The sequence below is a fragment of the Carassius auratus genome, unplaced genomic scaffold, assembly GCF_003368295.1.
Source record: "Carassius auratus strain Wakin unplaced genomic scaffold, ASM336829v1 scaf_tig00036640, whole genome shotgun sequence".
Taxonomy (NCBI): Eukaryota; Metazoa; Chordata; class Actinopteri; order Cypriniformes; family Cyprinidae; genus Carassius; species Carassius auratus.
Window position 1 is genome coordinate 1 of NW_020526323.1, and position 65,133 is coordinate 65,133.

The 65,133-nt window shown below is 37.1% G+C and overlaps 3 protein-coding genes and 1 pseudogene across 4 annotated transcripts; 3 read left to right on the top strand and 1 right to left on the bottom strand.

The window, feature by feature from the left end:
* The first annotated feature begins 451 nt into the window (after positions 1 to 451).
* LOC113082654 (protein-glutamine gamma-glutamyltransferase K-like) lies at positions 452 to 7,521 on the top strand (annotated as a pseudogene).
* An 843-nt stretch (positions 7,522 to 8,364) lies between these two features.
* Positions 8,365 to 13,957, bottom strand: LOC113082661 (protein ABHD4-like). 2 transcript variants are annotated; one of them, XM_026254205.1, is made up of 9 exons: positions 13,813 to 13,947; positions 12,702 to 12,744; positions 12,521 to 12,609; positions 11,453 to 11,557; positions 11,071 to 11,359; positions 10,206 to 10,390; positions 9,229 to 9,340; positions 8,968 to 9,154; positions 8,365 to 8,894 (listed from the first exon to the last, which is right to left on the bottom strand). In XM_026254205.1, exons 3-9 carry the CDS (start codon positions 12,558 to 12,560, stop codon positions 8,805 to 8,807), a joined length of 1,008 nt encoding a protein of 335 aa, XP_026109990.1. In that variant the 5' UTR covers positions 12,561 to 12,609; positions 12,702 to 12,744; positions 13,813 to 13,947; the 3' UTR covers positions 8,365 to 8,804. The 2 variants fall into 2 exon arrangements, with proteins under 2 accessions (XP_026109990.1, XP_026109988.1); XM_026254203.1 differs by lacking the exon at positions 12,702 to 12,744 and having other exon boundaries at positions 13,813 to 13,957.
* A 372-nt stretch (positions 13,958 to 14,329) lies between these two features.
* On the top strand, positions 14,330 to 16,365 carry LOC113082665 (dolichyl-diphosphooligosaccharide--protein glycosyltransferase subunit dad1-like). Its single transcript, XM_026254208.1, has 3 exons — positions 14,330 to 14,650; positions 15,116 to 15,279; positions 16,171 to 16,365. The coding sequence occupies exons 1-2, from the start codon at positions 14,440 to 14,442 to the stop codon at positions 15,244 to 15,246; spliced, it is 342 nt and encodes a 113-aa protein (XP_026109993.1). The 5' UTR covers positions 14,330 to 14,439; the 3' UTR covers positions 15,247 to 15,279; positions 16,171 to 16,365.
* Positions 16,366 to 23,661: 7,296 nt separating this feature from the next.
* On the top strand, positions 23,662 to 40,942 carry LOC113082659 (polymeric immunoglobulin receptor-like). The gene is made up of 4 exons (XM_026254202.1): positions 23,662 to 23,794; positions 23,971 to 24,285; positions 40,506 to 40,799; positions 40,878 to 40,942. Exons 1-4 carry the CDS (start codon positions 23,734 to 23,736, stop codon positions 40,928 to 40,930), a joined length of 723 nt encoding a protein of 240 aa, XP_026109987.1. The 5' UTR covers positions 23,662 to 23,733; the 3' UTR covers positions 40,931 to 40,942.
* The last annotated feature ends 24,191 nt before the right edge of the window (positions 40,943 to 65,133 follow it).

Genomic DNA, 65,133 nt, shown 5'->3' on the forward strand with positions numbered 1-65,133 from the left:
ATTTTAAAGAGTTTAATATTAAAGCATTAACTGTGAATAAAAAATCACAGATAAGTGCTAGATGTATCTAGCGTTTGAAAATGCTGCTTTCTGAAGATGCATCAGTCAACACAATATCATCAAGCCCAAAAATACAAAAGAGAGCGACTGTGATTGGACAGCAGAAGTGTAGGCCACCCCATTACCCCCATTTTTACTTTTATGCTGTTTATAGAGTCCACAGTAAATAAGACCTACTGTAATCAAACAAAAGTTCAGTGAATAATTCAGTGGGAAGAAATAATAAAGTTTAGGTGAAATGAAATGTATTAATCTTAAAGTCAAAATGTGCAGTATCATTGTAGAATAAAAGAATTAATTTCTTCCAAAAGTTTGAACAGTAATGTATATTATTCTATAGTGAATATTTACAAGATGTCTAAACTCATGCTCTCTTTCTCCTCTGTCCCAGTATTGAGATGTTTAGGTATTCCTACCCGTTCTGTAACTAATTTCCAGTCTGCACATGACACGGATGTGTCCTTGACAACAGATGTGTATTTAGATGAGAATATGGAACCAATCAATCATCTCAACTCGGACTCTGTGTGGTGAGGATTTGTTCATTTTCATGAAAAGTTTCATGCTGTTGTAGTGGTGTATCATTCCTGTGATTTCCTCTCTTTTGCAGGAACTTCCATGTGTGGAACGACTGCTGGATGGCCCGTCCGGATCTGCCTCCTGGTTTGGGCGGCTGGCAGGCCGTGGACTCCACACCTCAGGAGACCAGTTATGGGACGTTCCGCTGTGGCCCAGCGTCACTGGCCGCTATTCGCTCCGGACAGGTCTACCTTAAATTTGACACCCCTTTCGTCTTTGCTGAGGTGAGGCCAGACACGTCAAATTATCTTCATATAAACAGCCATAGAAGATGCATTCACAGCCTTTCTGTCTAGAAACGTGCATTACAGATAAATCAAATTTTGAAGTGCACATTCATTGAAAATTATATTTTTCTGGAATATAATCCGTTTTTTTTAATAATATGAAACGTACTGAAACTTATATTCCAAAGTGACTGATATTCAAATCTATTATTAATATAAGAAATACATTTAGACTTGGTATTTATAATAAATGTGTATTTATTTCGATATAATTCCTGTTCTGTTCTGAATATAGTTTCATTTCAGGGACTTTTTATGTAGTAAGAATTAAAATACATGTTTATAATATTTGTAAAGATTTAGTTTTATTTACAGCTGTTTTACATTATTTCTGAAATATGACATGCAATTTTGACACGCTGTGACTTATTTTCATGTGCAACTTCTTGTTTTTCCAGAAAATACTATAATTTTATATTCATGCGGTTGTGCATAATTCATCATCTTTTTTGTTCATTAGAATATAATAACTTGCACTTGCTAATTTCTTCAAAACTTTCCTTTTTGGATGTCTTGGATTACACTATATTTGAGTAAATTATGTATTTCTTATATGATAAATATTCTATCTGAGTGTTATTTATATACTACTATTATAATATTTATAAAAATTTAGATAAATTTTCATTTTCATGTTCTATTTTTAGTTTCAGTAATTGATGTTTTATTTGAGTATTTTTTCTACTGCAGCTTAAACTTGCTTCCTTTCAGTTAGTTAACATTAAGATTGCTTCATTTTTCATCTAATACTGTATTTATATTTTATTAAATTTCGGCTGTATTTGATAACCCAAAGTGATTTTTAATATCAACACTGGACATCATCTGTTCTTATGGTTTTTTTTTTTATTCATAATGGATAGAATCGCCCTGCTCTCATGTTTCTCTTGAAATGTGCTGTTTTACTCGGAGTACTTCACATGCAGAAGTTAAGAGACTTGTGGATTCTGTTAAATGTGAATGTGCTTCAGAACAGGCCGGTCCTGACGTGCTGCATCTTTTTATGAAGCCTGTATATATCTTGACAGACTCGTCTCTTTAAGGAGTTTCTGCTGAAACCTTGTGCTTTTTCTGCTGCAGGTGAACAGTGATAAGATCTACTGGCAGAGGAACCTGGATGGCACCTTCAAGCAGATCCACAGTGAAAGAAAGCAGTCGGCCACTGCATCAGCACTAAAGCTGTGGGCTCGGACGAACGTGTCGACATCACACACCTTTACAAATATCCTGAAGGTGAGAAACGCACATCAGACATCAATCTCAGTATCTTGTTTTGCCTGTACCAACCTGAAACACAGGAAGCATAAACTATAGCTGTCAAAGAAGAAGCCCTGATTAAATATTGCGTAATACAAACGGCCCACGTATATATAATGATGAAATCACATGCTATTAAAATCATGAGAACACTCGTATGGGAACTAGTGTAGTTTCCTTTAGTAGATCCAAATGCCAGGAGAAAAATAAATAGATTGTAATATGAGTGAATCTCACAAAAGCTGTGAAGAAATGTCATATTGTTACTAAAGACGTTGATTTGATATTAAGATTTATTTGTATTTTATTTTTTATAAAAAACAAAGCATCCAACTTTGTTAATTAATTATTAATGTTCATTTTTTTTATATAAATTATTTTAATTTATTATTTGTAATGACAATTTTTATTTGAATATACATTATCATGCATGTATACATTACGATACATTTTTTTGAAAAATTTTTTTTTTTTTTTTTAGGGAGCAATATAACCTTTCTTTGTGAGATTTTTATCCATACAATCAGGAGTAAACTCATTGTTCTTAGTCGATTGCTGTCTTACCAGAGCAACACAGAGCAGAAATTATTTCTAAATCGCCGGACAGAGGAAGCCAAGAGCACACAATATCTGTTTAAACCGGCATAAAATGGCTTAACATTCCTCTGCCCGTAATCCACTCAGCCTTTTCACCAAAATACCTGTCATTATCTCTGAATGGGTAGTTTAAAATTCACCGAGTTTCACCAACAGGAAAAAAGATCAGCATCGTTCTCAGTTACTCAGCTACACAAAATATAAACCAATAAGAAAATAGACTTAAAGTGACAGATCACCCAAATCTAAAAATTCTCTCAATGTTTGCTCACCCACAAACCTTTATTCTGCGCAACACAAAAGAAAACATTTTGAAATATGTAGGATACATACAGTATAATTATCTTATTTAATGTGTCACATCAGGTTCAGAAGAGGAGCGTATCGCAGTGGAAACCGCCTGTCGCTACGGCTCTAAACCCAACGTCTACTCCAGTCCCATTGCTGAGGATGTGCAGGTGGAGGTGAAGATGGAGGGAGAAGGTCCACGCATGGGGAGAAGACGCTCAGCTGAAGATCGTGGTGAAGAACAGCAGCTCTCAGCCGCGCAGAACCACCCTCCACAGCCAGGTGGCAGTCATGTACTACACCGGCGTCCTGAAGGACACCGTGAAGAAGGACACGCTTAATGTGGAGCTGAACCCACAGGAAGGTGAGCTTGGGTTTGTTCGGACTGGCATACTAGCACACTACTCACACTACTGTACCAGTGTGCACACTGTACTAGTACGCTACTCGCACCACTGCACCAGTGTGCACACTGTACTAGCACGCTACTCGCACCACTGTACCAGTGTGCACACTTTACTAGCACGCTACTCCGCACCACTGTACCAGTGTGCCACACTGTACTAGCACGCTACTCGCACCACTGTACCAGTGTGCACACTGTACTAGCACGCTACTCGCACCACTGCACCAGTGTGCACACTGTACTAGCATGCTACTCGCACCACTGCACCAGTGTGCACACGGTACTAGCACGCTACTCGCACCACTGCACCAGTGTGCACACTGTACTAGCACGCTACTCGCACCACTGCACCAGTGTGCACACGGTACTAGCACGCTACTCGCACCACTGTTCCAGTGTGCACCCTGTACTAGCACGCTACTCGCACCACTGTACCAGTGTGCACACTGTACTAGCACGCTACTCGCACCACTGCACCAGTCTGCACACTGTACTAGCACGCTACTCGCACCACTGTACCAGTGTGCACACTGTACTAGCACGCTACTCGCACCACTGCACCAGTGTGCACACTGTACTAGCACGCTACTCGCACCACTGCACCAGTGTGCACACTGTACTAGCACGCTACTCGCACCACTGTACCAGTGTGCACACTGTACTAGCACGCTACTCGCACCACTGCACCAGTGTGCACACTGTACTAGCACGCTACTCGCACCACTGCACCAGTGTGCACACTGTACTAGCACGCTACTCGCACCACTGCACCAGTGTGCACACTGTACTAGCACGCTACTCGCACCACTGTACCAGTGTGCACACTGTACTAGCACGCTACTCGCACCACTGCACCAGTGTGCACACTGTTACTAGCACGCTACTTCGCACCACTGCACCAGTGTGCACACTGTACTAGCACGCTACTCGCACCACTGCACCAGTGTGCACAATGTACTAGCACGCTACTCGCACCAGTGGTGCACACTGTACTAGCACGCTACTCGCACCACTGTACCAGTGTGCACACTGTACTAGCACGCTACTCTCACTACTGCACACTGTACACTGTACTAGCACGCTACTCGCACTACTGTACCAGTGTGCACACTTTACTAGCATGCTACTCACACTACTGCACACTGTACTAGCACGCTACTCGCACTACTGCACCAGTGTGCACACTGTACTAGCACGCTACTCGCACTACTGTACCAGTGTGCACACTGTACTAGCACGCTACTCGCACCATTGTACCAGTGTGCACACTGTTTAAACACATTAATATCTGAAATAAATTGAATTAAGCATATAAAATCAATGAGCTTGTTTACAAAACTTTATTTTTTCGTACTTTATACTTGTATTTTTTATTATTACATTATTTTCAGTAAAATAATATATGAATGTAAATTATTTCTTAAAATGACAAAGTAAAATCAAGTAATTAATAAAATGTTAATAAACAAAAGAATCGGTTTTCCTTTATACATATACCTTTTGAAAATAAGTAAAATTGGTATTATTACTGTAAATAAATAAGCATTGCTGATGATCTCTTTGTGTCTATTTCACGTCCTCCAGAGAAGACTCTTGACTGGGTGCTGCCATACACACAGTATCAGGATCAGCTTGGTGGACCAGGCCGCACTCATGCTGACTCTGTCAGGACGGGTCACTGAGACCCAGCAGGTTTTGGCCAATCAGACCAGCTTTAGGCTCCGAACACCTGATCTCCACATCGAGGTGAGACTTCCTGAATCCTCAGCCGCTTTTTACACAATACAGGTTTTGCTGAATGTTTTGCTCCATGTCAAAACAGAGATGGTTTGTAAATCTCCAACATTTCTTGTTGTAGTCTATCGGAGAGGCATATGTGGGCAAGGAGATGTCCGTGAAGATCACATTCACAAATCCTCTTCCTTGTACTCTGCGTGATGTGGTCATCCGAGTGGAAGGACTCGGGCTGAGAGACCTCCATCCCATCAAAGTTGGGTAAGAGTTATCCTGAGCGGAATGTGTGCAGGATTCCTCTCGGAGTTCTAACATTTGGAAACAATCCTGAAGGATCCTAATGGGAATTTCTTACATGATCAAAACACAACATAAAATCTAGATCCCAAAGGACAAAGTTCCCAACAGGATTATTATGATTATGGACTGGATAAAACAGCCCTGTAGGATATTTTTATAGAAGATTATTTCAAACTGCTAAAGCGCTCTCTATGATCTCCCTTTTCCAATAAAATACAATACAAGCAGAGTTTTGTTGAATGTTGCATATTATAATAAATAGTTGGTTGATCTCTACAAAATTAAGATATGGGTCTAAATTGTGGTTGAAATTCAGACAGGATCCACTGGTAATCGGAATGAAGCTAATAATAAACTAATATAAACTAATAATACAAAAAATTAATCTAAAAATGAATATTTAAATAGCCTTTTTCTTAATATTAATAAATACTGTTATACGTTACAATAATAGATTCAAACAACTGTAATAGAATACATATAATATAAAATACTAAATAACACTGACCTGTACACAATTCACTTTCTCTGCTCTTGCTCCATTAAAATGACCAATCTTTTTTTTTTTTTTGACAAACTAATTACAGAATTACAAAACTAAAAATGAGAGCAAAAAAAAAAAAAAGCTAATTCCAAATATGAATAAACACTATAATAGTGTACTATAATAATTATAAAACCTATACTTCAAATCATAGTAAATGCGAAATGACCTGCACTCAGTTCAGGTCTCTGCTCGTGAATCTTTGAAGTAGTTTTTTTTTTTATTGTATTGTGAATGTTGCATTAATCTCTCTCTTTCTTTTCTTCTCTTTCTCTGTTTTCTCAGTGATGTGGGCAAACATGCCAATGTGACGGTGACGGAGCACTTCGTCCCCTTGATAGCAGGCAAGAGGAAGCTGGTGGCGTCTCTGGACTGCAGACAGCTGTCGCAGGTGCACGGTGTGACCGACATCGACGTTCACGAGAGCCAGTGAACTCACTCACACTATCAGCATCATCAGTAACTGCACATATAAAGTGTTTACATTGAGCCATGTGGTTATCTCTTCAAGAAATAGCCTCTTTTTCACATACAATCATTCCTACTGTATGTCCCTGATCTGAAATTTGTTTTGAATTCATTTTAGACATAATTTAAAATACTGTATTGCTTTGATTTATTGTGTCTATTAAATGTTACTTTAGTTTAGTTGATCAAATGGATCTGTTCACTGCTGAAAAAGTAAGCCGATATATTAACGTGTATTAAAATTTTATGTGATGACTGATAACCTACAAAATATATATTTTATTGTGGATAAACGCATGTAGCTCATGCATTTAGTTTCTATGCAGCTGTAGTGCCTTATATTGCATACTGTTCACAATGATGACTATTATTGACTCATTTAATGTTCCTTTGAGTAAATGATTAATATTAATAATGATTTCATATCGAGCTGCATTGGTCTGATGCATAATTCTGTTGTATCCTCACATCATTTTGCTATTTACAAAAACTGGGAACCTTCAACTATGAAAATATATGAAGACCGTAACACTTTATTGCTTATTAGGTGTTTATGGAGATAAAGGTAGTTTGTTTGTATTGTTTATATAATGTATTTTTGGTTTGGAACAAATGTCATCTGTGATGAGATTAATTTGTTGAAGAGGTTTACTGAACAATCTGCTCACACCAATCAGCTCTGCCTCAATTAAGAGTGTTGCTGCATTTCAGATTGTTTTCCACTAATTCATTCACTCATGGATAACACCGTGATGAGTATATATAAATAATATGTTCATAAATTCTTTCCCTTTCCGCATTGCACACCTGCTCTAATTTGTTTCTTGGTGGGGTTTAAATAAATAAATAATGTTAAAGTCAATTGTAATGCATAGCAGTGCACAATTTATACTGGAATCTATGGGCTGTGTATTTTCTGTATTTACCTGTCCTGAATCTCCTAATATATTTTGTCAAGATGTGCAGTGTACAAAAAATAAAATAAACACACACACAATGCAGATTGTATGTGGTGTCTCACTCTGAAATGCATTCAATACTTTCTATTTCTAGAATGAACAAGTCAGAAACACGGTCAGGTATTTATTTAATTTTTGTTTTATTGAACTATTTTATGTAGATTAAATTCCCATGTTAGCACAAAATTGGATAAAAAAAACATTTGTGATGTAACAATGTTACTAGATAGGTACAGTGTTTGAAACATTTATTGTTGCATACGGCGCACTGTTTCATTCAGTGTGTATCTAATTATTTCAAAAGGCGAAATGCTGGATCTAGCGCCTCGCAGTGTTACTTAATTGTAATTACAAGAGGAATGAGAACAGCTCTCAAAAACAAAGTCGAGTTCTGCATGGATTACTATTTTACTGGTCCCAAACAAAAATGATTTAGCATTTCAACACTAGGGTCTGATAAGACAAGCTCACGATCACGTTTATTCTAATCAACATTATACAGTAATGCACCACTCTTGATTTATTTTTAATTTAAGCTTTTATTCTATCAAGTGGCTTAATGAGCAATAGTACGACTGTTGAGGTTGACTCTTCTACTTTCAAGTCCGTTTTTACAGGCTCATTTGTGTTTATGATCACGCTCTTGCAAACTCGTTTATTTCTAACTCAACCTTTCATGGAAAAAGTTAAAGTCACGTGACCGTGGTGCATAAGCTTCGGGATTCATAAAAGTTGTGTTCATTTTTAAAGATTGTCATGATAAACAACATTAAAAGGGATAGTTAAAATACTATATGATAATAATATATAATGTAATAAAACTATGTATTACGTGTATTGCGTTTATAAATATATACATAAAAAACAAAAATGGCCACTGCAGAAGTATATATAAGTCTTTGCAGACACATCTTATTAAAGGTACAGCAGTGTATTAAGATATGATCATTATAAAAACAGACAATCCTTTATAATGCTAAATGGATAATTAATCATCTTTTAGTCAATATGACTGTCCAAACATTGTCAGTGCATTCATTACACAGGTTAAACAGGAAGGATGATTTCTCAGTCCATGATTGTAAAGAAATCTGAAGAAATATAGGTTAGAAAATACAAATACAACCAGCTTCCATTAAATCATGCAAGTACAATCACAGAGCATTTCCACAGTAAAGGCCACAAATAGTAAAATCAGAATATGACATGACAAGGTCTGAGAACAGCTTTGCCTTTAAATGTTTCCATCAACCTGATCCCACAAACCCAGGACAGACCTTTCAAAAATACAAATGCCTACAACTACAAACCAATGTGCATCTTATTTAGTCTACAGTATTACAAATACTCTCAACCACTCGGTTGAACTCTTCTGGCTGGTCGGCGTAAACGTGATGGGAAGCATCTTCGATCAGCTGTACAGAGAAAAGACTTTTAGTCGTATAGTCGTATAGTGAATTTTGCAGTGCAAACACGATCATTTCTCACCGTGATGCTGGTGGGGCTTTTGCCTCTGATCTGAGCGACTGTGTTTCCAGTGGATGACTCCACCCAGGACCGCTCTCCGTACAGCATGCTGACGGGCATCGACGGGGGCAGCAGATGAACACGCTGAACCATCGGCCTCTTAGCCCAGCCGAGAGACTCAGACATGGCTTTGAAGCCCACCTCACCACTGAGAGGAAAAGATAATTATAGATACACGTTCCTCTGCATCTTTAGGAGAATGCATGTGTATAAGGACTGTACCTGGGGTTCTGAGCGTTACAGTGGTAAATGTACTGCGTCATGGTGTCGTCATCAAACAGATCCTCATACTTCCTCTTGAAGTCGGGACGGAATCGGTTTACCAGCCCTGGACCTGCATGACCACATGTGACATGATGTCTTTAATAACAGATTATGGACATTAACTTCACTTCACCTAGCAATATTTGTTCCAGTTTTGTTCAAGTCTAAGGCATAATCCCATGTAAAATTTATGAAGAAGTCCATCCCATAATGCACTGCAAAAATGTTTGTGTGTACAATCAGTTTTAATTACAAATCAGAATATTTCACTACTTTTATAGTTAAGTATTTTATGATTATTATAGAGTAGTGGTTCTCAATACATATTAAACATTTTAATATATATGTAAATAATTTATCAAAATTTTTGACATGCTCTTAAATATATCAGGTAGAAAGTTACGCATGTAAATAAAAATTGGAAATAACAACCTAGAAAAGACGAAGACATTCTTAAATTAATTTGTAATAAAAATGTAATAATGCAAAAATTATTATTAAAAATTAATTAGGTTATTTTTTAAAAATAAACTAATTTATATACATTTTGCACATCACAAAAAAACTCAAATATTTTATTAAGGGAGAAAATGCTATTCCTGAGTATGAAGAACTAAAAGAAACTTTCATTGTTAATAAGTGTGAGCCATGAAAAACATTCCATTATTAGAATTATGGAATTTATTATTTATGATTTTTACTTTACTGAAACTCCTAGTTTTATAAAGAAAAATATAAAAATTAGCAGACTTGTCATTATAGCAGAAGCAATGCAGCTTAACTTTACTGATGAAGGCTGTTGCATGTCCTGTGCACTTCATGTGAGGAGCAAAGCTTATGAAAATTGCTCCAGATCAGTAAATATGAGATTACATTTCAGTTAGGATGCTAGTGGACAGTAAGGCAGTCGCTGTCATCATGCTCCTTCTACTCACCCCAGGGTCCGGCTGCTCTGATGACGGCCAGCGGGTTGAAGAAGCTGAACAACGACACCAGAGCTTTGACCCAGCGAGGGGGCGAGACCCTCTTAACCTCTGACCCTTGACCTCCTGACCCCTGTAACTGAGGCTGAGGTCGCTCAGGGAAACCCCAGGCGTCCACCAGGATGAGGTGACTGACTCTAGTGCACAAAACACAACTACTGTCAAGGTCTTGTAGTTCATTATATTAACAATTAGAACATCTTCCACAATGCTGACAACCAAAAGATGTCAGAATTCTTTTGTGTTCATTTTTTAAAACAATATACTGTTTTTGCTGTTTCACATTTTTAAAACCCATAGAATTAATTTGATGATTTTTTTTTCAAAGTGTGCTTGTACAATATTCCTTTAAAATTACTTAGATTTTTGTGTTTTTGATTTTGTTGTTTTATTTATATTTATGTATTTCATTAACAATTATACATTTAGCAGACATTTTCAACCAACAGAGTAACATAAGCAATTCAGCAACCACTTTTTGTTTGTTTTATTTTATATTTTGTATGATTTGTTTTGCATTTACATTTTGCTTTTATATTTTGGTTTACTTTTGCAAAAACATACCTTTTCGACTCATTATTTGCTCAGACTACCAAAAGCTGCTATTTTTAATCAAAATTTGATAATGCATGACATAAACATTTAAATATTTTATTGCATTAAAAAAGAATCATTAAATATTTTACGAACATCTTTTGTGTTCTATGAAAACAATTATTATTATTATTTTTTTTCAATTAATTATAGCTCAGCAAATGACAGCTGTTATTATAAACCATTACAATTTATTGTACTCTAATTTATAAGCTTTTTGTACCTTTCTGGATATTGGATTGTATAGGATGTTGCTAGGTAACCACCCAGGCTGTGGCCCAATAGGATCATGCGCTCCAGTCCCAGAGATTGTCTCCACTGCTCAATGGAAGTAATAAACTGCTCCTCAGCCAATGAGGCATCAGACGGGAACGAGGGGCGAGAGCTGCGACCGAAACCCAGCAGGTCAAAGGCGTAGACGGGTCGAGAGCAACTTAAAGTGTCCAGGTTACGGATCCAGAGACCGACGCCCCCTCCAAACCCGTGGACCATCACCAGGGGCGTCTTAGCAGCTATCGAGAGACAGGGACACGGTCTGGGTCAGACAATATCCAACTGTGCAAAATACTTTTACAGCAACTGTAGAAGAGGAATAGAAGCTCTACCTTGGTCTTTGTGTTTGTGGGATGATTTGTTGGTGACTTTAAGGGTCCATATTCTGTTTTGATTTGACAACGTCACAAATCTGGACCACACGTCATTCTGGAGACCTGAACAACAGGCAGAATGGACAGGATATTTTGGGATAAATTTTTTTCTTTTTATATAAAATTTAATCAAGAAATATAATATTATGAATAAAATAAGGTTATTATTTATTTTTAACATGGTCATATGATGTGATTTCAATATTTCCTTTCTCTTTTGAATGTTACAAGCTCTTGGTGCATGAAGAAGTTTTTGCAATAGACTGTTCAAATGCAGAGTTTTGCGATCGCGTGTATGTGTGTGTGTGTGTGAGAGAGAGAGAGAGAGAGAGAGAGAGAGAGAGAGAGGGTCACACAGTGGAGTCAGCTGTCTTAACCGTCTGTGGTTTTTTTAATGCAAACACATACAAGCTTTATCGATGTGTGTCAAACCACTCTGTTCCTCTTTCGGGCTTGACTAAGGACAAAGGACATTATTAATTGTCTTTAAATTTATTTTGGAAGATGAAGCTTGCGATTATGGAGTGCTGGCGGTGTTCGGCCAATCACAATTCACTGGGTTAGTTGGCCAATCAGAGCAGACTGTGCTTGTCAGGAGGGACTTTGTAGGAAACTAAACATTTAAGGGAGGCGGGGCATAGAGGACCTACAATAATGTACAGTATTTGAAAAAGAATGTGTTTTTTGAACATTAAAGCATGTCAACATATTTTGTTACACCAAAAATACTAAATAATGATCTTTAAAAAAGCATCATATGACCCCTTTAAGGTGTTTACAGTTTAATTATAAATTTAAGTACAGAGTAATATTAATAAACTACATGAATTTACAGCAGTTAGGATTAGGATTAGAGTTACTTGCATGTAATTATGCATAATGTATTGTTATTATAATAAGTGCACATATAATGTAACAAGGAAGGACACCTTAAATTAAAGTGTAACCACATAATAGAATAGGATATTATGATATTATAACTGGACAAAATTTCTAAATATTAAAAGGTGACAGTGAGGATCTTACAGGCAAGAATTTTAGATTCGGCACTTTTCAATAATGACATGGATGTTGGTCTCCAAGAGGGCCACCAGGACCAGTACCCAGAGGTCTGTCTGAAGAAAAAGAGAAAAATCTAATGTCAGTGAATGGATGAGAGCAGTAGGAAGGACTATGAACTGTCCATGTCATCGGTCTGTGTACATACAGCGTTACGTCACCTGCCTTTATACACAGTACAAGCCTGTCACCTGCTGGCAATAAAACCAGTATTAATAATGCTTTGATGGCATAATTTATATGCAAGCACACAAAGGAAATATAGTGTTTTAAATAAAGAGTTAAGTAATGTTAGGAGCATCGCTTTATTATAAAATGTGTATATATATATATATATATATGTGTGTGTGTGTGTGTGTGTGTGTGTGGTTTGTCCAATACTCTGTGTGAAATAAAGTTAATATCAACACAAAAATTACATTTTAATTCAAGTTAAGTTTTAATTTAAGTCTTAAATTAAAAAAATGAATACTAAATTAAGGAGAATCACTTTATCATAAAACAAATTTTTATTTATGGTACGTAATGTACACCATGATTTGTAAGTTGGCATTTGCATTAATACATTTTAGTCTTAATTATATAAACAATAATAAGACCGAAAACTGAGATGAAAGTTTAAAATATTTTAGGAGTGTCACTTTATTATTAAATATTTTTCATTTATGTTCCATTCTGTACATGATGTGAGTAAAAGGTACAATTAATCTTTCAAATGTAAATGTTAGGCTTAAAAAAATAATAATAAAAATAAATAAATAAATAAAAAACCACTGAAATGAGAAATAAGACAACAAAGATGTCAATTATGTTGGTAGCATCTCTATTATAACATGCTATTTATGATCTGTATTGTAAGTCATTTGAATGGAAATTGCCATTTACATTTAAATCAACATTTAAATCTTAAATTTAAAAATGAACACTCCAATAACGAATAATAACACAGAAAAGTTAAGTTGTAAATTATTGTATATGCTATTTAGTTCAAAAACCGAGCCATAACCACAGTGATGTAACAGCTCAGCATGACTTTGCATAACGTTATGAGATCACCCTGAACAAATCATGACAGACCAAGTATGAATAAATCTATTCCTTTATTTTTTTATGACTCACTGCATGGATTCTGAAAGAGTTACATGTTTAACATATGTATAACATGTTTTATAATAATAGGAAACTTAATGATACACAATCGACTCGCTTCTCAAGAGTGTATTATGATAGTATCAGTAAAAACACGGTTCGTTACTTACTCGGCGTCAGTCTCGTCTTGCATCGCGGCGTTTGCAGGAGACATTAGTATGAAACATAATACAGAAAAGATCCACAAGAACAGACAGTCATGTTTATATTCGCTACCGGAACTGCCACACACAGAGCGTCTCTTTAAGTTGTGTTTCTGTTTTGTAACACTGACGTCAGCGCCCTTAAAGGAGCCGCACCATAGAAATAAAACAATTGGGTGAAATGTTATGAAACGGGACTTATCTTAACTTGTGAACATGTTTATAATGAAACGTTGAGGTTTCAAAACTTCAGTGTACTAATAAGGTGACATGGATTAATATTTTTTATCATGGAATTTTGGGGGGGGAAATATCTGAATACATTATGAATTTGAGAATTAAAAACCGATACTTCATTTGTTTCACAGTTGTCTCTGGTTGTTCTGAGTGGATTTGGAAAATTATTCCTGGAGAAAATTGTGATGTTTGGCAAGGATTAGTTCAATTTCTTTGCAAGCACCACGGAACTAAAGTTCACTTGACGTTCCAGCGGGGGGAATGTTTAGAGGACGCACACCTTTCTCTCTCTTACACGTCATTCATTTCCGCGCTGCTTGATTTCCAGGGTTTCTGTGTACTGTTCCTGCAGAAACCATGTCTAATTCGGTGTTTTCAGTCATATCGCGTTTTGTGGAGGAGTACAGGAGCAGCACACCGAACAAGCTGAAGATGATCGACGCGTATCTGCTGTATATTCTGCTGACCGGAGTGTTCCAGTTCCTGTACTGTGTACTAGTGGGAACCTTTCCCTTCAACAGCTTCTTATCTGGATTCATCTCGTGTGTGGGATGCTTCATTCTGGCTGGTATTAACACTTACTTAATCATATATGACAAGAACCAAAATGTATTTGTTTCAGTGGTAGTATACTTGTTAAACTTATATATTTTCCATTTCCCAAACTCCATTCATAATGTCTGTAAGGGCTTCTTGGGGCCTTCAAAGGCAAATAATAATGTTGTTGGTGTTTTATTTATACTGTATTTATATTTATATTTTGGTATACATAATGTATGACATTTAATGTATACAATATATATGTATATACACTTCCATTCTTTTATAATTATAAATATGCATAGTTTTATTTATTTGTCATAAGCAAAAAAGTAAAAAAATACAAATGTGCATAAATCTGGTTATCAGAAAGATAAATAATAGCATCCAATATTCTCTAATCTTTAACCACTTTAACTTCACCTAATGTTCATAATGTATGTTGATCTGAATATGATATGTTAATAATATTTGGCTTTTCTTCTATCTTCAGTCTGTCTTCGCATCCAGATCAACCCTCAGAATAAAAGAGATTTCCTGACTGTGTCTCCTGAGAGAGCGTTCGCTGACTTCCTCTTTGCTCACACTGTTCTGCATCTAGTGATTGTCAATTTTGTTGGCTGAATGCGAGCGTCTGGTCTCTGCCTCTTACAGCAGGTGTGTGTTCCAGTAACACCTTGTGAATGATTCAGCATCACTTTTATGTGTCTTATGTTGATGTCACATGGTTCAGACAGCAGAAAAAAAAAGATAGCAGATAAACATCACACCCAGATAATTTAAAATACACTGTAAACGGCTTGCTCAGTATAAATTAATTTAATCTGCATTTGTTGTTAATGTTCCTTCAAGATAAAGCTATCAATTGCCATGAATTTAGAGATCTGTAAAATCATCATCAACATCAAATGGCTAGTTTTAATCCCTGCAAAATACACATTTGAATAATCAGTGATTTGATATATATCACCAAAGCCAATATTTCAGTATTTTTCAAATGATTAGCACTGATTAGTTTTTTTCTGTTTGGATTTAATTTTCTGTTTTAGATTTAAGCACTGTGAGCATCTTTTTTTTGACATTGCTAGAAATGTTACATCTGATTATCTTTAAATCTTATTTCTAAAGTGGATATATCACTTTGCAAGTCATATGTCACTGTGTGCTGTGTAAAATTTTGTAAAATGCTGTGTAAAACTTGCTCTGTATTTCAGAAGATATGTTTTCTAGTGCACATTACTATAATAGGAATACACAATCAAGAACTTTCAAATAACAAAGGATATTTTTCATATAGATTTATTTTACAATTAATTATTTCTAGTAAATGGAAAATAATTGTTTTGTCGCATCACTTGTTAAGGCCATCATGCAAAAATATTATCTTTTACCGTCATCTGGATTAATTACTGGAGCAATAGGAAGAAAGAAACCACCTTAAGTATTTTTTAACTGTCTCTAAATGTATTTTCTATAACTTGTTTTCTCAAGATGAACTAATCTGGTATTTTGCGACCAGCTCTGATGAATCTTGTTTGATTTTCACAGATATGAAGACCAAATGCTGCAGCTCAAGCACAGAACAGCTACAAACAAACACAACTGTCTGCAGAGCTCTCAATGTTAATATATGTTTTGAGAGAATTATCATTTACTATAAGTTCTGGTCTTGTTCCTTCATTTTTCTACGTTTCTTAAACTCTCTGGAAGTTGTTGAATCCAATTAAATGCCTTTAAAAAAGATTCAATGGTCCTGTGGTGTTTTTATTGTAACAAATCTAGGTAATTAAATTTGAAGTGAATCTTTGTGTTTGAGATGTATTTAAAATATATATATATATAATTTGTAGTAAATGTGACATTGAAAACCATTTGATTTAAACCAGAAGCCACAGTCTCTATTCATTAGTATTGCAATGAACACAATTGCAGTGTGGAGCACAAATGGTTAAACAAGCTAGTAAGACCAGCATGCCCATGGGAGCACAAATGGTCGCAAATGCATTTGCTATTTAAACGATGTGGCACTGGATGGGAAAATGTGAACGGCGCCGGACTGAAACTAGCAAACACACTTGCGCTGCACCTTGTGTTGCATTGCGCCGGGTTTATGATAAGGCCCTCAGTCTCATTATGAAATCTAAGAGAGTCCTGCTGACTGAAGAAACTGGAGGCCAGGAAAATCTTTGATATTTCTGCACATGTAACAGTTAAATAGAAAATCATCTTTCATTTTAATGGATATTTCATGTCATGTATTTCTCTGTAAGCACAAACCCTTATGAGTGCATTGTGCTGTTTATGTTTTTACCAATGACCAGTGGTTATTCTCAACTAACACTGCAGTGTGAAAGATGTGTGAATGCTTACAAAAACAAAAGCACTGAGAATATGTCCTTATCTCACTTTTTAATATATATTTTTTTGCCATGTGTTTTATCAGTAAATGATAAAAAGCTTTCCTCTGTTATTAACGTCTGAAATAGTGACTTATCCACAACCTGTTTCAAGTCTTATTAAAATCTTTATTTGTGGTGGTTTGTCACCTACTGCATATAAATAAATGTAACCCTGAGAACTAGAGAAGGATACAGCCATAATACCCAGAAACCTCAAGAGGGAAACACTTTAATGTCGACTGCATTGCACATGAAGTAAATAATTCTTATTACAATAATCTTAAAAGGGTCATATGATGCGATATTAAATGTTCCTTTCTCTTTGGGGTGTTACAAGCTCTTGGTGCATGAAAAAGCTCTGTAAAGATGCAAAAACTGAAGTCTCAGATCCAAAGAGATATTCTTTATAAAAGTTAAGAGACAACCACAACCACCTAAAACGCCTCGTTTTAACACACCCCTCACACACACACACACACATTTCTACGTCACGATGTGGGAGGATTTGCAACGCCGCCCAAATATTCACTTAAAGAAAGGAGGGGTAACTTTGATTGTCACTGTTGCTGCCGGCACCATATCATTGAGACGTTTCATAGTGAAAGCTTTGCAGTCTGACAGTCTGATGCTTTTGACTCACCGCCTGTAAGTACGTTTTTTTTTATATTTGAATAATTTTCCAATGATGATTCAAATGTGGGTTTTGAGCAGTGTAGAGCGCTTGTTGTTCCTCCGATCACAAAAGAAGACATGGTTTTATGTTTAAGCAGCATGATAAGCAACATGTAAAAACACAGTATATAAGTCAATATAATAAGTAATTATATCCCCACTGGATGCAACAAATGCCTCATTTGTAATGGGTTTTATTGTTTTTATCTCATCTGATGTCCGAATTGCGAACAAATCTTTCTATTTAATGGGATCTTCTTAGTGAACTGTTCAAACCAGTCCACCAAATAAAACTGAATCATTTGAAACGGTTAGCATATCCAGTACACACTAATCCACAAATTACTTAAATTATTTGGATTTTTTAAAATCTGCTTTACACTCCCTCTGACACGATAGAAACTAATATCCTGAGTTATTCAGTTAACAGTAACAATTCCTAACAGTACATTGACTGAACTGCTAAAAGAGAACTGATGATGGGATGTGCACGAGCAGAGCAGGTGAAGTCTCGTGCTGCTGGTCTGGAGCACGGCATCACAGTATGGGAAGAGGTGTAACATTTCCTTCAAACACTTGAGGTATTCAGCCAATCACAACGCACTGGATAGCTGGCCAATCAGAGCACAAATCACTTTTTCAGAACGATATATAAAATACGAAAAAACATTAGTATATTTATTCCTGATAATGAATAAATATACTACTGTAAACATTCATTGTTAATGCATGTATGTTTGTAATGTATTCATGTTAATTCATCAACTTGTGTATTAATATATGCAGACATTGACAGTACTCTAGATAGCAGTATTTATCATTCTTAGTTAATAATAACAGAACATTAATTATTGTTTCAAATTAAAACTGATACTTTTGATCATTTATCCTGAACACCCATCAAACATTTTTTTAAATCAATATGTGATGTCTAGACAGACACCCCTTGGTCAGTTGGTGCACCAAAGATTTTCTCTTTCATCTAAGTAAGATAAATAGGGGCTTTACAGTGACGTACAAGTACATTGATTGGCCAAACAGGTCATATGAAACACTGCCACCTACCATTTTAAAACGCTGTGTAAAAGAGTTTATGTATTAAATGCAGTTCCCTTTCATAGGTCACTTCGATGCTGCGGTGACTTCACCACGTATGGGAACACCTTCGGTGTGACGAATGTCTGAAGCCCTATACCATCCCGCCAATCCTATTGGCCAAATAGCGCTTGGCACTGCCCTACGCATGCGTACGCATAGTATACCCGGGTGCCGCGCGCCATTTCGCTCAGATTTCATTCCTTCAGGAATAGCGAATCATCTGTGCCCTATCATCTCGCGTTCTCCAGCGATTTTCTTCGAGCAGTGTTTAACTCCTCTTTCGCGGACGCGATGAGTCATAATGGGTTTATCACAGGGAGGCACTCATAAGAAATTCGTTTGCAGCCTCTCTACATGTTCTCTCTGTGATAGCCTATGGCTATGGTAAAATAAAGAAAGTATCCGCGCTCTGGAGTCTCTTAAGTCGCCTCTCGTCTCCCCCACCGTTCACTTCTGCGGTCGCCGAGGCCCCGCACGAGTTGTTGGTTAGGGGCGATATGTGCGGCTTGACTATGAATACAGTGATGCCCTGGAGTTTTTCCACTTGCTCGCTCTTCCCCACTATGTTTATTTTGTCGGATCGCGCCGAACTCCACCGCGACCTAAGTCTCGTCGAAGACGTATCGAGTCGTGTCTATTTCGGCAAATTTTATTCTCTTTCTTAACCCCACGCTCTAACATTGACTGTCTCGCAGCACAGGCACTTCGAGCGTCACTGAACTGAGCTGTTATTTGAGCGCCCCCTCAGACACTGCACAATTCAGTCTTCAGAGTTTGAGGAACGGCATAAGAGACTGGCGAATATGGCCAATTTATGATGGCTCACACAGCTGGCGCGTTTTCGTTACCGGCGTGGCCCTATGTTTATTTTGTTGGATTAAATCCTGCCGTGGACACGCTTCAGGATTATACACAACGAAACGCAGCGAGTTTGACGCATGCACTTTCCTTCAATGTTTACCAGGGTCTGTGCCCTCCACTAAAGAGTGCTGTTGGACTGCTAATGCACATCCAACCCTCTCACTGCAGTCCCCACGCTCTAACATTGACTGTCTCGCAGCAAAGCCACCTCGAGCATCAGTGGATTGAGCTATCATTTGAGCGCCCCCCTTCAAACATTCTGCACAATCCAGCCTTCAGAGTTGAGGGACGGCAAAAAAGGCTGGGAAAGATGGCCAGTTTATGATGGCTCACACAGCTGCCACGTTCTCGCAATATCGGCGTTGCCCGATTTTTATCTTGGTGAATTTAATCCTGCCTTGGATACGCTTCAGGATTATACACAACGAAACGCAGCGAGTTTACGCATGCGTTTTCCTTCATGTTTGCCAGGGACTGTGCCCTCCACTATAGAGTGCTGTTGGACCGCTAATGCACATCCAACACTCTCACTGCCGTCCCTAGGCTCTAACATTGACTGTCTCGCAGCAAACAGCGCTTCGAGCAGCATTGGATCGGGCTGTAACGCCAAAGTAAAAAAAAAAAAAAAAAAAAAAAATAAATCCCTCAGACACTCTGCGCAATCCAGCTTTCAGAATTTGAGGGGCAATTCAAGGGTCCTACACAGACGACCCGTTTATGACGGCTCGCACAGCCGCCGCTTTTCGTTAGCAGCAGAGCCCGATGTTCAATTCGTTGGCCTAATTCTTGCCGTGTACACGTTTCAGGATTATACACAACGGGACGCAATGGCTCTTATGCATACACTTCCCCTGTGCACAAATGCCGCAGGTTTTTCCATGCACGGACATTTAATGTGTATTACAGCGTTGCAGAAAGTGGAAATTTTGAGACCGCTAGTACAGTTTCGGGCCGTGTGGAATGCTTGCCTGCCATTTCTCAATGGGTGTTACGAACAATTTGTCACGGATACACTATTCAGTTTTTTAAGAGGCCCGCCTCTTTCCGCTGAATTCTTTCCACGGTGGTAAACCGATGGAAATAGCGAAGTTGCTACAGGAGATGTCAACTCTGCTGAGCAAAGGGGCTATAGAAGACGTACACCCCTCTCAGATGGAGGCAGGGTTTTTACAGCCGTTATTTTGTAAAAAAAAAAAAAAAAAAAAAAGACACGGCGGATTGTGACCCCGTACTTCTCAAAATGCATGGATGCAGCTCTGGCCCTGTTGCGGCTCCAGGGCGTCCGTGTTTGAACCACTTAGACGATTGGCAGGTTTTAGCGCAATCGCAGACTCAAGCACATTCTCATCGGGTTCTTGTGCTGAATCACTTAAGAGCCTGGGCTTACACACGAATTTTCAGAGAAGTGTTTTATCTCCTCTCAACGGATAACCTTTCTGGGAATAGAATTGGACTCTCGCGCGATGACAGCCAAGCTTTTTGTCCCGCGCACTCAGTCGATTGCATCATGCGTGTGGCGCTTCAAAGTGGGTCGCACAGTGACAGCGAGATTGTGCCTCAGACTTTTAGGTCTAATGGCAGCGGCATTCCCCGTAATTTGTCTGGGGTTACTTCACATGCGCCCTTTTCAGTGGAAAAATGGGCGAAAAGATGAAATATTTCACCCCGTTGTCTTCCGCATCGGACGATTTCGGTGACACGGAGTTGTGTGATGTTGTTAAAACTATGGATGCCAACCGAATTTCTCCTACCAGAGTTCGGCTGGGGATTTGTGCTTTCCCAGAGACCGTCACGACGAATGCGTCTTTGACCGGTTGGGGTGCTGTTTGTCAAGGGCGACCAGCCCACGGAGTGTGAACAGCGGCACAACGCAGTTGGTATATAAACAGGTTGGAATTACTGGCAGTTTTTCTGGCTCTCCGGTAATTTGCGAATCTGCTGATCGGCCGTCTTGTGCTGCTTAGATCAGACAACACAGCGGTTGTGTCATACCTGAATCATCAGGAAGGATTACGCTCTCGCCCCCTGTGCAGGCTGGCGAGACATGTTCTTCTTTGGTCTCAGAACAAATTTCTGTCTATCCGAGCTGTTCATGTCCCCGGACGTTTGAACTTCGGAGCGGATATGCTATCCAGACAGGCTCTGGAACAAGGGGAATGGAGATTACACCCCAAACGATGAATCTCTTATGGCCTACGCATTGCCCACTATGCTTCTCCCCATTGCCCCTGGGCTTTGCTGTGTTAGCTCACAGTTGGCCCAGGACCAGTCTGTATGTTTTTCCCCGATTCATTTGATCCCAGCGGTATTATCCTAATAGGCTGGACGGAGTGGAACAGCTACTACTGGTGGCTCCGCGATGGCACACGCAGCCGTGGTTTGCGGATCTGATCAGTCTGCTAGCGGGCTCTCCATGAAGTTTCCCCTCAGACAGGATTTATTATCACAAGCACAGGGACTGATTTGGCACCCGAGGCCAGATCTTTGGAAAATGTGGGCGTGGCCTCTGAGCAGAGTGAGTTGGTATGTCCCGGTCTTTCTGTTGAAACTACCGAGACTATTCTGAATTCTAGAGCAGCTTCTACGAGATGCTTATATGCTTTCAAGTGAAGACTGTTTACGACCTGGTGTGAAAATCGTAATGTGGATCCAGTTTACTGCCCAGTGGTTTCAGTGCTGGAGTTCCTTCAGGATCGTTTTTCGAATAGAGTGACGCCAGTCACTCTAAGGTTTACGTGGCAGCTATTCAGCTTACCACAAATATATAGACGGTACCTCAGTGGACCGTTATCCACTGGTTTCTCGTTTCATACAGGGTGCGTGACGGCTGAGGCCTTTCCGCCCCGTGCGAGTCCTTCATGGGATTTATCCATTGTGTTTCAGGGTTATTAGGGCATCTGTTGAGCCCTTGGAAACTGTACCAGTTAAAATCCTGACTCTGAAGACACTTCTTATGGCTTTATCCTCCCTCAAGAGAGTTGGGGATTTACAGGCTCTTTCTGTCTCACCCTCGTGCATGGAATTTGCACCGGGATCTATGTAGGTGTTGTTGCGACCGAGGCCTAATTATGTTCCTAGGTCACATCTAATCCCTTTCGCTCTCAGCAAATGGTCCTGGAAGCTTTGTCCCCTGCTGAGGCAGGGTCAGAAGATCTAGGTCTTGCCCCTTAGGGCTTTAAAGACTTATGTGTATCTTACAGCCCCATGGCGTGAGTCTGACCAGCTGTTTGTCTGTTTGGACAAAAGAGTAAGGCCATGCGGTTACAAACAGTGCATGTCCCATTGGCTGGTGGAGGCAATATCTTTGGCCTATGAGGCGCGCAGACTCGCTTCGCCCTTAGGAGTTAAAGCTCATTCCACTAGAGCTGTGGCTTCTTCTCAAGCTTTTCTCAGTGGATCTTCTATGGATGATATCTGTGCTGCGGCAGGATGGTCCTCACCGAGCACTTTTATCTAGTCCTACAGTCTGAATGTGAGGATGGCTCCTGGCTCCCGGGTTCTCTCCGCTGAGCAGATACTTCCTTGGATCCCAGCTATCAGGTACGTCAGGCGTTTTGGTATAGCGTTCCCATACGTGGTGACGTCACCGCAGCATCGAAGTGACCTATGAAAGGGAACATCTCAGTTACGTATGTAACCATGGTTCCCTGAATAGGGAACGAGATGCTGCGGTCCCGGCCGTGCCGTACCTTGATAGCATTCTTCTTCTTCAGTCATGAAATCTGAGCGAAATGGCGCGCGGCACCCGGGTATACGATGCGTACGCATGCGTAGGGCGGTGCCAAGCGCTATTTGGCCAATAGGATTGGCGGGATGGTATAGGGCTTCAGACATTCGTCACACCGAAGGTGTTCCCATACGTGGTGACGTCACCACAGCATCTCGTTCCCTATTCAGTGAACCATGGTTACATACGTAACCGAGATGTTCTTCAGCGATCGCCCTTGTGTCTAGTTCCTATAACTTAGTTCCTATAAATACACAGTACAAACATGATATAAGACAGAAGTTGACCTGTTACAGTATACTGCTGTATCTCAGAGAAAACCTCAAACAGGAAACATCATCAAAGAGAAAAGATATGGCCTCCTACGCAAAGACAAACATATTTTACATTTCAGTCGGATTTTGGCTCAGTTTAGGTGAGAGAATGATATTGTGTTGTGTTTGTTTGGAATGGATCCTGTTCATCATTTCTGAAATGACAAATTATGTGCTGTTCATTGTGTTTTAATGTGTTTTATGTAAAGACAACTAATTAAGAAGTGATTTAATATTAATCATGAACATAACAATGGTTTGTGTGTTGTTTGTTTAGGTTTTGAAAGATACAGCGGTTGGTCAGACCATGTATTAACTGTTCAGACTGGAGGATCTGTCACTATCCCATGTTATTATGACAAGAAATACACACAGCAGAAGAAATCCTGGTACTCAGTGATTGATCAAACATCCACATACACAAACACAACAGAGCAGAATCTATCAGTAATTGATCATCCTGATCAGAGTCTCTTTACTGTGACTATGAGAAACCTGCAGAACAAACACACTGGAAATTATTATTGTGTTGCGGATATTGGAGAAAACAAAACAAATATAACATACGAGGTTTATCTCAAGATTCAGTCTGGTAAGACATTTTATAATTGTTTTAATATCATTCTGATGTTCAGTTCTCTTAAACTCTTTCTTTTATTCCTTGTGTATTTTATAATCACAAATAAATGTGTGTGTGTGTGTGTGTGTGTGTGTGTGTGTGTGTGTGTTCAGCTCCTGATGTGTCTGTGGTGAGCAGCAGTGTATCTGGACATGAAGGTGGTGATATCAGTGTTCAGTGTCTCTACAGTTCTGGATATCAGAATAAAACCAAACGTTGGTGCAGATATAAAGATCAGAGATGTTACACAGTGGGGAGGACTGACACATCCCAGAATTCATCAGTCCAGATCAGTGATGATGATGGGAGAAGATCCTTCACTGTGATGATGACTGGACTGAGACGGACTGATTCTGGCTGGTACTTCTGCTCTGTAGGAGAGACACTGAATCCTGTTTATCTCACTGTAGAAGAAGGTAAAACTTATTTAAAACGGTTTCAAATAGTATAAATCCATTATCAATACTATAAAAGTTCTGCTGTTAGAAAAATAATCTATTTTTATTTTGACAGAAAGTGTGAACACAGACATCGGCGCTGAGAAGTACAAGTTAGTATAAAAAAATTCCCAACAAATGTGTGATTTATTCTTTAGCAACATATAAACTTCGGTTGTCTTTAATGATCCATAATATATTACAGTTTTTTTTACAGACGCTAGGACACATTTCTCAATACTTAGGTCACTTTTGCAGAACTCTTCACACAGTTCTCCTAACCAACTTTCAGCTTGGCAAAGCAGTTCATTTCACATTCAAAATGCACTACAACTACAAAACACTTTATTCAGGTCTCAAATCAACTCATTCTTCCAGAACACTAGCAAAGGTTCACAGCCGACAAACACACTTTGTCACCCACAAAACAATGACCTAAAAAACACTAACAACATGTAGCATTATACAATATTTTCTTGTGTAAAACAAGGACACATCCCTGTTTACAATTCACTGTAATATATGTTACTGGAATGAATCAGAAATGATGCAGAATTCATCAATATTTTATGTCGTTTACTTATTTTAGTTTTTTTTGCACTGAGTAAATCCAAAATAGAGGAATTTGTATACACACCATCCACTGATACAGATACAATAGTAATGCTAATCTACAAATTGTCCAGTTGTTTTTATAGCATTTGATTTTAAGATTTAAAATATATTTATATATTAAAATATACTGTAGAAATGTAGCAAATTGCTGTCTTACAGTTTTTTACAGACGCTAGGACACATTTCTCAATACTTAGGTCACTTTTCAAAACTCTTCACACAGTGAGCAAAACAGAAGTCTATGTGGGCTAAACTGAGGATCATTTTGCTTTGGCACAAAATGCATTCAATGACTACATCTCTCAAATTTCATGAAATCTTTTCTCACTCAGACACAACAACTGCCAAAACTCTTTGTATGTACAAGTCAATTTGTACATGCTTACAAACTGTTTTCAAAACTGCTAAACTTCTGTTCAAAACAATAACATAATACAAAACTGAATAAGACATTCAACTACATTTCTACAGTAATATTTGAATGAAATATATTTTAAATCTTAAAATTAAATGCTATAATAACAATTACATAACTAATAACAATTAGCATTACTATTGTATCTGTATCAGTGGATGGTGTGTATACAAATTCTTGTATTTTGGATTTACTCAGTGCAAAAAAATAAAAATAAAAATAAATAAACGACATAAAATATTGACAAATTCTGCATCATGTCTGATTCATTCCAGTAACATATATTGCAGTGATTTATAAACAGAGATGTATCCTTGTTTTCCACAAGAAAGCATCATATAATGCTACATGTTGTTAGTGTTTTTTAGGTCTTTGTTTTGTGGGTGACAAAGTGTGTTTGTCGGCTGTGAACCTTTGCTAGTGTTCTGGAAGAATGAGTTGATTTGAGACCTGAATAAAGTGTTTTGTAGTTGTAGTGCATTTTGAATGTGAAATGAACTGCTTTGCCAAGCTGAAAGTTGGTTAGGAGAACTGTGTGAAGAGTTCTGCAAAAGTGACCTAAGTATTGAGAAATGTGTCCTAGCGTCTGTAAAAAACTGTATTTAGTTTTGTATCGTTATTGTTTTGAACATAACTTTAACAGTTTTGAAAACAGTATGTAAGCATGTAAATTGGCCTGTTTGTACAAAGAGTTTTGGCAGTTGTTGTGTCTGAGTGAGAAAAGAATTCATGAAATTTGAGAGATGTAGTCATTGAATGCATTTTGTGCCAAAGCAATGATAACTGATCCTCAGTTTAGCCCACATAGACTTCTGTTGTGCTCACTGTGTGAAGAGTTTTGCAAAAGTGTGTATCCAAATGAATCCAAATTTCTAAAAAGGCATAACCATCCCACAAACCACAAAAGGGCTCAGGTGCAGGACAGAAATGGAACAATTACAAGCAAAGAAAGCAAATGAATTGTTTGCACAGTGATGCAACTTCTCAAAAAAATGTTTTAATAAAATATATTAAAACAAATATTTTCCGTCATGGAAGGTGTAGAAACATGTTCAGTTCTAATATTTGCCTAATGATTGTGTGCTATTGTATTTTATTTTTCAGATGGCGTTTCTGTATGTCCACATCAAACTGAAAGATCAGATGATTAGAAAATCATTGATAAAAAGATTGATGTTCTGCTCTTCTGTGTATGTGTGCATGCATTAGATGTCTACATTTTCTAAATACTTATAAATGTATTTAAATATGATTTAATTCAAGCAACAAACAAATGAGTAATATAATAATATTTTTTCTTTCTTTTTTTTATTGGGTTTGATCTCGATTCAGTATCAGTTAATGTATATACTGTAAAAAAGTGATTCAACAAAAATCTTTTGTTGAATCCAGTTGAATGTGTTTTTTAAGCACAATTTTAAACTTGGTTTAAATTCAGTTATTTGCTTGCTTTCATTGTGTGTAATTATGCAAGTTTTATTAAAAAAGGATGTAGACCTATGTAACGCATTCAAACTTCCTAATCATCAGGAAGAAGGAGGCGGGAACCGGCGGAAAATCAAACAGAAATTTTAATAATTCAAAATGTGAAAAAAAGGGGTGGTGTTGGCGCAGTGAGACTGTGAGACACTAATGTGTCCATGAGCAAGACACTTCACTGCACTTAGGAGTGCGACCTCTGACATATGTAGCAATTGTAAGTCGCTTTGGATAAAAGCGTCAGCTAAATGAATAAAATGTAAATGTAAAATAAACACAAAACAGCGCATTAGCCCCTCACGGACGACTGATGCACACAAATAAAAACCAAACATAAAATAAAGCCCAGGCCTGGTCCTCTCTCGTCCTTCACTGTCATCAGTTTTATATCCTTTGATTTCCTACGTAGGACTCGCCCGTTCCCACGGCCCTTGGCCCCACCCACTCATCACAGAGTTCTACTCCATTTCTCCTACGTTCTGATCACAAAACAGACTAAAATAACTAGTTTTTGCATGACTCACTCCAGTAGTACTATAATTGAGTAGAAAGAGAGTGAGAGTACTAGAGAAGGGAACCCTTTCTTAATTCTTCTTCATAATGTAAATAAATGATTTCAGATCTCTGAAAGAGACACATTTGTAACTTGTATGCAACTTTTATAATCAAGCAGCGAGACTGTTTTGACAAAAACAACCACAGAGAATGAATACAGGAAGAAAGAAACACAATAGAAACCTTTGACTTAAGATCATTGCTACATGTCTTGTTGAGCAACAAGCTGTTTCTAGAAGAAAACTTAGACTGAAATAATTAAGATGCCTGAAATAACATTTCAACTTTTTAACAAAAGTACTGTCTGTTTTAAGTTGTTCATTATGTTTTTCTTTTAGCTCATAACAGGCAAGTGGTCTGTGTTTGTTTATAATTCATTTCACTCATGTTAGTGGCAGACATATCCTGCTGTATGACAATCATTCTGCTAATTAAACTGCAATGTATTGGAAATCAAAATAAATCACTTAACTTTGTAACAACACTGTTTTCCCATCAAAATATTTGCACATACTTGAAATTTTCAAAATGTTCAGATTACAAAATGGGCTAATATCAAGTAAATACTTATTATTTGACTTATCAACACTTTTCACATCATATTTTGGATTTTCAAAGCCACAATATTTTTTCTTACAAAGCATTATATTATATATAATTTAACTACATGACACTACACAACCCAGTTTAGCTCGCAAATCTAGGACAAAAACTGAAAGATGTTGGTGTCTAAAACAGGAACAAATGACCACGAAAGAAAATGCTTCAAATACTGACCATTTATGCATTTGGACTGTTGCTAATCCTTAAACAGAGAGAGTTGTAATTGAGATCAGGAACTATACAAGAAATTTGTACTTGAATGAAAATAGCATCATGAGTTTACATAATGCACGTTATTGGTCAAAATGAGAAACCAAGATATTATATATGTATATATAAGGCAAAAGCAATCACATTTAGTTAAAAAAGGGGTGTACTGTACATATGTATAATAAAATATGAATGGATTGCACATGAAAGCACAAAGATTTAAACTGTCAGATTCTAAATTTCATAATGCAACATGACCAGACATAATTGTTAACAATAGAAGAATCTTAAAAGTTTCCAAACCCTCCCCCATCATAATGCTATTTAGTGGTCAGAAAACAAGAAACAGAAAATGGAAAGCAAAAGCACTTGTCAATTTGAAGGAAAATGTGTACACTACTGTATATGACAATGATACGTGAAACAACATTTGTTTTCATGAGAACATGCATATTGCAAGTCATAACATGATACACTTTAATGTGCATTCTAAAAAGTTGTGAAATGCTCAAAATAAATTACCTAAATATTATTTTCTTTTTTTAAAAAAAAAAAAACCTTTTTATGGAAGAGCTTGCTGTGGAGCCCATGAACACATCATGAACATTGGTGGAAGCAGCTGTTCTTCTTAAGTTTTTGCAGAGCCTCATTGGTGTATTTCATGCACTTGAGGTAGGACCCATTAGAAGTCCAAACACCTTGGGGATAGGGGAGATGTCAGTGATGACAAGATGTCCAAATGAGAGCAATGTTGGTTATTCCCTGGGAAGCACATCACTTTGCTGCTCCTCAGTCACAGTCAGAATGCCCTCATCAAGTTCTTTCACAACATCCTTAATTTCACCGGATGGCTGGAAAAATACAAAATATTACATTACTTATTAACGTTATAACAACTGAACATATGTACATACACTATTAAAGTTGTGTGTTTTGTTGAAAGGATAGCTACCAATAAATGAAAATTGTCATTCACCCTCAAGTGAAAGATATTTTGAATAATGTTTGTAACCAACTGTTTCGGTTACAATCATTCAAAATAACTTCCTGTATTAAACTGTTAAAATCCTGTGCAAATGTCTTTTTTCTTTACTTTAAAATCCCACATGAACATACTTTCCAGAAGGCCAACAATTCACTAAAAATGTTTTTTTTTTTTAAATTGATCTTATGAAGTATTCTAATTTGTTGAGAATTAATTGGTGGGTTTTTGTTAAATGTGAGCCAAAATCATTTGAATTTATTTGATACACAAGAATCTCAATTTGAGTTGAATTACTTAAATAAATGAACTTTTCCATGATATTCTAATCTATTGAGATGCACCTGTGATAAACTTTACAAAAACCAAACAAAAACAAGCATTCACTGCGCGATGAAGCTTATTAGAATACAAGTAAAATAACATTTTGGATTAAGTAATTAAAGAAAAAATACCCATGTATGAGTTTTAATGTTTTAATATTCATTGCACAAGCAATGTACTTTTCTGAATATCAGTAGGCCTACATGCGCGAGCACAAATGTGCAATAATTTTATACAACAGTGCATACATAGTATTGCATAGTGTTTCCTTCATTGAATGAATTGGTTTTTGATGAACAAGTGAGCCAGTGATTCAACGGCCCATTCAGATAAACACTTTTCCTGCGTCCCAATGTGCATACTATCCAGCCTATCTACTGGAAAAATATCACATAGAATTTAGGATGCACATTGGGGAACAGGAAAATATGCGTTTTGAACGAATCATTGCATTTATCCATGACAGGCCAAGGTTTCAGCACAAAAGCAAATTTACCAAAATATTGTTTAAAGCTGCGGTAGGTAAATTTTGACGCTCTAGCGGTTAATTAACAGAACTGCTTGAGTCTTGTGGAAGAACATCGTAGCCGGAACTACTTCTCTCTGTTTATGTCTATGTAGAATCACAAAGGTACTGGGTTACTCCGCTGCGGTACCCCCAAATCAATCTAAAATAGTCTGAATATAAACACTTATTATAGGTGCACCCTAGTGATTCAGGACAAGCCAAAAACACGGTTTGGAAAATGGATTCATGGTGTACTCGCTTATTATATACATTTTGTAAATTTTGAACACAAACAAAGTTACGGACCACAGCTCTGATTGGTTGTTTCTTACCGGGAGCGCATGAATTTCTGCAAATGGCAATAGGACCACTGGGAGGAGCCAGAGGAGCTTGATTTTTTCACAGATTATCTGTCTCATATTCTACTGTCAGGACATAATGACAGGTTTAACAAATATGTAAAAAATATATTTTTACAAAAGTTACCTACTGCAGCTTTAATTATCAATATTGACCAAAATCACTTGATTTCAGCCCCCCCACCCTGAAAAAAGAAACTGAGAACACCATCCCCTCTGCATTTTTTTTTTACAATTCGACCATGGGGTAATGTACTAATAGTGCTATATGAGGGTAAAAAGGAATTGCTCAGTTACTACAACCAAAGTTATAACAGCTCAGATACAGGAAGAGAAACAACACAATGGACGCACACACAAAGACAAAAATATTCTACATTTCAGTAGGTTTTTGGCTTATTATAGGCGAGTATTAAATGTTGTGATATTTGTTTTTAATAGATCATGTCTATCATCTTGTAATGGCACATTTTATGGTCCGCTGTATGTGTTGCTTTCACTGAATTTTCTGAGAAGATTAAACAAATTTAGAGGTGATTTATTGTTAATTCTTGACATAATAATTATTTGCATGTTGTTTGTTTAGGTGTTGAATGCTACGACGGCTGGTTAAACCAAGTATTAACTGTTCAGACTGGAGGATCTGTCACCATCCCATGTTATTATGACAAGAAATACACACAGCAGAAGAAATACTGGTACTCAGATATTGATATGAAATACATCTCCGAGGAGAATCTATCAGTAATTGATCATCCTGATCAGAGTCTCTTTACTGTGGCTATGAGAAACCTGCAGAACAAACACACTGGAGATTATCATTGTATTGTGGGCATTGAAGGAATAATGAGCAGCACATGTGAAGCTCTATAAATGGGTAAGCATGGTGGTGTCCAGTAAGCGACCAACTATGGCAGCGATCCAACGTGTCCTTGCATTGAATCAAAGACGGAGCCGGACGCGGAGCCGTTTAGTCCATGTCAATTTTTTATTCAGCAAAATTTTTCCTGATGTGGCTATATTAAAAGAAATTAGTCTCCCAAGACAACTCATTATAGAGCTGCTGGACCTTCTCAGACCTGCGCTAACGCGGCAGAATTTTGCTTAAAGCCCTGAAGCCCAGCGCTACTTTTTTTTTTTTTTTTTTTTTTTGCTACAGAGAGCTTCAATGAGGTCGTGAGAGAGGGCTACGGCCTAATCAAGACCTCGGTGTGGAGGTGCGTCCACTCTGTCACCCAGGGCCGGCCCTGACCAATTTGCTGCCCTAGGCAAGATTTTACCTGGCGCCCCATGCATAACAGCCCATTTCACCCTGTCATCGTGTTCATTATTTAGCATATATATATATATATATATATATATATATATATATATATATATATATACACACACACACACACACACACACACACACACACACACACGCGCGCGCACACATTACAGCAGAACTGTTTCCAACACTCATAATAAATAATCATATTAGAATGATTTCTAAAGGATCATGTGATAGACTGGATGTTACATGTGACACTGAAGAATGGAGTAATGATGCTGAAAATTCAGCTTTGCATCACAGAAATAAATGATAATTTAAAGTATAATAAATTGAAAACAAATTATTTTAAATTGTAATAATATATCACAATATTAAATTTTTTCTGTATTTTTGATCAAATTAATGCAGGCTTGATGAGCAGAAGAAACTTCTTTCAAAAACATTAAAAATTTTAATGTTTCCAAACTTTTGGCCTGTATCCCCCCAAAACTGCACAACTGTAGAGTAAAACATTAATAAAAAAGTGATAATAAAAAATGCATCTTAAAACTGACATGATTGTACAAAATCACAGTCTGGGGACTCAGAACAACTGCTAACATTAAGTTTAAGGTAAAAATAACTGCCATGAAATTATAGTATCTTACTCCTATGCAATAAATTGTTCTTTCACTACATCTCTTTACCTCTGTCTTTATCCTCTTCTCTTCTTTTTGCCACTGTATCTATCGCAGACTATGATCATTTATAATGTGTCATGTAAATTCGGCCTTCCGTCACAATCGGGAAACTTTCACCGTGTCTAGAACGGGCGCGAGCTGCCAGGCCCGTTTCTACGAGCTGTGTGTTAACAAAAGCAGTGCTGTCTACATTGGATGTGGCGTCGGGCATGTTACACAACAAATTACCAACAACTGATCGTGCGCGCGTTTTTTTTTTTTTTTTGCTTTATTTGGTAGTATTTCGAATTAATGGTTTTTAAATAGTAGCCTATTATAAAAAAAAATATATGTAAAAAAAAAAAAATCACTCGTTCACTCATTCTGGCGCCCCTATGGATGAGTGGCGCCCTTAGCATTTGCCTATACCGCCTATGCCGAGGCCCGGCCCTGCTGTCACCAACGCCCTTCTGCGCCATGCCGGGGATTACATCCTGGCACACTCATCCCTATCGCCAATTCATCAGTGATTGATCAGGGGTAGGCTACTCATCGCGAAAGGGAGACGCGGCCATAAACGTGCAGGTTATAGTGGACCATAGGGGTGTGATATCTGACCTGGTGGCAATGTCCAGCAAAACTTCAACTTCCTCTGACGAGAGGCTTGGTGCCCTTTTTTAGGTTGCTTCCTCACCATATTCTGTATCTAACTCTCTCTCTCTGTTCATTGTAGATCGGTTGCTTTTTTTATTAAAAACATAAACCAATTGCTATCAATACCGCATTAAACAGAAGTAACTGCAGCTGCTTGTCAATCAATTCAGATTGTAATGTACTTTACCATTAATATAAAAGTGTACTATATAATTTTTTATTAAACCCAAGTCGTTAAACCCCTTGTCAAGAAGCGGCACAAGTGGCACCACGGGATAAGGAGGGTGGATGATTAGCGAGGGATCCCCGGTTCGTCTAACCGTCACAACATATCGTGTGAATTACTGACCATTTGATAATTTAATTTATAGTCTATATTTTACTGATAACTTAAACTATGTTAAAATAAATGTTACTATAATAATTTGAGGAATGTTTCATTTGCAGAGAACGTGTTGTCTTTCTTAACGCTGTATATTGCACCTTCGCGTGAAGTGGAAAATCGATTCCTGAGAAATTGATGACAACTAATTCAGCACCCTCACTTTGGACAGCGCTCTTGTAACGTCGAACGTAGAGGCAGCGTGTTAAGAAGCTTTCTAAGGGACACATCGGGGCGATGACGTCACTTCCATGGAGGCATGTTGTACACGCCCCCGTCCATTGACTCCGCCCCCACGTCAAAACAGTGCCACAAAGAGTGACGTGCAGAAAAGTGAAGCGTAGACTGGACTGACACGCAAAATAAAAGCAGCGTTGCAAATAAATTAATAGATATGATATGATCATGGAAAATATGTATTGCAAAATCATTGCTTTCGCACTGTTTCATTTGTTTTGCAATTCTTAATCTTTGTTTGCAAAAAGCAAATGTATTTTCCTCATTACTTTAAATAAAATGTTTTAAATTTGTTTTTGTTTTTATTGTTTTTGTATATTTTAAACAAGGTAAATCTTTCTAAATAAAAAGTCCCATACATGGATTTTTCTGGGATAAGCCCCGGATCTCCACTCACCCTAGAACCACCCCTGTTTGGTAAGATATATCTTTCGAGGTCTTCTTAGCGCGCTAAGAGTGAGCGAGTGAGCACAGTCCACAGTGGGGAGGACTGACACATTCCAGAATTCATCAGTGCAGATCACTGATGATGAGAGAAGATCCTTCACTGTGCTGATGACTGGACTGAGACAGACTGATTCTGGCTGGTACTTCTTCTCTGTAGGAGAGGTGTAATTAATCCTGTTCACATCACTGTAACGGAGGCAGAACCAGACAAAGAGAAAGACACGTCAGTATTCAAATATTTCTCAATAACGTTTCTCAGAATCATCTTTGAAGGAATGGATATTTGTCTACATTTTGTTGTCATGCACTATTTCCTCAATTTCTTTAACCTTTTTCTATAACAATAATTTCTTTGTTGCCTTCATGACTTTCCTTTTCTGTTTATTTTTAATCTTTGCAGAAGTGCAACAGGCGAACATGTCATCACAAGAATAATAATAAAACAAATGAAGTCATTGACAAACCACAAAAGTACTACATCTGTATTGTTTAAAAAAAAAAAAAAAGGCTTAAACTAATTCTACGACTATTAGGCGGATATATTTAAGATATTTCTTATTTTCTGGTGCCATTTATGCAGCCGAATCAGTTCCAGATCATTTAAAAAAGACGGAGACACAGTCAGTTTGACCTCCAGTTTTTTATTATTAATTTATTTCAACTCCATTTTTAAATGTAGTTCAAAAGCACAAGTTGTATATATAGTATATCAGTTTTGTTAATGTACAGTAATCTTATTTGTTAATGTAATGTTATTGTTTCTCTTTTTTTTTTTAGAATGAAGAGCAAGACAAACACCAAATCAGAGAGATGTACAGCAGCACAACCACTGACACGGTAAGTCATTTAGTTTATGATTTATTATAGTTTATTACGTAAGAATATGTTTGTATGACAACATCAGTGTTCAGTTTGGCTTATTTTTTAAACCATCTTTAACATTCTACAAATTCAACATCACTTCAACATGAATTTAGAATAGAATTAAAATTCTATTCTATAAGTGCTGTTTTATGGGACTGTTTTATGTCCACAAAATGTAGAAGTAACTCACATTTGATTCACGCTTCAAAACAGTTATTGTGGCAGTAAATTGGTAAGTGGCAAAAAAATAAATTTTGCTTGTCATTGTGTAAGCTGCCCTGGTCAAAATATTTGGATGTTTATTCAACATTTAATATTTATTTTATTTTTTGTTGGCACTGACTACCAACTGTAGTGTACAGATATCAGCTGGTTATTTCTAGCATCAGCCCTACTGTGAAACTGATGCCTTCCATGGTATGTTTCTTATTTGTGTCTGTGATCAATACCTGGTAAAGGATTCACTGTTTGACACTGTGAAGTACATTTTTGTAGCAGTGTTTTACATTTACATGTCCATTTTTATATATTTCTTTCATGTGAAATCATGTTTAGTGAACAGGGAAACAGCCACAAATTGACACCCCATGATGCATTGGGTTGGCCATGGAACCTGTAGTTTATTAAAAGAGTCACGTAGTATACGTACATGTGTTTATTTTCAGTATTGTTTTGTATGAAATGCAGATCTACTCTAAACCTGTAGATCCTGTCATATACAGCACTATAAATGATGAAAATCCTAATGCAAGTAGACCAGACAAGCATTGATGTGATTCATTCTTACATAATTATATATCCTGTTTATTATTCAATCCCTTTCTCCACAGGATCCCATCAATGAAGTAATATACTACTGTACTATTGATCATGTTCCTAGGAGTGAAGCGATAAAGTCTCCAGCAGGTGGAGCAATAAACAGCATAATATACATCACTGTGGCTCCACACTGACACCAACAGTGAGAACAACACAAGAACAGACCAAGAGAAACACAATCAACAGCAGAGGACTGTCATCACAACTGTTTTTTTTTTTTTGTGTGTTTTCCCCCCCTTTATTACAGTATCGACGTTTAATTTGTTCAATGTTAAACCACAGTTAGTTTACATGTACAGTGTTCTGGTGTTTGCTTTAAAATGAAAAATGTTTTTTGCAGTTGTATGTGCCTTGGTTTCAGGTTACTATCCTTGTCCTATGCCTTACTTTCTAATAAGTATACAAGGCTTTTACATGCCGTCAACAAATGGTCTGCTCATTCTGTATAAAAGTATCACAGACATTGTGGTGAGCTCATATCTATGTATCGGCCTGCTGCCGTTGCTCTCTGTGGTCTACGCTTATCAGCAGTCAACAGCACTGTCAGTGGAGCAGAAGTCAGTGTTTCTGCTTGAATGCTTAAGCACTGCTTCTGTTCTTATGTTTTTGTGGTTGAATTCTGTCCAACACCCACAGTTAAAATTCTTACATTATTTTTTTTTTTGCTCAGATGTTCAGCGTGCTCTTTACAGGAACCAGTGCAATACAGAACTGTGCTTATAAAGATCTTTTCTGAGAAACAGATAAGAAATGGGGCCTGTATACATAAAAAATAAATGAATAAATAAATAAATAATAGTTGAATCAAAATTATATATATATATATATTAGTGGTTGGCATAGATACATTTTTTAAATCTAGATTAATCTCACTGTGATCTTGAAATTAATCTAGATTAATCTAGATTAAAATGGCTCATTCGAATTTTGCCAAAGGCATTCAGAATATGTGTGTTACCCAAATAAAATTGACAAACAGAAAGTCTTTGAGAAGGGGTTTATCAAGCTAGGTGGTGCATTAGAAAAGGGGCTCATCTCCTGTTTCCAAAATGTATCACAAAGTGCTTGAAAAAGCTGTAAACTAATTCCACATTGCACAAGGTGCAAACAACCTTACGCCTGATTCACACATACCCCGTCTGCAGTGCATATGCGTTGCATATTTTTTTATGCACCCATGTTAACGGATTCCATGTAAAATAGCACTGGATAGTCTTCAATGTAAAAATTAAATATACAATCGAACCTACATTTATTCAGACACATTTAACATTTCTCACATTATTAGTTTTGCTATATATATATATATATATATATATATATATATATATATATATATATATATGTGTGTGTGTGTGTGTGTGTGTGTGTGTGTGTGTGTGTGTGTGTGTGTGTATATATATATATATATATATATATCAAAAATTATATCTGGTGTCTAAATAATTTTTGGTTTGACTGTTAAAACTACAAAGAAATTCAGTCAAGATCAGTGAGTGATTTTCTTTCATTTTCTTGGATTAACATTACAGCAGCCAGTAGCTAAATTAGGCGCGGTCACTTTAAGAGACAATGAACACATCCAATATACACATCCCATTTTTTACCTCAGCTTTCACTTTCACTTAAGAAATAACTGACAGTTTTTTCGAGCATAATTTCCAAGGTGGATATTTTGAAATATTTTGTATATATTTGTCGGCACAAGAGCAAAAATAAGCAAATTCGATGTTCAAGTGTTTTGAGACGTCTTTCTCTGCCAGCCCTGAACACCAGAACACAGCGAGTACTGAATTGGGCTCTTTCACATCTTTTTGTTTGTTCAAACTGCATTTGTATTTGTTCGTTCAGGTGCAGGAGGGACTTTGAGGGGAACTTCGCAGAAGAGAGCTCGGTTCAGTGTCGCTGCCCGTGATAAGCAGCGCTCGATCTCTCTCGTGCGCACCGAACACAGCGCGCTAGTTCAGCTTTTCCACGTCTTGTTTTTGGATGCTTTATCCACAAGCGGAAATGCTTAAAAACAGTGAAAAAGATAAGCTTTCGTGACGATGAGCATCAGTGGTCCGTCAACTGTCCTGAGTATCTTTTTAGGCTGTCCTCAGCCAGTCAGTTATATAAAATATCAAGGTTAGTCATCATAGCTTGATTAGTATAGACCCAGCCTCCAACCCATCTTTGAGAATAGATTAACGGCGATATTTTTTTTTTTATCGCCGATAAGAGTCTCACGTTAACGCAGATAAGAGTCTCACGTTAACGCAGCACGTTAACGCTGATAAAGGCCCACCACTAAAATGTATATGTATAGCCTATATATATATATATATATATATATATATATATATATATATATATATATATATATACACACACACACACACATATATATATATAGTGGCGAATATCATATCAAACAACAGATTTGTTATGAAAATACTAGCATTACTGCATTAACAAAAATGTATACTGTAGTTCACTTATTAGTAACTGCACAAACATGTTCATACAGCATAGCTTTATAATAGTAAAAGGAAAAAGATATTAAAAATGTCTTGTGAAATCTGATTGAAGTTTCCCAAAACTATTTTACCCTTAAATTATTAATAGTAATGATAAAAATGTAATGCATAATTAGGGGTTATTTTAAGGAAAAGTAAGATTACTTTATATATATATATATATATATATATATATATATATATATATATATATATATATATATATATATATATATATATATATATATATATCAGATACTTTTTGCATTGTTTTCTCAAACTTTGATATAATTTTCTTTTATGTCATGTTTTTTACAAATGTTTTGCTGTTTAGACAATTTAGCGTTTGAACATGCTTTTATTTTGTTAATCATATTTAGCTTTTTCAAAATGATTTATTCCAACCCCCTTGATCTCTTTCCTTCAACTCCAGCCCATTTTATTTGAAGTGTTTTAACTCAAAAATATAAACAGATAAATAAATAAATGTTGTAAAACAGCACAGATTGAGAAAATGATTGAACAAGCAATAATAAAAACAACCTAGCAATTAAACATTACAGTTTGTGTGCTTCAATCGCGTTCGTGTCAATTTAGTGGCAGATATTTAAAAATTAACATATTATTTCTTAAACATTCGACAATAATTACATTACTGTCATCACTGCTAACATGTATTCACAAATCAAATTAGAGCCCATAAATTAAAAACGTATTTGTTGTTGCTATAGTGTAAGATTGGATGGCTGCATCTTGTTGGTGCTTATGTGGTTTAAAGGCGATAATTCTGTTCTTCCTCTGAATCGGGAGGAAACAGACACACTGCGAAACCTGACCAGCTGCTCTCATACACATGCACTCAACTATAGACATGATTTACCCTCTGATTCTCTCTGGGATTTTACTTCACATCTCAGGTAAAACGCTAAGAAAAACGCTACAATTCTCTTTTTAGTGTTATTAAACTATTGCATGGTGTTATGTTAAACTTGCATTTTTTTTAAATACTTTAACTTGAATTATTTGATATTTATTTTATGGATTCTTTCATTTGCATTTAATCTTGTTTACAGATGAAGCTGTAATGCATAATATCGTAGTGAAATCTGGATCGCCTGGAAATATTCCCTGTCTATATGATAAAAAACATAAGGAAAACCGTAAATACTGGTGTCAGGGGACATATTGGATTTCGTGTGAAATATTGGCATATACAAATGAGCCAGGAGAATATTCCCTCACTGATTATCCAGCCCAGAGTATTTTTACAGTGCAGTGGAAGAATCTGAAGACGTCAGACTCTGGATTTTACTGGTGTGCTGTTGAGATCGGAGACTATAACACTCTAGACGACGGTTATTATTTGTATCTGACGGTGGAGTCAGGTAAGAATATCTTTTCCAAATTATTGTAATAAATAATGTTGCTAAGTAATGTTATAAATCATATAAAAGGTTGTTGTTGGATTATGTGTGATAGATATTTGTAGCTGAAAAAAAGAAGAATTAAAAAATGAGAACTTGACAGGGCAATTTAGCCTAATGTGAACCCATATGAATATAAAATTATAATTCATGAACTGTGCGGTGGATGCGTAGCCTATTAACTTATTCAATATACTATTTATACAGTTTATAAGCATGTTTTTTATATTAAAATCACAATTAATTTTCCTAAGGAACGAGTTCAGAATTTATTAAAAAAAAATAAGGTAATTAATAAAGTATTATTTAATTAATTTAATTAATAATTAATAAAGAAATAAAGTATTTTTTTTTGCGATATCAATACAGTTTAAACATTTACATTTTAGAAACAATAAGCCATTTGATTTAAAAATCTTATTGATCCTTTTGCTGTCTGTGTCCAGCTCCTGATGTGTCTGTGGTGAACAGCAGTGTCTCTGGACATGAAGGTGGTGATATCAGTGTTCAGTGTCTCTACAGTTCTGGATATCAGAATAAAGTCAAACAGTGGTGCAGATATAAAGATCAGAGATGTTACACATCCCAGAATTCATCAGTGCAGATCAGAGATGATGATGGGAGAAGATCCTTCACTGTGCTGATTACTGGACTGAGACGGACTGATTCTGGCTGGTACTACTGTTCTGTAGGAGATCTGCAGGTTCCTGTTCAACTCACAGTCACTGAACCCAAAAGAGGTAAGATCACAAACCACTTTTGCCATCCGTGACACTCTTTATTTTATTAAAACTCACATATTTTTGTTTCTTTTCAAGCATTTACAACTATTCCAGCAACTGCACCATCTGACTCGGAGGCAGACATGTAGGTGAAACATACTTGAGCATTTAAAAAATCAGTCACATCCAATGCTTTTCTAGCCAGAACATTTTAATGTGACATCACAAAGTAAAAATCAAAAATGCTAAAAATTTAAAAGGCAAAAACTTTCAGTTTAGGTGCAAATATATAATAAACAGTAAGAAACAGTTACACACAGTTTATCAGACTGAATGCCTTTATCAGACTTCTTAGGAACAGTAATAATTAATTAAGATATGAAATTTATATAATCATAATTTATCTGAAAACCATAAAAGCCAATGCAAAATACTCTGGATGCTCAATATACTATGGAAACCCATTTCTGCCACATAATAGATAATTTTTGGGTAAATCACAATTATGATTATGATATAAAATGTCAAAATTATGAGATGAGGGCTAAATTTAATGTAAAAACTCAACATTATGAGACCGAAAATCTAAAACTAAACTAAAATTTAAATTTATGACAAAAATATGAGTTGGAAAGTTGGCATTTTGAAATAAATGTTTAAATTATGACATCCATAAGTTATAACTTTTGGATTGAAAGCTACAATTATGACGAAGTCTAATTCTCGAGATGAAAAATGTTATAATACATGCAAAATGTATACTTTTTATGTCAGAGTTCTGCGCTTGGAAATGGGCTTCAATAACAAACAGCTATAATGATAAGATTATGTTCACATTAATAAACTTGTTTCTCCATTTCTGCTATTTCCAAGATCTGTGATAACTGATTCAACACCTGACACAGACAGGTAAGTGTAAACATTGTTATTCAGTCATTCATAGTAACTGTATTGCTGTTACATGCACCATAGTACTATAGTTATTTTTAATTGCAGAGCTGAAACACATCAATCTCTAACAGCAGCTTCAGAGACTGTTAACACTGAAATACACAGCAGCACAGATGAGCAAAACAAGTAGATATTTAAGACATTTGCTCGAAATTATATCTCTGAATTACAAATTCTGTTGTTATGATAAAAACAGATATGTCTCTTCATCACTACAGGTCTGATGTGATTCTGGTCACGTGTTTGCTTTCCATGTTTATGCTGTTACTGATTGTTGCTCTTGTTGCCATAGTAACCTGGAGGCTGAGAAAGAAGCTGGGTGAGTTTCTCATAAATCAATAAATGGACATAATATATATTTATAAAAGAGATAATAAGGTGACTTGAGAGGCATCCACAATTATAGCACAATTATAGGACAAAATCGGTCAAATATAAAGTTCATCGTCTTGATGCAAACACAGAAATATCATAGAAATATCTTTTTGTGGAATTGAAAGATTCAATGGATGTTAATAGAGTAAAATGTCATGGGATTTAATCTTCATATCTCACTTTGACAGAGAGAGGGCAAATTAGAGAAGGGCATTTCAACAGCACCAGAAATACAGTAAGTATTTTAGGATTTTATTAACATACTCGTGCAATCCAGAAGTCTTCAGAGAAGAACACATTCACCCAAAACTCATTAATATTTACTGAGATGCTGATTGTCATGTGTGTTTGTTCACAGTCTTCTGCCTCGGTGGATGATAATTCAGTGATTTACAGTTCTGCGATTACCTTTCATAAAGCAGTAAGTGTCTCCTCTTGAGATTTTTATTAAAGTGATGTGCAGTTTTGACAGGGAGTGGGAAATTAGTTTGTAAATGACTATTTTTGCATATCCATTATGTCCATTATGTGTCACTTTTGGCCCTGAAATGACACACTAAGTGTTGTGATGCAGAAATGAGATTCTCAGAGCTGATCTTGTTTCTTCACAGCCTTCATCATCAGTGAATCCAGAAGCTGAAGTGATCTACAGCTCTGTGAAATAAACTCTGAATGAAGTTATGAGAAAGTGGAAGTCAATAACTGTAAATAATAAATAATTGTGATGGTTCATTGCTTAACATATGTAATACTGTGAAAGCAAAATTAATTATTCGAGGCCTACTGTACATAGATATGCATATTACATGACAGGTACATTTCAGAAATAATACATGACCAAATCAACACTTTAGAAAGAGTTGAAATATTCTGTAACATTTCTTTTCGTGCTTTCTTTGAAGTCGACATTAGGCCTACATAATTGTTTGGGTTACTTACAGTAAATGCAGTTTTGTTAGTTGCAATGAAATCGTTTTTAAAATAAGTATATTTTGAATTTTACTTTGAATTATACTTTTATTCGTTTCAATTGCACATTTAAAAAAATTATAATAATTGTCTGCATAAAATAGTTTATATACCTTGCTTACACGCTTTTTTAAATATCTTTTCTGTATGTGTAGCGCCATCTGCTGGACATTTTTATCTCTACATAAACATGAACGATATAATTTTTATGCATTTCTTATCAACATTCATTAAAACACATAGTTTATGCAACTTTTGTGTCGTCCAAGAATCATCTCACATGCATGATTGTCATTGTCAGTGGGCTATTTAATATCTCAGTGACATTTCCACACATTTTATAACATTTTAGCTTTAGTTCTGAAATGGATTTGTCACACCTGAACATCCTGATCTTCCACAATCAGCATCTCTTTACACTTTTGGACAAAAGTAGATGGCATACATAGGTTATATCACAGAAGGCTATAGTCTATCACATTTAGCAGCTTTCTTAAACAATTAGCAAACAGAGTCATAGAAACTTTAAATCAATACAGAAAAGCCTACGAATCAGTGACTTGTATTTATGAAGATGATTCTGTCCACTGAGAGTTAGCTGGTTTAAAAAGTCGTCCAACTCATTTGATCCTGAGTCCCAAATACAAACTGGTGCATTCACTATTTCAGAACTCCTAAAAAACAAGTGTGGGATTGTTTCAGGATCAGAATGTGCATCGTGAAGAGCGCAGCATTTGTAACTAGGCTATGTGCAAGGCTTCCAGGATGTATTTCCAAAAACGTGCTCACTGCTAGTAAGATCAGTAAACTCTAAGTATGTTCTTTCCTACAAGGGACTCACTTCACTGAAGAAGATGCTGCTTTTTAGAAAATGCAATGTGGAGCGACTGTTTTGTTTAGTCATATATATGTCTCCAGTCGGACGACAATTGCCCTGGGAAGATTTTCAGTATGATGCTTGTGATCATTGCTGCTGTGGATAGTTATGAAGGTATTTTTCAGATTTTACTTAGCTTAATGTTTAATGGGGAAAACAATATTTTGTTGTCTAATATTACAGCAGTTGTTACACAGATTAAATTGAAATTTCATTTAAATTTGATTAAACAACAACAACAATAATAATAATAATAATAAATAAATAAACTACTTTGTCAAGCTTCAAAACTTTTGTGAATAATTTATTTACAACCAGCAATTAAGAGTGCGAACAAAATACGAAAAATGCGTATTGGAGATGTGAATCATTTAAAACGAATGATTAATTCGTGAACAGGATATCACAAACTGCTTTGTTTTGAACTCTCTCACAACAGACACGGAAGAGAAGATTATAGGGTGGTTGTGTACACACACTGCCAACACACATTTATATTCAAACAACATGTAAAAGTGAATTTGAAAACTATTAATATAGGGGGGAAAAACTTACATTTTAGTAATGATGATGATGTGTAGTTTGAAAAGCAAGTATAATTTATGTTGGTTTTATCTCTTCTTCTCATCAGTGCTGTTTATAATACAGATAATGTATCACTACTTTCTGATTTTATCTCCTCCATTGCACTTTAAAATAGCATTCTGACTATTCTGGATAAGTTATACTTATGATCCACTTATACTGCAGTGTCTGGATGTGCCTGGACTCTGGATGATTTTTGCACTCGTAAGTTATTCTCAACTAACACAGTACAGTAGAACATGTGTGAAGGATGTGTGAAAGTTTACAGAAAGATATAAGCAATATTTAAACTTTTTATTTTTTATTATTTTTTATTTTTTTTAAACCTGAGACTGTTTACTTGTACCTTTGTTTAGCATAATGAAGAACCACTGACTTCTGTACAGAAAGGTGCTTTAAATACAATCATATTGTCAGGATCATGGACTGTCTGTGTCTGCCCCTATTTCTGTTCTTTCCCACATGGAAAGAACCTATATGTGGATATATGCGCATATATGAAACCTATATGCATATATATGCCACATATAGGCAAAATTGAGGTGCATATATGTGCATACACAGGAAATACAGGTCTTCTGTATTGCTTCTTCATATCCACATATAAGCCCTATACATACAAGATATGTCTTCTATAGCTAATGGCAGGATCTGGTCATTTTGTAGCTCATATCCCATTTTTGAATGTCATACATGATGCCTAGTTGGTTAAGTGCTGGCGAAAAAGATGAGTCTTAAGATGTTGTTTGAAAATGAGTAGAGACTCAGCTGTTTGAATTGAGATTGGGAGGTGATTCCACCAGCTGGGCACAGTCCAGGAAAAGGTCAGTGAGCGTGATTTTGGACCTCTTTGGGATGGCACCACAAGGCGTTGTTCACTTGCAGAACTCAAACATTCTTACATAATCAGAGGAAATGTGAGAGTTGTTTACCTATGCAAATAAAGATAAATCTATTTGTCATGGTCCTGTCTCCCTCTGCTGGTCACTCTTTTTCCCTTTCCCCCATCACCCTCCACTTCATTACTGACAGCTGTTCTCACTTTCCATTAGGCCCCCCCCCCCCATGTTCTTATCTTGGCTTTTTTTTAACCCTCTCTTCTCTTGTCCTATTGTCAGATTGTTTAATGTGACAGGTGCGGTTTGGTTAGTGAATCTGTCCTGTCACTACTTTGCCACCGCTGCTAGAATTACTCTGTGCTCGTCATACATCCACAGAACCCTACCTGCCAAGAACTACTTCGACTTACCTGTTTGGAGCTCTCCCTTCATCAGCCTCTTCGTTAGTTTGTGTTCCTCACCAGTGCTGTGGTCTTCTCTGCCATAGAGGAGTTTTTGTGTTCAAGTTTTTCCCAGCCTACGGGTGTCTTCAGTTCTTTGTTTTCTCATTTAATTTGGATTGCCTGTGGTCAGACTCTGTTTCAAATAAAGACTGTAATCGCCACTCTTGCCTTTTGAGTCCTCTCTCCCGCATTACACTATTGAAACAAGTTACTGATGGCACATGATGTTATGTTGTTTCTGCCTCATTGCATCACTGATCCTTTGCATAAATCTCTATTCATGTTGCATTTGATTTCTGTCCTTATGCCAGTGAGCACAGCATCTCCCATCCACAATCTGGAGACAACAGTCAGAAATCCATCTGTGATGAGCTCAAATGACCCTAACAGGTGACCTTCCGCTCTACACCAGCATACTTCTGTATATCATTTTCTTATGAACACATAAATACATTTTATGTCATATATGAACAAACATATCTGTTTCAGTTGTCCTCTTTGGGAGTCTCCTCTCATGGTGTGTGGGGTTGTACTTCTGGTAATGCGTTTTTGGCACTTTGGAAGTTACAGCAATTGTGTAGTAAGTATCCAAAGTTAATTGTAGGTTTTTTTGTGTGGTTTTCATCCGTCTAGTTGCAAACTGTACACTGTAAAAACTAAAGGTTCCTGGAGGCACCTTTTGGGGTTCTTCACTTCACTGTAAAAACTAAAGGTGCCTCAGGGATCCTTTTGAGTACTCCAGGAACCTTAAAATGTATTTTAAGTGCCTTTTTCTCATAATATGGTTCCTGGAGGAACCTTTATAGTCTTTGCAGTTCGTGCAGAAACTCATGGGATCCTTGAAGAACTTTGTTCCCAGTTCTGAGATTCTGGAGTCACCCTTTCATTACACTGAGACCTCAAAGTGCTCTGAAGGTTCCTGGAGGAACTCACATTTTAAAAAAGGGTTACTGTAAGCTCTGTTAACATTAAAGTGGTTCCTGGAAGATCTCACTTGTAAAAGCCAGCATCTGGAAGAACCAAGAGATTCATGTGACAAAAATGAAATTTGACTGATTATTATTATTATTAATAATTACTTTTTAGGAATGTGATGGAACAATGACTTTTGTGGCACTTTCCATGTGAAAAAAAAACTAAATGTAAAAATCTTCACACTTGTTCTGTCAAAACATAAATAAATAAATAAAATAACTTAATAACTTAAAATAGTTTTATTGAAATAGGCTAAATGTTAAATCATTTGAAGGTGGATAGTTTACCTTGAAACTTTAAAGCAAACATAAAAAATATGATTGAACTAAATATGACTCATTACGCATTACTTTAATAAAAAAAATATTCTAATTATAACAATCGGTACAATAGTAATATTTAGAGTTTTTTTTTTTTTGCCTAATAAAATAAGTTTAAATTATTCAGAAATAATTGTTCAGCTGTTGTCAAGAAGAAAATGCATGAGGTTTGGACGCGTCCTCGCGCTCCTACTGTTTGCTCGCGCGCGCGTGCGTGGAAGAGCGATTTCAAATACAAAGAAGTAACGGCTCCATTCCTCAAAGAGAGTAAGAAACAACCGCTGCGCAAGGTGAGTAAAGACTCCGAAATAAATACACAGATTTATTATTTGTATACTAATTCCTACACTGACACATTAGACTGTATGTTTTTTTTTTGTATGTTTGTTTTAACCATTAATTTAATAGCTGCGATGCTTACGAGTGTAATGCACCACAAACACAAGGTCACAAACATGATGTTTACGTTTATTCATTGTAACTCTTTCGTTTACGTTTGTTAAATAGTTACACATCCATGTTAACGTACGTTTTTTTGGTCCAATAATTAACATCTTTGTCTTATCCATATTTAATAGGAGAAAATTATTGGTCATCCAGTCTTTTACATTTTTAACACACTCTGTTAGCTTAAATAATTTAGAAGTTTCATCTGGTCTCGTTGAGATATATAGCTGAGTATCATCAGCATTACAGTGGAAACTAATCCCGTATTTTCTAATAATATTACCAAGAGGCAATATGTATATTGAAAATAGAAGGGGACCTAGGACGGATCCTTGTGGCACTCCATATTTTACTGGTGATCAACGAAATGACTCCCCATTTAAAATAAACAAAATGGTAATGATCGGACAGGTAGGATCTAAACCGTCTTAGAGTCTGCCCTTGAATACCTGTATAGTTTTGTAATCGATCTACGAGTATATCATGATCTATGGTGTCAAACGCATCACCAATAACAGTGTAAATGTAAGTTAAATGGAAGATCATCTTTAATTTTAGTGCATATTTTATGTCATTAATTTTTCTGTAAGCACAAGCCTTATGTTATGAGTGAATTGTGATGTGTATGTTTTTACCAATGAGTCGTTATTCTCAACTAACATTGACTGCAGTGTGAAAGATGTGAGTCACATCCTGTTTCAAGTCCTATTAAAATCTTTATTTGTGGTGGATTGTCACCTACTGCATATAAATAAATGTAACCGGCTTCAGCATCAACTCCCTCCAGTCGTTCTATAATTGTAAAATGAGAACTAGAGAAGGATACAGCCTTAATACCCACTACCCAGAAACCTCAAGAGTGAGACACTTTAATGTTGACTGCATTGCACATGAAGTTAAATCATTTTTATTAGAATAATCTTAAAGGGGTCATATGGTGCATTTTCAAGTGTTCCTTTCTCTTTGGAGTGTTAAAAGCTCTTGATGCATGAAGATCTGTAAAGTTGCAAAGACTAAATTCTCAAACCCGAAGAGATATTCTTTATAAAAGTTAAGGCTCATCCTGACCCTGTCAGGTATTGGTAAGGGAGGAACTCAGGTGCAGACAGGGATTCTCAACACAAAGGGTTTATTAAATACAAAAAGGGGAAAACAAAACCCACGAGGGGGAAAACAACAGCTAGGGCAGGAACTAAACAACTTAACAGGGCAGGATTGATAAGACAAACAAACTCTTGACACTAACTACAAACACTCACGGTAATACAAGGACTTCAGAGGGTACAGCACAATCTCACACACGATCACATAAGTAGAACACATCTGAGAAACACATAAGTAACACAAGTAACACAATGAACCGACGCAAGACAGAGCACACTAGGAGATCTAAATAGGGGTACTAATCAAGACACGACAGGTGTTACAGATAGGACAATCAAGACACGACTAGGTTAACAAGGGGGGCGGGGCAAGGGAACGAGACAACACAAGCACATGGCCCAAAGACAAGGCCATGCGCTTGTACACAAAACATGGGTCTGCCATGATCCTGCCTCAAGACTAGGAAAAATCAAGGACACGAGGGCAGGATCATGACAGAACCCCTCCCTTAAGGAGCGGCTTCCAGACGCTCCTCAAGGGAACATCAAACACGGGACATGACTGACATGACAGACTGGGACACAGACACAAACCAACAGGACATGACAAATAACAACAAAGGCAAACATGAGTACACAACGGCAGGGTTGGGGTGACAAATAAAAAAAAACAAACAGGGAAGGGGAGGGGGCGGGACCACAAAGTTCATGGGGGACAGACCAGGGCGGGTGGGAGGGGTAGGAATCCTAGGAGGACAGGACGAAGTCTGACGACGGGGGGTACGGGCAGGTCTGGGTGGTGAGGGACGGGGAGGGGTCTCGGGACAACTGACAGGGGACATGACAGGACCAGACAAGGGACGCGGGACAACACTTACGGGACGCGGGGAGACGACATCTACTGGACACGGGGGGACCACAGGACACGGGGCCACATCAACAGGACACGGGGAGACAACGGCTGGACACGGGGAGACAACATCTACTGGACACGGGGGGACAACATCTACTGGACACGGGGGGACCACAGGACACGGGGGGACATCAACGGGACACGGGGCCACATCAACAGGACACGGGGCCACATCAACAGGACACGGGGCCACATCAACAGGACACGGGGCCACATCAACAGGACACGGGGAGACAACGGCTGGACATTTGGGACTTCTGGGGACAGGGTCAGGGGACAAGACAGGACTGACGGGGATTTCTAAAATTTGGACAAGACGGGACAAATAATCAGAAAATGCTTTAGCAGCTAGGACAATTGGCATCTCCTTATGAGATGAAACCGACTGTACAAGAGTCTTTGCTGCAGAGTCGGCCGCGGCTCTCTCCTCCGCTCTCACGACTGCCGACTTGCATACAGCTTTCTTTCCCGGCTCGGGCACGCTAGCGCTCACCGCTGCTGACTCGGACACGCTCACTGCTGCTGGCTCGGGCACGCTCACTGCTGCTGGCTCGGGCACGCTCACTGCTGCTGGCTCGGGCACGCCAGCGCTTTCCGCTGCTGGCTCGGGCAAGCTCACCGCTGCTGGCTCGGGCACGCCCACCGCTGCTGGCTCGGGCACGCCCACCGCTGCTGGCTCAGGCACGCCAGCTCTCTCCGCTGCTGGCTCGGGCACGCCAGCTCTCTCCGCTGCTGGCTCGGGCACGCCAGCTCTCTCCGCTGCTGGCTCGGGCACGCCAGCGCTCACTGCTGCTGGCTCAGGCACGCTCACCGCTGCTGACTCGGGAGGAGACAGGGTCACAGGACCGGCAGGCCCCTTCTTCTTCCTCTTCCTCCTCGGGCGCGGTGCAGAGGCTACAGCTGGGTCAGAGGCGGGTTGGGGGAGTTTGGTCTCGGGCAGGGCAGCCTCGGACGCCGAAGACTCTGAAGCTGACTCCCATGAAAGCCGTCTCCCTCGCTTGTTGGGGAGACTTAAGGTAGTGGGAGGTGCCTCAGGATCTTGGGAGGGACCTAACTGATCCCCCAGGGTTGCCACGGCCAGGACACGACCCTCCGGGATCGCCGGCAGCTGGGTAGGTGGGGGGGACCTCTGTGGCTCCTCCTGGGAGATGCTCTCCCACAGCCGGGCATAATTCCGAAGGATCCACTCCCCCTCGGGCGAGTATGGGAGGGTGACCCCCTTCCTGTCGGTGGGGGACGACATCCAACATTGTCGACGGAACTCCAACAAGTGTTGGAGCTCGGGGGACCTCCTGCCTGCTGAGTTCCTTTTTGGTCGGTTCATTCTGTCAGGTATTGGTAAGGGAGGAACTCAGGTGCAGACAGGGATTCTCAACACAAAGGGTTTATTAAATACAAAAAGGGGAAAACAAAACCCACGAGGGGGAAAACAACAGCTAGGGCAGGAACTAAACAACTTAACAGGGCAGGATTGATAAGACAAACAAACTCTTGACACTAACTACAAACACTCACGGTAATACAAGGACTTCAGAGGGTACAGCACAATCTCACACACGATCACATAAGTAGAACACATCTGAGAAACACATAAGTAACACAAGTAACACAATGAACCGACGCAAGACAGAGCACACTAGGAGATCTAAATAGGGGTACTAATCAAGACACGACAGGTGTTACAGATAGGACAATCAAGACACGACTAGGTTAACAAGGGGGGCGGGGCAAGGGAACGAGACAACACAAGCACATGGCCCAAAGACAAGGCCATGCGCTTGTACACAAAACATGGGTCTGCCATGATCCTGCCTCAAGACTAGGAAAAATCAAGGACACGAGGGCAGGATCATGACAGACCCTGCTAAACCAGCAAAGAAAGAAAGAAGGCATACCTTTTGATTCTCGCTGTTGCTGCTGTCACCATGTTGTGGAGATGCTGTGTTTCATTATGAAAGCGAAACTTTGTTTGGTCTTCCAAAGAGGACAAGTAGAAATCAGTGGTTAAGTTGTATTTACAACACTGTTCCAGAAAAGTTCAACCCAAATATTCAGTTGTGTGCTGCACATTTTATGGAGGATGTGGACTGTTTCCTGAACTAGTAGCCTGCAATACGTCTGTGGCACAATGGCTGTTTCTAAAAAGATGGACAGTCTGACACTTTTGACTCACAGCCTCTACGTACGTTTTTTTTTTTTAATTTATATATATTTGAATAATTTGCCAATGATTCAAATTTGAGTTTTGAGCAGTGTAGAGCATTTGTTGTTTCTCTGATCACAAATGCAGACATGGTTTTATGTTTAAGCAGCGCGATACACAATAGTCATTTATAATCAGTAATTATGTCCCCATTGGATGCAACTAATGACTCATTTGTAAAGGGTTTTATTGGTTTTGTCTCATCTGGTGTCCCGATCTTCTCTGTGAACTGGTCAAACCAGTCCACCAAATCGGAATGAATCATTTAAAACCGTTCACATATGCAGTATGCACTAATCCACAAATTGCTTAAGTTTTTTGATTTATAAATGTGCCTTACACTCCCTCTGATGCGATATAAACCAATATCCCTAGTTATTCAGTTACTCCTAACAGTATATTGACTGAACTGCTAAAAGAGAACTGATGATGGGATGTGCACGAGCAGAGAAACTGGACTGAGTCTTGTGCTGCTGGTCTGGGTCACGGCACAGTATAAGGGGCGTAACATTTCCGTCACATGCTTAAGGTACTCAGCAAATCACAAAGCACTGGATAGCTGGCCAATCAGAGCACACCTACCTTTTTTAGAATGATGAGCTTTTTAAAAATCGACGCATTTCAGAAAGGCAGGGCATAGAGGAGAAACAATGTGTTGTTGTTGTTTTTTAACCTTAAACCGCCTAAACCATTTATTACACAAAATAATGTTCTTTTAAACAGCATCATATGAACACTTTAATAATACTCATGTATCCTCATCTATATTTGCATATGCTACTGCTGCTATTGTTGTCATGTAGTGACTCAACGTGACTCACACGTTACTGCACTGTTGTGTTTTTTGGGGCATGAGTTAATACATTCGCATGTTTGTCACCTACTGCATATAAATAAATGTAACCCGCTTCAGCATTGACTCAATTCATACATACAATACATATACACAGGGGCATTGCACAAGATCCCCTATGCATAGGCAGTCCTGATGGATATATATATATATATATATATATATATATATATATATATATATATATATATATATATATATATATATGTATGTATTTCTATGTTTCACATTCTATATTCCTTCTAAGTACTCTCATTATATAGATAGCGATTCTCTATATTTCTCTGTTTTCATCCTTGAATCCTTATTGTGGTCATACTGTTTTGCAAACCACTTTTACATACAGGTAAAGTGAGGGACAGGTTTGGTGATATTGAAAATAAGGGTTATTCATCCAAAATAAGGGAAACATCTTTCTGTTCCTTCTGCTGACAGCTGACAGGTCTAACGTGACTTTGCTTACAGATTGGCGTGAAATCGTGCTCTCACAACATCCACGCTGTTATCTTAAAAAAGCCAACATCACGCTTAGGTTGCTTTCAAGTAAGCAAAATGATGCTTTGAAAACATCTGTTTCACTTTGTCCACATACCTGACATCCCTGTTTATCGTATCACTGTAAATCCCACAACCTTTTTGCGATTTTAACATCTTTTTTTTTTCTCCCAACTCCGCTTCTTCTCATTCGACTTGCTGTCTGTTTATATTCACGAGGCCATCAACATGGCCATTAGAATGCAACGCAGCGCCCAAGCCCAGAAATTAATATAATCTTACTTGAAACTGATACTAGTAGCTAATCTTAACAGTTTACGTGATTTGGGTCTTGTAGATTAAATTTTTTTTTATTTCTTCGCAGTGTACCAAACACATGTACATCCCTTATTAATGAGCAAAAAGTAGAAACCTGAATACCAGCGTTATAGCGAGAGATGGTAGTTCACATTGAGCAAAACACAAGAAAAAGCATTTTGGAAAAAATATTTTCGGCAATCACAGACATTCGCATTCGGACGGGATAATATGTCTCTGAGTACTGCAGAGTTTGAAAAACATAGGTAATTTGCTCTGGAATTTTTACAGAGGTCATGTGAGAAAAAGACAGACATGACAGATTCAGACGGGATTAAAATCTCAAAGTACGTCTGTGAAGCAGAAATTTCTTTAACGTCCCCCTGTGAAACTAGTCCCGTCCAAATAGGGCTATTGACAGTAATCTAGATAGCAGTATTTGTCATTCTTAGTTAATGATACCAGAATATTAATTAATGTAACTTTTGATAATTTATCCTGATCACACATCAAACATGGGAAGAATTGTATTTTTTTTTATCAATATGTGATGTCTAGACAGACAACCCTTGGTCAGTTGGTGCAAGAAGAGCATCTTCTCTTTCATCATAACAGGGGCTTTCGAACTGGAGTATCAATGACGTAAATTTACATTTATTGGCCAACTACCATTTTTAAAAAGCTGTGTAAAAGAGTTTAAATATAACTCTATGAAAATGTAGTTTTTGAACGCCCTTGTGTCTAGTTCCTATAAATACCCAGTGCAAAAGCCCCTGATATGACAGAAGACGGAGGTTGACCAGTTATACTTCTGTATCATAGGGAAAACCTCAAACAGGAAACATCAGTAAAGAGAAAAGATATGGCCTCCTACATGAAGGCAAACATATTCTACATTTCAGTCGGATTTTGGCTCAGTTTAGGTGAGAGAATATGTATGTATATGTAAATCTGTTTTATGTAAAGACAGAACTAATTAAGAACTTAAGAAGTGATTTAATATTAATCATGAACATAACAATGGTTTGTGTGTTGTTTTTTTAGGTGTTGAAAGCTACGATACTTGGACAAACCATGTATTAACTGTTCAGACTGGAGGATCTGTCACCATCCCATGTTATTATGAAAAGAAATACACACAGCAGAAGAAATCCTGGTTCTCAGAGATTGATAAAACATACACATACACAAACACAACAGAGCAGAATCTGTCAGTAATTGATCATCCTGATCAGAGTCTCTTTACTGTGACTATGAGAAACCTGCAGGATGAAGACACTGGAGATTATCATTGTGTTGTTGACACTGAAGAAATAATGATCAGCACATATGAGGTTTATATCCAGGTTCAATCTGGTAAGAGATTTTGTATTCATTTTAATAACATTCTGACGTTAAATATGTGTTTTATCATCTCAAATGACTGCTGTGTGTGTGTGTGTGTTCAGCTCCTGGTGTATCTGTGGTGAACAGCAGTGTCTCTGGACATGAAGGTGGTGGTATCAGTGTTCAGTGTCTCTACAGTTCTGGATATCAGAATAAAGTCAAACAGTGGTGCAGATATAAAGATCAGAGCTGTTACACAGTGGGGAGGACTTACACATCCCAGAATTCATCAGTGCAGATCAGAGATGATGATGGGGGAAGATCCTTCACTGTGCTGATGACTGGACTGAGACGGACTGATTCTGGCTGGTACTGCTGCTTTGCTGGAGGCGTAATGAGTCCTGTTCACATCACAGTAATAGAAGAAGGTATAACTTATTTAATATCGTTTTCAAATACCAAAACGTCAATCAATAATCAATACTATAAAATTTTTGCTGTTAGAAAAAAATCTATTTTTATTTTGACAGAAGGTGTGAACACAGACATCGGTGCTGAGAAGTACAAGTTAGTATTAACAAATTCCCATAAGTGTGATTTATTCTTTAGCAACATCTAAACTTCGGTTGTCTTTAAAATTCCATAATATATTATGCTAGTCTTTGTGCAAAATGACAAAATATATGAATGCAATTTTTAAAAAAAGCATGCACATCCCACAAACCCCAAAAAGGGCTTTTTTAATAAAATATATGAACACAAATATTTTCTGGAATAGAAGGTGTGCAAACTATAGATAATACAGTTCTAAGATTTGCCTATTGATTGTGTGCTATTGTATTTTATTTTTCAGATGGCGTTTCTGTCTGTCACAGAACTTTTCTCCACATCAAACTGAAAGATCAGATGATTAGAAAATCATTGATAAAAAGATTTATGTTCTGCTCCTCTGAGTGTATATATGTGCATGCATTAGATGTCTACATTTCTAAATGCTTTGTTAAATGTATTTAAATAGGTTTTCTTTTATCCAAACATCATACAAATGAGCAATATACCAAATAAAGCTACACAATTTTAGAAAACTTTTCATTTAGAATTTTAAAGTTATTATTATTATTATTATTATTATTATTATTTAGCCCTCATCTTTTATATCAGTAGTTTTTCAATCACCCAGACCTCAGATACATATATACTTTTTACTTAATGGAGTAAAAAGTAAGATTACATACTTTTGAATATTTTGGATGTAAATCTCATATTTGACTAAAGGGAATATACACTGATTAAGTACAGTTTACATGCATAAGTTCTGCAAGTTGAAACAAATTACATGTTTAAATTAGATATGTATTTGAAGCAGGATTGCCAACTTTTAAGTTCAGCTTGACTTGCAATATTCTAAATGTAATGAGTAAAAAGCCATACAGCCTACTAAATAGGTGAACCATGGCATTACAAATGAAAAATATTTATTTATTTATTTTCTTACCACAAAATTACTCTATTTTGCCTTTTTGCACTGTAATTTAAAACCATTTCTCTATTTTAACCTCAAATGCTACACTAGTTGTAATTGAAGAAATAGACATATTCGAAAAAAATATATATTTAAGTCATTAATGGACTATAATTATTGCACAAATAGTATTTAGTACCAAAAGATATTCTCAAAATATAAAATAAATATTATTAAACTAAAATATACAACACTTATTTAACTGAAAAAATAGTTAAGCTGTATGGTCACGTATCATGTAAGCAATACCTTAGGGTTAAGAAAACCATATTAATGTTGCCTCCATCACCCTAATAATAGAATAAAATGATACTGTAAGTGTCATCGACGTAATAATCAAACCATAATATGCTGTAATGTTTACTAATATTGCTGCAAATAATACCTGTATAATGAAGCTGTCGTATATCCTACAAACACATTCAAATGTGCGGTTAACGCTGGTTTGTTTGGAGGGCTCTATAGATCACGTGACCGCATGACCGAGATCAACGTTTGTCGCAACTCTGTTTTTCCATGGCTCTGGCTTTAACTGAAGAGCTACAATTTACGATTTACAACACATTAAGTGCACCAAAACCGTATTTATTGTAAGAACTTAGTATTAAAATGTACAAAGATTTCATATCGCAAGCAGGGTTGTGGTTTGCATGAGATTTACAGCAGTGTGAGAAGGTGAGAGGAGCATGCATGTGTGTGTCTCACACCAAATGCGTAAGAGTTGGCAACCTTGTAATATGAAGTGACAGCAGCGTCATATACAGTACTTATACTTCTGTCTATGCTGAAAATATGACCCCAAATTTTAAAAAATAAGAGTTCAATCAATCAGTATTCTTGAATGAATAATCTCTGCGTAGCTCTAATAATAAGACTTTTTTTTTTTTTTTTTTTTTTTTACTTTTCTGCTGCTTTTAAATGCTCTAGCATGAAGATAAAGGAGCGAGTGGATTTAATAATTATAGGGTGGCTGTGTACAAACACTGCCGACACACATTTATGCAAACAACACGTAAAAGTGAACTTGAAAACTATTACTTATGATCCACGTATAGTGCAGAGTCTCTTCTGTTTGTGTATCTCTGGATGCTTTTTGCACTCGTAAGTGACAGTTATAAGCATGAGCCCCGTCAGACTGGTCGTTGCAGAGGTTTTGCAACAATATATAGTGATATTCTCAATGTTACCCAGAAAACAGGATACAGGTTTAACTCTTTTGAAATACTTCTGCTTAATGTTACGCTGTCAGACATGCAAAAGAAATCTAATGTATCTCTTACTCTGTCTACTGTGTATACTGTGTATATACAGAATTCCTAAAAGAATTTGCAGATTTCCTCTCAGACCTTCTAGTTACAGTTGATAAGGCGCTAATCATGGGAGATTTTAATATTCATGTTGATAATACAAATGATGTATTAGGACTTGCGTTTACTGACCTAATAAACTCTTTTGGAGTCACCGGGCCCACTCATCTTTTTAATCATGCACTAGATTTAATTATATCTCATGGAATCGGTCTTACTGCTATAGATATTGTATCTCAAAGTGATGATATTACAGACCATTTCCTTGTATCGTGCATGCTGTGTATAACTGATATTAACTATATGTCTCAGCGTTACCGTCTGGGCAGAACTATTGTTCCAGCCACCAAAGAAAGATTCGCAAATAACCTGCCTGATCTATCTCAACTGCTATTTGTACCCAAAAATACAAACTGACTGACAAATGACTGAAAAACATGGGCACTATTTTTTCTAATTCATTAGAAGCCCCTATCAAATTGAAAAAGGTTAGAGAAAAACGTACTGTGCTGTGGTATAACAGTAATACTCACTCTCTCAAGAAAGTAACTCGTAGTCCTGAACGCAAATGGAGAAAAACTAACTTGGAAGTATTTAGAATTGCATGGAAAAACAGTATGTCCAGCTATAGACAGGCTCTAAAAACTGCTAGGGCAGAGCATATACACAAACTCATAGAAAATAACCAAAACAATCCAAGGTTTTTATTTAGCACAGTGGCTAAGTTAACTAATTACCAGACGACACCTGATTCAAATATGCCACCAACGTTAAATAGTAATGACTTTATGAATTTCTTCACTGATAAAATAGATAACATTAGAAATACAATAGCGAATGTAGATCATCTAACACTTCAGTTTCATCCATCATACCCAAAGATAAACTGCAGTGCTTTACAACCATAGGACAGGAAGAACTAAATAAACTTATGACTGTATCTAAACCAACAACATGTTTATTAGATCATGTACCCACTAAATTACTGAAAGAGCTGTTACCTCAGATGATGCTAACCCTCAATCAACAAACAGAACTAACAAATATTGCTACAAGTGTGACTGCATCATATAATAATCATTAATTAATAATATTAATAATGTTCATCGTCTGGTTTTGTTGTACCTTTGTTCAGCATAATGAAGAACTACTGACTTCTGCACAGAAAGGTGCTTTAAATACATTCATATGGTCATTCATATGTATATATGTGTGTGTTGGTGAAAAGTCAAAAGTCAAAGTCAAAAAGTGTTGCAATAAAGCTGTAGAACAGGAAAAGCTAAAGATTATTAGAATAGCCTTTGTAGTAAATAAGCATTTCTTAATTGTTAGGACAGAGTAATTGTAATTATTAATTAAATATTAATCAATCACAACCACTACGTGCAGTACAAATCAATCGTTACCGTACAAATGTCAGATTTGTACCAGAGTCACTAGACACAACAATTTCATACACAAATCTATTTTTATTTAGGCCTACAAATAATGGAAACAGTGGTCTTCTTCTGTCCTGTTGCGTAAAATGCTTCTCAGAATATCCACTGCTCTCCTCAATGTCACGCATAACTAAAGTAACAATTACCCTCAATTATCTCATGATGATTTCAGTGTCTTCTAAAACGGCAAAGTCTTACAAAAGTATGGCACCATCGTGTTACAGGATATTCTATCTATATCTCTCTATTTAATTATGCATTGATTATATCAGGTATGAACGGTCATTGACATTTTGGGCCCTATTTTAACGATCTGAAACGCAAGTGTCAAAGCGCGAAGCGCAAGTAAGTTTGTGGGCGGGTCTCGGCGCTGTTGCTATTTTCCCGGCGGGATCTAAAATGGGTTGGTCTGAAGTAGCTTCATTATTCATAGGTGTGGTTTGGGCGTAACGTGAAATAAACCAATCAGAGCGTCATCCAACATTCCCTTTAAAAGCAGGTGCGCAAGTTCCATTATGGATTGCTATTATTATGGCGTATTTACCAGGCGCACGCCAGGAGCGGTTCACAGCCGAGGAGACTGATGTTCTTGTAAGAGCAGTGAAAGACAGAGAAGTTGTGTTGTATGGGGATGGGAGAAACCCACCCAAAATAGCGTCGGTTAAACAGGCGTGGGAGGAAATAGCCACAATTTGTCAGATGTCCTTATATACACATATGTCTTGCCACTATTTGGCCAACAGGTCTGATCCTTAATTACTACAATTAGCCTGAATAATTTGTAAGCTAGATTTATGCCTATTTTTTCACATCTTGGTGGCACACCACAATGATTTCCGTCATCTCACGTGTTAATATTTTTTAGTGTAACAATTTATGATTTGCAAAAATAACTGTTGCATCTGTGTAGATTACATGAGCAAAGTGTATGCGCGTTGTGCACGCTATACATTATGGTCAAGCATGCGCCCTTAAAATAGCAGAATGAACAACGCGCAACGCGCCACTGACTTTAGACTAGGTTTTTTCTGGTCAGTGGCGCAATTGTTTAATGTAACAGCAAAATAGCACCAGGGATTGTTTGCGCCGGAACACGCCTCCTTTTTTGCGCTGAACCGCCCAGGGAGCGCAAGTTCATTCACTAGTTTAGCGACGTGCTTCTGTGGAGGGAAAAGCGCGCTTTGCGCGGGTGCAAAATAGGAATGACACATGCGTCGGTGTACAAAGTCAATTGCGCTGGGTGCAAGATAGGGCCCTAAGTCGCACTGAGCAGTCAAATCCTCTGGAAAGACTTTAGGTCCACTTTTTTATTTCAGTCCATCCCTGATTCCGGTAATTCCCCTTAGTTACACTTCTGACATTTACTTCGCACTTTGAATAAAACTTTAACCACTGCAACAACTCGTTGTTAATTGTTGTCTTCACAACACATGGACACATATATGAGTTTAAACTGATTTTGGTAGCAGTGGTTAGCAGTGCCACAATCCTGTGCTGGGGACAGCTGTCATTTGGCTGGAAAGCAGCGGATAGCAGTGTAAATGAAAATGCAACAGTAACAAATTCAACCTAATCTCCAGGGTATGGAGATGGAGTTGTATGCAACTTTTATAATCAAGCAAGCAGGAAGGCTGTTTTAACAAAAACAACCAGAATGTATACAGGAAATAATATTACAGGAATACATATACAGGAAACATAGAAACCTATGACTTAAGATCATTGCCACATGTCATTGAGCAACAAGCTTTTTTGAGATAAAAAACTTAGACTGAAATGATTAAGATGCCTTAAGAAACGTTGCAACATTTTAACAAAAGGAGTGGACTGTTTTAAGTTGTTCATTGTGTATTAATATTAGCTCATAACAGGCAGGTGTTCTGTGTTTGTTTATAATTAATTTCACTCATATAAGTGGCAGACATATACTGCTGTATGACAAGCATTCTGCTAATTAAACTGCAATGTATTGGAAATCAAAATAAATCCCTTACATTGTTATAACAATGTTTTCCATCCAGTTATTAAAAAAATTGCACATACTTGAAGTCTTAACATTTGGGCCTAATACAGGAAATATGTAGCCTAGACAACTGGTAAACACCACAAGTGTGGGTGTGTTGACGTGTCTACTGAGAAACACTGGAATTATGAAACAATATGATGTAATGAATCTTCATTTACTGGCAGTTTTAAACATGCTCTGAATGCCTGGTTTGAAACAAATGATTCACAAAAGTAGGCAATCGATTACAAAATTGACTAAGTATCAAGCAAATACAAAATATAAGGCTTATTATCAACACTTTTCTAATAACTGGATGTTCCTCTAGTTCTGTGATAGACAGAAATGCCATCTGAAAGATAAATTATAATAGCACACCATCAAGATGTTGTCACATCATGTTGGATTTTCAAAGCCACAAAATATTTTCTTCAATTACAAAGAATTATATTATTTATAATTTAAAACAAAACAAATTCACATTTAGCTATATAATCTCAGGAATGGGAATAGATAAGTAGTTCACATTTTTAGGAGGTCTTTGCTACATAACTACATTACAAATCTAGTACCCAAAATGAAAGATGTTGGTGTCTAAAAAAGGCCACAAAAAGTGACCACAAAAGAAAATGTTTAAAATACTGACCATTTATGCATTTGGACTGCTGCTAATCCTTACACAGAGAGAGTTTTAATTGAGATCTGGATTAAAAAAAAAAACAATATATTAAATATACAGGAAACCGATAGACAGACAGACAGATGGAAAGATAGAGGATGGATAGACTTCATGCCACAAGACAAAGTCAGTTTACATAAGATTAGCCACAGTAGCAAATGCAAATCCAGTTTTGCAAGAACTTCTGTTACTTCTCTGTAGACACACAACCTCTCTGTAGACAGACTGAAATTCTCCATCATGTGCCATCTGAAACAGGTAGTCCAAAATGCAGCAGCTAGAGTCCTTACAAGGTCAAGAAAATATGATCATATTACCCCAATTGTACAGTCTCTGCACTGGCTACCTATTAAGTTCCATATCAGTTACAAATGATCATTACTTACCTATAAGGCCCTAAATGGTTTAGCTCCTGCGTACCTAACTAGCCTTCTACCACGTTACAACCCATCACGCACCCTAAGGTCACAAAACACTGGACTTTTGGTAGTTCCTAGGATAGCAAAGTCCACTAAAGGAGGTAGAGCTTTTTCACATTTGGCTCCCAAACTCTGGAATAGCCTTCCTGATAATGTTCGGGGTTCAGACACACTCTCTCTGTTTAAATCTAGATTAAAACGCATCTCTTTCGCCAAGCATTCGAATAATGTATCTTAAATTGTGAGTATAGTTGCATCTGATCAAATGTGCATTCTTATTCTTAAGCTTGGGTTAAACTAATTAATTTTACTTTTTTGGAAGAACAGCTATGCTAATGATGTCTCTTATTTGTTTCTCTGTTTTGCCACGGGATTTACACAAGCTCCAGTCTGGATCCAGAACACCTGAGAAGAGATGATGCTAACCCTGAAATAACATACAGAACTGACAAATATTGCTACAAGTGTGATTGCATAATATAATAACTGCTGTTAATAGTGTTCATCATCTGGTTGACTGTCTTGTATTAATTTTTCTGATAATTCCTGTCATATGCACATAATCTGACAGTCACCACTGATAAGCTACTAAATATTGTAGAAACTTAATTTTCTGTTGCTTTGCAATGATGTGTATCGTAAAAAGCGCTATACAAATAAACTAGAATTGAATTTAATTGAAAGAGAAAATATATTAATGATTAAGCACAAAGATGCAAATATATGAGTGTTGAAAAACAATCACTTGATGTACTGTAGATTGTAAAAATATTTTGCTCAAATATTAATATATCTCATTAATCAAACTGTATTAATATTAATGTGTCCTTCTATGTGTTGGAGTCTGTGCTCTCATTTATTGACAGTGTAAACATCCAATGTGCTATAGACAGAGCGATGAAGTATTTTGCTCCACCTATATAAAGATCACTTCATCACAACTTCTTCCTCGTCAGCTTTTCCCACGTTTTCACAGAAGTTTTATCAAGAGCTTGCTCTGTGGTGAGTGATGCGGGACAAAGAGCTGCAGGAGGAGAAGAAGAGATAGATTAATCAGTAAATTGCTTGATAGGGCTCGCAACGGAGGGAGGCATCTAACACACAGAGAAGACTGGAGTTAAACTCTGCAGGACATCGACACTCCAGGACCGAAGTTGTCTGGCAAGCTGAGCTACATCAATCAGTCTGTGCAGCACACCGATAACGCATCTATTAGAAAAAGTTATGGATGGAGGAACCTCAGCCAATTAGAGGACCAAATATAATTGTTGTATGTGTAATTAAATATACAAACAAACAAATAATTAATACACAAAAGCCAATTATAGCACATTTTATTTTTGAGAACAGTTTTGATATTTTATTGCCACACTCAAATAATGCACATTACAACTTTATATATTATTGACTTAACTGCATCATGCTTTTTCCCAACAACAATTTACACAGTGCCACATTTAGTATTACTAAAGAACATTTGAACAGTAAATTGCTTTAACTTTCAGAGTAAAACTTCTCTTTTGCAGCACTAAGTCACCATAGGAACAGTCAATTACAATGTACAAATAAATAATTTTATTGTAATTTGTATTTTGCATTCTCAGGATTAATAATTGGCATGAAAAGTATGCCCAAAATTAAAAAAATAAAGAATTAAAGAAAATAAATGAAATTATATTATCAATTATCCTGTCCTCATTTGTAAGTCACTCTGGATTAAAGCATCTGCTAAAATGAATAAATGTAAATGTAATTACTTTAAACTTTAGTGCCATTGTGTTCATATTTTGCTCTCATGTTTAGTGGCTTTTACCTGTGATTAAGATATTATTATAATATATTATTATAACAGTGAGATGCTCTCACATATTCAGTGTGTGTTTGTGTGTGTGTAAAACATCCTGTTGTTATTGAATATAACCAACACTGTAACTTCTCAGTTTGTGCACAGGGCTGTGAGTCACTTTGTCCTCCACAGATACTGACTGCTCTGGAGATACAGAAGATGAACTCTGACAATTACATTACAGTACAAATGAAATTATGATTTAGGACACATTGTGAAAAAAAGATTTTGTTAAATATGTTGCTCATCTTTTAATGAACGTGAATAATGAAACTGTAAATATTATATCGTTCTCAGAGCTCAAAGCTGCTGTCAGAAATGTCAGGGGGAAATGTAGGAATGAAGCAGAATTGCATGATTTGATGTATTCAGTCTATATTACTTGCTTTTGGAAAACTAAAGAAAAAATAAGCAATGACTACGCCACATGCAAAATAAATAAATAAGTGAATGAGTTTTAACATTAGTTTGTGACATTCCTGTTTTCCTACAGAGCAGCAGTACCATCCAGAATCAGTCCGTCTCAGTCCAGTCATCAGCACAGTGAAGGATCTTCTCTCATCATCATCTCTGATCTGCACTGATGGATTCTGGGATGTGTAAGTCCTCCCCACTGTGTAACATCTCTGATCTTTATATCTGCACCACCGTTTGACTTCATTCTGATATCCAGAACTGTAGAGACACTGAACACTGATATCACCACCTTCATGTTCAGAGACACTGCTGTTCACCACAGACACATCAGGAGCTGAACACAGACACACACACACACACACACACACACACACACACAAACACACACACTGAACTGTTGAACTGATTGAAGCTTCTCTGTCACATCCAGATGTATTCCTCCAATCTCCACAGCACATCAATATGCTCCAGTGTCTTCATGCTGTAGGTTACTCAGAGTAACAGTAAAGAAACTCTGATCTGGATGATCAAAAAACCATTTATTCTTATGTTCTGTGTATTTTCTGTTGTAATAGCATGGAATAACGAGTGGTCTGAACTGTTAACAATCTGTCAGCTGATCCAGTTTTGCAATCAGTACCTGAAAAGAGAAAAGATCAACATTAGTTTTTTTGCCAATGTTAATGACAGAACAAACATATTCAGATGACTGTACAGATTCAGCAATATGATTTCTTTTACAGACTT

Coding starts and splice junctions, on each gene's coding strand:
- LOC113082661 (XM_026254203.1), bottom strand. CDS start 13,856: ATGTCTCCTGCAAACGCCGCGATGCAAGACGAGACTGACGCCGA. Junction 12,610..13,812: donor CAAGACGAGACTGACGCCGA/GTAAGTAACGAA, acceptor CTTTTTCTTCAG/ACAGACCTCTGGGTACTGGT. Junction 8,895..8,967: donor AAAGCCCCACCAGCATCACG/GTGAGAAATGAT, acceptor TTCTCTGTACAG/CTGATCGAAGATGCTTCCCA.
- LOC113082665 (XM_026254208.1), top strand. CDS start 14,440: ATGTCTAATTCGGTGTTTTCAGTCATATCGCGTTTTGTGGAGGAGTAC. Junction 14,651..15,115: donor GGGATGCTTCATTCTGGCTG/GTATTAACACTT, acceptor TTCTATCTTCAG/TCTGTCTTCGCATCCAGATC.
- LOC113082659 (XM_026254202.1), top strand. CDS start 23,734: ATGGCCTCCTACGCAAAGACAAACATATTTTACATTTCAGTCGGATTT. Junction 23,795..23,970: donor CGGATTTTGGCTCAGTTTAG/GTGAGAGAATGA, acceptor TTGTTTGTTTAG/GTTTTGAAAGATACAGCGGT. Junction 40,800..40,877: donor AGTCACTGAACCCAAAAGAG/GTAAGATCACAA, acceptor TTTCTTTTCAAG/CATTTACAACTATTCCAGCA.